Genomic DNA, 64,947 nt, shown 5'->3' on the forward strand with positions numbered 1-64,947 from the left:
GTTGGAACATTGAATTGTATATATATTAAGTAGTTTTAAATTTATTTACTTTGTATGTATAACACTTAAGAAATTGAATGGCATATATATTTATTAGTAGCTTTAAATTTATTATTGTAGTTCGGATCGGGGTTTTTGTTAGAAAAATATATTATTGTGGGTTTTATGTAAAAATAAAAAATAAATTGAATTTGAAGGGAGTTAAGTCACATTTTCAGTAAACTTTATAATAATTTTTTTTATATAAAAAAATATAACTTGTGCGACGCCATAACGGGGTCATTGCGCAAAAACCAATAGCGCGATGTTATAATGTAAACATGCGTTGCGCAAACCAATTTATTTATTTTATTTTATTTTATTTTATTTTATTTTATATTATAAATTTTAAGATATTGTTGTTTTCATAAGTTTTTATTATTTTTTTAAAAACTTCGCTCGACGAATATCAATATTTAGTCGCCTAACCCTTATTTACTTATTTATTATTTATTATTTATTTTTATATTTTATATTGTTAAACTAAATTATTTCTTTATTTTTTATTATTTTCTTTGTGCGATGAATACACATCGCCTAAACATTATTTATTTTAATTTATTTATATTTTAAATTGTAAAATAAAATTATTTTATTTTTTATTATTCATAACATTTATTTTTATAAGTATTGCATGACGAACCAATATTTCGTCGTTCAAAATCCTTAAATTTGGATGGGAGCCAAAAATGGGACTTGGGAGTTTTTTTTTTTTAAAAAATTTAACACTTTGTGCGACCAACACTTCATTATGCAAAACTCTAAAAATTTTGGCGGGCACCAAAAATGAGATGTGGGAAATTTTTGAATTTTTTTTAAAGAAAATTTTAAGCCTTTGCGCGACCAATATTTCGTCCCGCAAAATCCTTAAATTTGGACGGAAGCAAAAAATGGGACGCAGGAATTTAAAAAAAAAAAAATTTAAGACTTTGCGTGACCAACACTTCATCACGCAAAAATCTAAAAATTTGGGCATGCACCAAAAATGGGACAGGGGAATTTAAAAAAAAAATTTAAGACTTTGCACGACCGATTTTTTGTCATGCAAAACTTTGTGCGACCAACACTTCGTCGTGCAAAACTCTAAATATTTGGGCGGGCACCAAAAATGGGACACAGGAATTTTTTTTTATAATTTTTTTAAGACTTTGCGCAACCAATATTTCGTCACGCAAACTCATATCCTTCGTCGTGCAAAGTGATACAGTTTTTGAAACCAAAATAACTCCTCCACCATTTTCTCAATGTCTTTCTCTACTCGTACCTCTCCTCTCTCTTTCCCTCTCCCCAAATCCAACCCTCTCTCTCACACTCACTCCTCTCACTTAATCTCTCATCTCTCTGTAAACTATCTCTCACTCTCACTCTCATTATCTCCTCTAATTCTCTCACACTCACTCCTCCCTCTCATTCTCACTCACTCTCAATCTTGCCAAAAGGTATATTCTCCCCAAATTTTAATTTTTTTTTCATTAATATGTGTTTTTGGAGTTAGTTTTGAGTTTGTGCCGGGTTTGGGGTCGAGTATAGGGTGAGGAGTGGAGTTTGGGGTCGGATTTGGGGTATACCAATTTTAGGGGAGATTATGCCAATTTTTTGTTATTATTTTATGTTATTTGACCATATTTGTAACATCCCACATCGTCCCACATCGCCAAGGGGAGTGGATCCTGTAAGTCTTATATGCATATTCTCATCTTTACCTAGCACGAGGCCTTTTGGGAGCTCACTAGCTTCGGGTTCCATCGGAACTCCAAAGTTAAGCGAGTTCGCGTGAGAGCCCCAGGCCCCCACCACATCCCAGACTCGACTCCACCGTAGCATGATATTGTCCACTTTAGGCCCCGACTACGCTCTCATGGTTTTGTTTCTGGGAACTCACACGAGAACTTCCCAGTGGGTCACCCATCATGGGATTGCTCTCGCACGAACTCACTTAACTTCGGAGTTCCGATGGAACCTGAAGCTAGTGAGCTCCCAAAAGGCCTCGTGCTAGGTAGAGATGAGAATATACATATAAGGATTACAGGATCCACTCCTTTGGGCGATATGGGATGTTACAATATTTGTTTTGTTGTAGGGAATCGTCAAGACTTTGACGGCTAAATAGACTTATCCCTTGCCACTACCACCACAATATACTTGTATTAGGATTTTATTATTGTACTTTGTTAATTTATGTGTACATTTTGAATATATTATATATATTGGATAATTTGATCACTATTTTTCATATGTAATTTTATTTTGAATATGTCAATTTAAATTAAAGTAATTAAAAAAATAAAATCATACAATTAAATTAAATTAAAATAGGAAAAATTCGAAAAAAAATTAACATAAGAGAAATAATAAAACAAAAAGTCAAAAACCTTGAACGACAAGATATTTTGTCGTGCAAAATATTTTATTTATTTATTTTAATTAAAAATTTTAAAATTTTGAAATATTTCGTCGTGCAAACCTTATCTTCACGAGCTTTGCACAATGGATCATGCGTGACCAAACTTTCATCGCGCAAGGTTTTGCGTGACGAAATTGTACTTTACACAACAAGGTTATTTCGTCACGCAAAGTGTTTTTTGTAGTAGTGTGAATCACTTTAAGTTTGTTTACTTTTTAACTTTTATACGTCGTATACGCACTAAGACCTAAAACTATTCATTGTGCATTCATTGGGTATGCAAACATTAGTGTTGCTTATAGTTTCAATGTAGGGAAATTTTCGATTCTTGATATATATATGTTAACATTATATATTAGAATCAGCAGATGCAGAATTCTTTGAACATATATTTTCTTACAATGAAAAGGAATTTTGTTCAAATAAAAAGAGGATTCGTGATCATAGTCATGATGACACCTCTTCCTTAGGTGTCCAAACAATAATGTGGAACCAAAGCGAGGAAAAAGGAACAAAGTTTCTATAAGAAAATAAATACACAATTCAAAGGCATCCCATTTTGATTAAAACACTAGAAAATCTATAATCTACCATCATCTTGGAGCACATAAAAGGAAATGAGTATGACAAAACCATTGGAAACTAGTTTTACAAGTAATAAGCAAAGAATATGGAACAACTCTACACAACAAAGTAGTTTCAACTAACTTTGTGGAGGGTGGCACTAAGCTTAGGGCATCTCCAAATGACTGGAGTAGACAAAATAGTTATCTCATATTAACGTTGTGGAGGGTCTCTCTCTCCCTTCCTTGCCCTACCACCCCACCATCCCCTCTAACCCACCGCCACCACCCACCCAAACAACGCGCATAAAATTTGATTATCATCCTTGTATAAATATAATCCTAATTAAAACCTGATGCAAGATTGAATATAGATTATTGTCATTTGGCTTCATACACATATCGTTAAGTTTCTACAATTTGGCTTCATACATATATTTTGAATTTTTTTTATTGAGAAAATTAGAATCCGATACTTTTCTAAATTAACATGTGTTACTTTCCAACATTAGATTAAAGTTCCTTCACTTTTGATTAAAGTCTATATTCCAGGTTTATTCTTATTTTAAGTTTTTTTTTTCTTTTAAAAAAAATCTATTGAGGTGAAAAATATGCCAAGTAGGAATCGTCTCAAAGCATGATGGAGGCATATTGAGTCCAACCAATTCAAAATAAAGGATTATAGAGATAACGTTGAAGACACCAAATTCGTGGATGTAAATCACTTCAGATATCATGGATATGAACCATCTCAAAGCACAAAGCTCGATGGACTTCCTATTTCAAATTATTGGACTCACTCCACGCCAAAGTGGTCAAATGGCCCAAAGCCATGTCAAAATTCAAATGGCACGAAGCCGCATCAAGTCTCAAATGGCACAAAGTCCTTTGCCTGCAAGAGCCTAAACTGCACAAGTCAACAAACGTTCATTGCCTGCACAAGCAGAAACTGCATACAGCACCAAACCCAACACAAAATATCAAAACCAATTGAATGAACTAGGTCAGTTTGATTCCATTAAGGACACGTAGACAATCTAATACCACATCCTAGACGCAACCACAAAACCCGAAACACAAAATATTTCTTTAGTTGGTCATTCACTCACTGAGAACCAAATCACTGCGAAGTAACAAACTAGGTCTGTTTGATTCCATCAAAGATACGTAGGCAATCTAGTACCATATTCTAGATGTGAGATCCCACATCGATGGGATGGGGGTTGGTCACTGGCCTTATATGTACATGCCTTTCTCTTTCTAGCATGACGCATTTTAGGCTGAGGCCCAAAAACAAATCCGTGAGGGCGTGACCCAAAGCGGATAATATCGTGCTACGGTGGAGTAGGGATGTGACAGTTTGGTATCAGAGCTAGACTCAACGTCCGTTCGAGTGTGCCGAAGAGACATCAGGCTCCCAAATGGGGTGGATTGTGAGATCCCACATCGACAGGGTCGGGGTTGGTCACTGGCCTTATATGTACATGCCATTCTCTTCTTAGCATGACGCATTTTAGGCTGAGGCCCAAAAACAAATCCGTGAGGGCGTGACCCAAAGTAGACAATATCATGCTATGGTGGAGTCGGGATGTGACATTATATGTACATGCCCTTCTCTTCCTAGCATGACACGTTTTGGGTTGAGGCCCAAAAACAAATCTGTGAAGGCGTGGCCCAAAGCGGACAATATCGTGCTACGGTAGAGTCGGGATGTGACACTAGACGCAACCGCTAAGTCCAATTACCAAATCGAATCCTTAGTTCACCTCTACCAAATTCACCATCAAATCCAAATCGAATCCCTGGTTTAACTCAACCAAATTCACCATCAAACCCATATTCGAATCCCTGTATATGTACCCTCAGAAATGTAAACAACATGCAGTTTGGAACCACCCTCTTTTTCACTCAGTGTCTTTTGTCCTTGTCATGGTATCCGTCAGGGAGATCTTTTATCTCCTTAGTTGTTCATCTTTTGTATGGATCGCCTTTAATCCGTCATCTTTATAAGCTACCATCTTGCTATAGAAATCAAGTGGGTATTCTCTCTTTGCCCTTTAAGCTTAGAATTTCGAATATTCTCATGTTCACCGATGATTGTCTCATCTTTTAGTAACACCTCCCCATAGGGCAGCAATACATTTCTTTTGGGGCAACCTGTTGCTCGAAAGGACATTTGCCCACCTAAATGTTTGAGGCATTTGTCCTGCTATCATTTCTTTTCAGCCAATGTTAAGTCTAACGCTCTCATTTGCCTACCTAATGTTTTTTGGATTCAGGGCTTTTGTTTGCCACCTTCAAAGCGCTCTATATTTTAGGTGAGGGAATTAAAATTTTCAGGGTTGATACTACCAAGAGAAACATCAATTTTGTCATTGAAACGTTTACCTCTAAGACCCTTAAGTAATATGTATTTTGTGAGTATTAATAAATTTCTTTTGATTTTTTTGCCTATTTTAAGAAATCTTTGTTATCTTTGCGCTAGGGTTAGTTGAAATATATATTTGAAGGATTAATATTTTTGTATTAGGTTTTCGGTTTTTTTAATTTTGGTTTACTTGAGTTGGGGCGATAATTAGTATTGAAAATTGACATATGGATAACCCTTCAAAGTTGATTGTATAACATAGTTGTTGACATCCTATAATAATTTTGGATTTTCATATAATGTTTGTTACTTTGAAGTATACATATAGAGTACTTTCTCTTATTTATTTATTATTTTATATAATAAATAAATAATTTAAAATAATAAATAAATAAATAAAAACCTTCACTCATCCCCTCTCTCTTTCTTCAATCCAGCAAAAGTCAAGACCGCCAAACCTTCATTCCCTTCTTCAACCTCTTCCCATGCCACCATCACCAAACTCTAATCCAATTCCTCTCAATAGTTTTTTTGTTTGAGCGCAAAATTAGTACAACTTCATAAATATTTTTGTAAAAGTGTAAAAAAAACTATAAAATGTTGTAGGCCAATTTGATTGAACGATCTAGGGTTTAGAGAGAGAGAAAGGGCCGGCAATATTGAGGGAGAAGAGAGAGTGGTTTAATTGTGAGGTGTGTTTGATTCACCCCATTGTGCCTTTATTTATAGTAGTAGGATAGGTAAAAACCTTTCCCTTTAGGATTACAACATTTAATAGGTAATCTACTCCTAATAGGAATATAAAATACATTCCCATATCTACTAGGATTTACACAATCACATTCATATTCTAAATATGACTGCAACACTCCACCTTGAGTGTGTAAATACTCAACAAACCATCACATTAGATCTTCAGCAAATAAGGTAGAATAGTTGATGAAGTCATCGGCACAACGGGTGATCACGAGTCTCAAATTTAAGTGAAGTATGTATTTGTAGTAAAACTCACAAAACCTCGCTATGGTAAAACCCAAGGCATAGGGAAAACCTATAGACTAAGGAGAAAAATGAGAAGTATGCATAATGTCTTTAAACAAACATCAAACAGGACGAAAGTAGTGAACTCAACGGAGTATGATCATCCCAGGATGGGTGCCTCATTAAAACCTCATTAGGTAGCAAAAACCTAGTGGGGAAAAATGCTTCTAATCGTAGGAAAAAGTGTACATTAAGATCATGTGAGTATGCTTCTAGATACTCCCATTGAGTTAGACATAACTTCTAAATAAGAAAACTACAAGCGATTCAACTCAGATAATTTATGCATACTGATTCTTTGGACGAGCTTCTGAAAAGTAGACTTGGGCAATGACTTGGTGAAAAGATCGGCCAAGTTGCCCTGGGAACGGATTTGCTTGACTTCAATGTTCTAACGTTGCTACTGCTAGTGTGAGTAAAAGAACTTCGGCGCTATGTGCTTGGTGTTGTCTTTCTTGATGTATCCCTTCTTTAATTGCTCGATACATGTCATATTGTCTTCAAAGATCGTCGTAGGAAGGTCAACAACTAATGCAAGACCACTAGTTCTTTGAATATGTCCCATAACTTCTCTTAGCCAAAAGCACTCACGCAATGCTTCATGCAAGGCGAGAATCTCAACATGGTTCGACAAAGTCGCAACTAGTGTTTGCTTGGTAAACATCCAAGATATAGCAGTGTCGTCAACGATAAAGATATAACCTGTTTGAGAACGTGCCCTATGTGGGTCACACAGATATCCAGCATCTGCGTAACCAATAAGGTGAAAATCAATCCGAGGACCATAGGGGGCAACAAAACTCAAAGATTCGTGGGTATAGAACAAGCCCAAATCTGTTGTACCTTTGAGGTAACGGAAAATGTATGTAACACCATTTGAGTGCCTGAATATGGGCACATTGTTGTATCTTACCAAAAGATTCATAGCGAATGAGATGTCAGGTCTAGTGCACTGAGCCAAGTACAATAAAGCCCTAGTTGCACTTAGGTAAGGAACTTCGGGTTCCAAAATCTATTCCTTATCCTCTTTTGGATGGAAAGGATCTCGTTTAGCATCTAGAGTCCGAACGAGCATGGGTGTACTTGAAGGCTTCGCTTTATCCTCATTAAAACAACGCAACACCTTTTGGGTGTAGTTCGATTGATGTAATAGGATTCCAACCTAACAATGTTCGATCTCCAGGCCGAGACATTATCGAGTTTTTCCAAGATCCTTCATCTCAAATTTCGATTTCAAGTGTGCAACAATTTCCTCAAGCTCTGCAGGAGTCCCAATGAGGTTCATGTCATCGACATAAACTGCAAGAATTGCAAATCCGGAATGTGACATCTTTATTAACACGCATGGGCATAATTTGTTGTTCACATAACCCTGACTTGTCAAATATTCACTCAAACGGTTATACCACATCCGCCTGAATTGTTTCAATCCATAAAGTGACCTCCTCAACCTAATTGAGAGAGTATTCCATGGTTTAGAACTATTTGAACCAGTTGGAAGTCCTTCTGGAACTTTCATGTGAATTTTCGTATCTTAGATCACCATAGAGATACGATGTTACCATGACCATAAGCTGTATATTCAGTTTTTCGAAAACTGCCAAACTGATTGGGTAGTGGAACATTATAACATCCATTACGGGGGAATACGTCTCCTCGTAATCAATCCCAGAGCGTTAAGAGAAGCCTTGTGCTACGAGGTGTGCTTTGTATAGCACTATTTCATTCTTCTCATTACGTTTCCTCATGAAAACCCACTTGTAACCAACAGGCTTCACGCGTGGTGGTGTAGGAACGATAGGTTCAAACAACTTACATTTTGCAAGCGAATCGAGTTCGACCTGGATTACCTGTTTCCAGTTTGACCAATCAGTTATACGTCGGCATTCATCGACGGAATGTAGTTCAATGTCATCCCTAAGTATAATGTCAATAGCTACTGAGTACGCGAATGTATCATCGATGATCATCCCATTCCTATTTCAAACCTCATCCAATACTGCATAATTGAGCGAAATTTCACGATTCTTGGAAGGCCAACATGTTTTGTCTGAAGCATCACCATAATCTAGAATAACCTCATGCGTCGAAATGGATGAGAGAGCGATGGTCGGATTCAAACTAGGGTCACTAGTTGGTGCCATTTTCCTCTTCCAAGGTTGTGAATCCTTTGAACCAAGGGGTCTGCCACTCTTCAGGGTCAAAGCAGATGATTGGCTAGCCACCAATATACCTTGCTGCGTAGAGGGTGTGGCCTTCCCAGGCAAGTTGTTAACTTACACGGGGTACATCTATCCTTGCAGGTGTGTTTACAGTGGGTATATGTGATCTTGTTGCCTTTGCTAGATCATTAAAAACATCTGGCATGCTTTGAGCAATGCTCTGAAGATTTATAATTCGTCGCACCTCAGTTTCAGACTGGGCAGTACAGGGATCTAAATGAAACATAGTGGGAGCATACCACGACAACTCGCGTCGTTCTACGAGAATGTTAGCATGCTTATCTCCCCCTAACAACGTGAAGATTGTCTCATTAAATTGACAATCTGAAAAATATGCAGTAAAAAGATCTCTTGTCAAGGGTTCTAAGTAGGGAACAATTGATGGCGAATCATAACCGACATAGATTCTTATTTTTCTCTGATGATCCATTTTGGTACATAGCGGCAGCACTATTGGCACATAAATGGTGCACCCAAACACCCATAAATACAAGACATCAGGCCATATCCAATGACCAACTATAATGGTGAATGTGGTTGAGTAGCAGTGGGACTCAAGCGGACCAACATATGTGTGCAATATTGCATAGCCCTAGGCAGATACCGGCAGTTTAGTTCTCATAACCAAAGTCCGAGCTATCAATTAAAAGCACTTTATGAAAGCTTCCGTCGGGCCATTTTAGGTATGAACATAAGGTACAAGATGTTCCACATCATTCCCTACTAACATGTAATAATTGTTAAAAGTCTGTGGCGTAAACTCTCCAGCGTTATCCAGTCGAATCGACTTAATCGGATAATCAGGGTGGTGAGCCCTTAGCTTAATGATTTGAGCTAGAAGTTTAGCAAATGCAGCATTGCATGTGGACAACAGGCAAACATGTAACCATCTTGTCGATGCATCAACCAACACTATAAAGTATCTAGATGGTCCGTATGTTGGTTGGATATGTCCACAAATGTCCCCTTGAATCCTCTGAAGAAACTTAGAAGGTCTTGAATAATCTTTGTAGATGAGGGCTGAGTATTCAACTTTCCTAAAGAACACGTTTTGCATGGCGGGAGTCCAACATAGGGATGTAACTTATGCCCGTGTGAAGATTTGATTATACGGCGTATCATGTCACGTCCAGGATGTCCCAAACGGTCATGCCAAAACAACCAAGTGTCCTGGAACTCAGGCATAGGATTGGCCACACTGTGGGCTTCTATGCTGCGAGTGCTTGTGATGTACAACCCGCTCGGCAAACGTTCCAACTTTTCGTGAATACGCTTATAACCATATTCGTATAAAGTGATACAAAGAAATTCAGAACCATTATCTTTAGTGGTTTCAATATGATATTGATTATCTCGAATATCTCTAAAACTCAACATTGTTCTTCCGGAACGTGGAGAATATAGTGCCACCTTAATGGTCAAGATTGTACCATTAGACAACATGATACGTGCCTTTTCGTATCATTCAATCAGGTTGGATGAGCTTGAGAGAGTTGTCAAATGAGCTTTCTTGGGTATTAAGTTAGTAAAATAGTGTCATTCACGCAAGATGGTGTGTGTGGTTGCACTATCTGCTAAACAACTAACTTCCCTACCAGACATACCTAGAAATAAATTATTGAATTGGTCACATGCATAAATATAAGTCCATTCATTCAATTAAGCAATTCAAGAAAATAATATCCATTCAAATAACAATCAATAATTCAAAACAAACCAAAACCAAACACATTATTCCAAATACTTAGAAAAATTGTTCAAAATTAAACCATAAACCTAAAAATTGTTCAAAATTGTTCAAAATCCACATGTGCAAAGTTAGACTCACAACGGGAATGATACTTAGCAATAGCCTCAGGGGAAGCTCGGCATACGCGTGATCAATGATCCCTTGATCCATAACGATAGCACATGTCCAGTTCAGCAGAAGCAGGCTGAACGGGAGCTTTTCCCTTATTCTTGAAGTTTGGGGCCTTAGGGGCGAGTGGTGGACGCTGCTGAGTCACATTTCTTCCTTTAGGTGTGGCACTTTGTTGACCTTGGGCCCGTGGTTGGGCTTGCTACCCATTGCCATGGCCAAGAAGATTCTTTCGTCATTTATGGCTACTAGAATAGGTTGCATACGCTTCAGGCACGGCGTTCGAGCCAGTGGGTCGAGCTTGATGATTCTTCATTAAAAAATGGTTCTGCTTTTCAGTGAGAAGTAAAATAGAGAACAAATCCGAAAACTTGGTGAATTTTTATGCCCTATATTGTTGTTGTAGGGCAATATTGATGGCATGGAAGGTGGAATAGGTATTCTCTAGGAGATCTGATTCTGTTAGTTCCACTTTGCAAAATTTCAACAGTGAACAGATTCTACAAACTTCAAAGTTGTATTCATTCACGGACTTAAAGTCCTGGAAGCGAAGATGCTACTAGTCGTGTCTTGCTTTAGGCAAGTATATGTCTTTCTGGTGGTCAAAACGATCGGCCAGAGCAAGCCAGAGGATGCGTGGGTCCTCCTCAGCGAGATACTAAGTCTACAATGCATCATGGATGTGTCTTCGTATGAAAATCGTTGCAGTAGCCTTCTAAGCTTCGTCAACAGGTTTGTCGGCGATAGGTGCCTCAATGGTGGCTCTAATGCCTTTTGCAGTTAGATGAAGCTTCATGTCTTGAACCCACTTCAGAGAGTTTCTTCCAGAGACTTCTAGAGCGGGGAAATCGAGCTTGTTTAAGTTCAACATGTCCCTAAAACAGAGGGAAAAATGTGAGTAGTCATATGGTAAGCCATAGACATATATCGTAGAACATACAGATTCTATAGACATGTATTGGTTTAATTTATGCATGAAAACTACAGGTTTCATGTGGTATGTTTTGAATGAAAACTTCGGGTTTCAAAGGAACTAAATTTGAAACTACAGGTTCAATGTAGTTTTATGAACAATTAGTTCATAATGAGAGTTCCTACAAGAAACACAGAATGCAATATACTAGTTTAAATATAGTAGATTTGAAGTTCTTCAGGAACTCAAGTGCGAAAGCTTCGTTACTATGAAAGTATGCCACAGTTCAAAGTATAAAAATAAATTATTGAATCGTGTTAATGTCCGAAAGTGATCTTCAGGTCAATAATTTTGGATTCATTATCAGATTAATGGAATGCAGGTCACTTTTAATTAATTCAATAAATCGGGCCTTACAGGGTCGATTGTAGAAGCTAAATAATATTAAAATAATATTATTAGGTCGAAAACATAACATTGCCCGAAGAAGGTTTGGGTGCCGTGAGCAAAAGAGCTCGGGTTCGCTGCTAGAAGCAGCATGCAGGGTGGCTGCAGGCCACGGGTCCAGGAGCAAGGGTAGGCCCAAAAGCCTACGGGAGTTAGAGAAAACCCCAGCCGCAGCTAGGTTTCATATCTGGGTCGAGGGGGCACGGGCAGGCCTAGTAAAAGCTAACCTGTGGGTTTTAGGCACACGAGAGTTAAGCCTAGTTTGTGGGCTGGCTGATTAATGTGCGGGCTGGGGAAGAAATCCCAACCAACTGGGCTGGATTGGATAGAGGCTGCATGGAACCCAAGCCGAAGCTTGGTTCGGTCCGAGAAGGAATAGCAAGCCACGGGTCAAGGTGCGAACGGGCTTAGGGCTTCAGGCCCATCAAATTGACCTTAGGTCGAGGCTTGGTTGTGGCGTGCACAGTGGTGGTGCGGTGGGTATGCCGCACCATGTCCTCTTTCCCTTTTTTTTTTTCAAAATCCTGTAGGGTTTAGGAAACCCTAAATATGCTTGTAATTTATTTTATATAATTTGACTCACATATTTCACATAACAATTTAATTGTGCAATGCATGAAACAAATATATATATTGACAAATATATGAACATATACAATATATATATCGGAAGGAAAATATAAACATAGTGGTTCATGCATCATGGGGAATGTTTTCATGCTTCGTGGACGTTTCAAATATCTTCTTTTATTTGAAGCCTACCTGATTAGCAGAAAAGGAATAAGCCTTTGAATTTGGTGGATGACAACCTCCTCCTACGATGCGTTAGTTCCTCAACTTTTGGCAAGAGCGTGCTGATAACGTGTTATAGACCTATTTGATTGAACGATCTAGGGTTTAGAGAAAGAAAGGGGGCCAGCAATATAGAGAGAGAAGAGAGAGTGATTTAATTGTGAGGTGCGTTTGATTCACCCCATTGTGCCTTTATTTATAGTAGTAGGATAGGTTAAAACCTTTCCCTTTAGGATTACAACATTTAATAGGTAATCTACTCATAACAGGAATATAAGATACATTCTCATATCTATTAGGATTTGCACAATCACATTCATATTCGAAATATGACTGCAACATAAAACAAAATATATATATATATATATACACACACACAATCATTCGTAATGACAAGTTTTATAACTTAAGCTTTACAACTTTAGTGAAGGAGTCAACTCTGAAATTCGATACCATAATCCATAAACCCTGTATTTATATTTAATCGTCAATTGTTGTTTATGTTGTATTCTTTCGACAAGATTTCATTTTTTTTAATATGATCTTTTAGCGGAAAAAATGGACAATTCGGATCGTTAATATCATGTTCCGATGTTTATGGTTAACTGAAATATAAGTCGATGTTATACAGTTTCTAGATACTTTATAAACTCCAAGCAATATTTTCACTAACGTAAAAATCTGAACATGATATCAAAGATCTGAACCATTCGAACCGTTCATCTTTCGCATCCGCTAAAAGGTCATGTTTTAAAAAAAAAACAATCTAAAAAAAAAAAGGAAATTTGCTAAGAATAATGGAGTATAAATTAAACGTAAACGACAATCAATAATTAAACTTAAATCTATGGTTTATGGGATTATGATGCCGAATTCATAGTTGACCACTTTACAAAAGTAGTTGAACTTGTTATTACGAGCATTTGAATATATTTTTTATATATTTTTTTTCACTCTACTACGTTTTTCATTTGTTTATTTATTGATTTAAAACATATTTTTTTTTAGCAAGTAAGGGGTTGGGCCGTTCTTGTACTTAATTGAACGTGGTTTTCTCGAAACAGGAATAAAAAGGTTGTAAGACAAGAAGATAAGAGTTTCATTAAACTGCAGGCTAACTGAGTAAAACAAGGGGTTCAACTGAACCACGCTTTGCAAAAAACCTCAGTAATTAACCTCATGCATACATATAAATATACATATATGTATATATATGAACTCACTCGCATTTTTACACATGCATAGTGTTACAATTGCCTAGAAAAGGCACAACACCAAAACCGCGTGCAAAACTTGTTTTCGTTTCCTCATGCATCATCATCATTCACAAAACTTCAACTGCAGTACTAGAGCAATGCAAGCCCTGAGCCATCGCCACGTCCAACAAATCAAAGGCCAAAATCGAGGCCTTAGGCTTCGGCGGCCCGTGCGAAAATCCGACTGGCAACGACCCCGGCGTTGACCGCTCCAACGTCCCAAACCACTTGGCTTGCATGTACTTGTGCTTCCTCCAAGGTCCCAAGTGCATTTTCTTCTCCTTCATACATTTCTTGGCTGCGCAGCACAAAATCTTGATCAATGCTCGTAGTCTTTCGGCTTTCCCAACAAACACTTCAGGCAACCAGCTAATCAATCTGTTGTAGTTTTCGCTAGCTCTTGCCATCTCGAACTCAGCTCGGAAATTTAGCTCAATTGCAACACTAATTTCCCCTCTCTTTGAACTTTTATCCAGCACTTCCAAATACGTATGCTCCCCTGTTAATTATACACAAAACCACCATATTTGATTTAGTAAAATAGTTAAGGAAAAGAAAAATCTAATTGCATGTATATATACTTTCAGCCCACCCGATTTTAAAATCGGGGATCCGTGCCTGATGCTAAGAAAAAGAAGGGTAATTGCTATATTGGATTGTTTGAGGGTACCTGCTGGGGCATTTGTTGAGCTTCTCCACTTAGACTTGCAAATGACACAATTGTATCCAGAATCAATTAGCCGTTTGCATATTTCGGTACGCAAACATTTCCAGCAACCTCCGGTCACCGGTCTCGCACAAACGCAGTATTCTTCGCTTGATGAATTGATTTCCCTTAACGCTTCCTTAGTGGCTTGTCGGATTTTCGATTCAACGCTACTGCTCTTGCACAATGTCGCCTGCATTTCATAAATTAAAACAAGAGTCAATATTTGAAAATTTATTTAACGAAATCATTTAACAAATAGAAGCTGATTTTCACACATCATATTTAGCCTTGGTTTGTAACCATCAGACTGAATAAATTAGACGTAATTAAACAACAAAGATGATTAAACAGGGACGTGTGCGAAATTACCTGCAGAAGTTGGTCCTGTTCTTCCCAAAATGCCTTGTTCTCTTCCACACCGCAAGAATTCTCGTCGTCTTCATCGGAGCCAGAGGTAGTATTAAACTCCGGTGACACCTCGACTTCCTCGATGAAATCGAGAACCATGTCCCCGAGACTTACACCTGTACCGGGAAATTCAAAAATATCGTCGGAACTCCGGAGAATCACAGGTTTTCTAACCATCGCTGCGGCCATATTCTACTTGTAGAATCTTCCTCTCTTTTCCTCCTCACACTTCGTTGTGGTGTAAAAACCAATGCACGTGGTCTCGAATGGTTTGGATCCCAAATGAAATCTGAGGTCCATTTTATAGTTCACAGGATTGGGCCCCACCTGTCCGACGTGGACTAACAGAACGCCGGTAACATGAAGATTTTGTCGTTTTAATCCTTTCGTTTGTTGGGTGCAACTATTCGGTGTATCTCGGGTTTTGACAGGTGGGTTCCACGTCCGCTGTTGACCAATAACAGTAGGTTTTGAGCTTCAAAGCCTTTGAGAGTTGAGGCTTATCCTTTAGATATTTTTTAATATTCTAATCTCGCAATTTTTGTATTTTTTTAGTAATTTCAATAATAGTGTGTGTGTTTTCTTTTTTGTCACTCAGTACTGTTGTCTGGTGGTATTTCACTTCACTTAGAAGTAAAAGATCTTAGGTTCGAATCTCGTGGATGATGAATTTAATACTAAATTAAGTTGTCTATTATGTAACTTAACATAAATTCTTCTCTCTTTAATATAAATATATCCACGTACTTAAAAAAATAAAAAATAAAAAAGTAATAGTGTTTTTTTATCATGATTGTTATGGAGGTGCTGGTCAACCCTCCGAAGCACTGAGGTAAATATCTGACCGGCGGTCAGTTGGGCGGCCGAGCGGGCACAATGAAGCACAAAATACACGTGGTATATTTTTAATGATGGTGATGCCAAAGTTGATCAGTGCTTTTTCCAATTGATAGATCGGAAGAATTTACTGCCACCGTGATATTTTACGTCATATAAACCGTTATATGAAATAATTTTATGCATAATTTTGAATAAGTAATTCAAAATTTTGCGTGGCAATTAACTCGTTTCATGCATATTAGTTTCGTCTTGAAATCATAGTAAGCGTTGGGCTTGTTCGAATATACCCAAAAGTATGCTGCAATTGGTACAAGGATAATTAGCGTAGAAAAGTAAATTAAAGAAAGTAGTATCTAATTTCGTATCATGAAACTATACTATCCACTTTCTCTTTCTTTATTATTTATTTTCTTAGGAGGGATTTGAGCAATCATTTAACAAAGGAATAAAATAACCAACAGGATCCTCTCCGGATCCTTTTGGTAAGGATTATGAAGATTCATAAATCGTGTTGGTTCATCATACATCGTACGGTTAATTTTTGTCAAGTACTGTTTGTGTTTAATTCAAAATAAAAATATTTAAAATCATTTCTGACCGCACGATGTACGATAAACATATAGAATTGACAGATCCCCAGAATCCTCACAAAGAGAATCCGTATTCATAAAATACTACTACTTGTTGGTATGTCCTTTATGATCCTCTTGTGATTTTTTTAGTCTAACTTCAACTCATAAATTCTAATTCTTTCTATTGTACATATCACTTAGCGGCCTAAAGTTAACAATGACTTAAATAGATTGAGTATGTCACAATAGTTGTGATTCAATAAAACAATGTTATGTAGAATAAAATTAACGTGGCATTATGCTATTGAACAGAAACGTTATCGTGACAATGTACTAGGTTTGTTCTAAGTTGCTCTCCAATTTTGACCTATCCTGAAGGTGATGACTATTGTCATGGCAACATGGCAGTGTTGAGCATGCAACACAGTCAAGCGTCTCAGTAAACAATTTGCAAACCTTTTACTTGTCAAGTAATCTAATGGGTAACATTGTAACAGAAAATTGAATTTGTTTTTTCTTTAACTAAGATTATTTTTCATGCAGTCAAGGCTTTTGGTAAACAGGTTGTATTGTGTGCATAATACAAGCATTTCGCAATTCCTAATACCGAATTTATTGAACAATATGTCTAAATTTTGAAAAGTGGGTACAAAAGAAGTTTCTCCTTCTTCATCGGGACCTCAAAAAAAAAAAATAATAATAACGGATCAATCCTGTTCCAATTCAAAAGACCAGATTTTGTTGGACGATTATAACTCAAAGCTTGCAAAGTGGATGCATGTACAAGTTTCTTTTAGCAAATCACAGTACCAGTTGTATTGTCACCAATCATTAGACCGATTTTAACGGACCAAATTATATACCTGAAAAGTTTAAGAAGTGGGCACAGATGGGTGTTTATTGACTACTAAAAACTCCATGAAATTCACACACTTTTTATTGATAGACTTCTACAAATTTTTACGAGTGTAACGATGGATTTTTTTTATAGAGTTCACAAGAAATTTAACAACCTTTGTAATAATTATACATTTTTTAAATTGTTTGTTACTGATAACAAACAATTAGGAGCAGGGCCGTCTTTGAGATTTCGGGGGCCATGTGCGACATTTATAAAAGGGCCCCTTTTTATGATAGTTTTTTTTTTTTTTTAAAGTATGACAATATATTGGTACTAGAAAATAATAACTTAAATCAAACAACATTTAGGACTCACTGATTGTAAGTTTACAAGTATCATTAAATAAGTAAAAATAGTTACAAACATAATTTTCATTAAATAATAAAAAACAGTTCAATCTTAAGTAGCTAAATAAAGAAGAAGAAAAAAGCTTCAAAAACTTTAACTTAAAAGTTTCACTTGAATATATAGCATTATTACATAATAAAATTGAAAAAAAAATCGTTTTTTAAGGTGTTGTTATTGGCACTCCTAATATCTCATTGTGCACTCTAAATTTATATATTTAGAAAAGAAAAAAAATTAACACTTATAAAAGTGCACTATAAGATTTTAAAGTGCTAATAAAAATATTTTTTTAATATATAACATTATTACATATAAATATAAGATACCAAAATTTTTGGGGGGCCCTTTAAATTTGAGGGCCCTGTGCCATTGCAGCTTTCGCTCCCCTCAGCGCCGCCTCTTATTAGGAGTAGACAAGGGCTACACTTATGTAATTTTACTTTTTCTGTTACAACTGAAAGTGTTAGACATGTGAAAGAATCCTTAACTCATGAACATTAAATTTTTTTAATTCCAAATTCTTATAAATCGTGTGTTTCTAATATGGTGATGGGATAGTGGAAGAGTGGGGTTTAGGGTCGTAGTGATGGGCAAGATAAGACGGAAGTAAAGGTGACGATCATGATGATCATCATGGAGGTGCTAGTAGTGGTTATGGGTGGGGGTGGTAGCGGTAAGGTGGTCGTAGGAGGTTATGATGGTGATGACCGTGACAAAGCGGTGGTAGTAAAGGTAATGCCGGGAGTGGTGGTGGCGGGCAATGTAACATGGTGGTATTATAGGTGGTGATCATGATGTTCGTGTTGATGGTGGCAAAAAGATGGTTGTAAGAGGTTGTGGTACGATGATGATGAGTATGACAAGGTGATAATAGAAGAAGTGATATGTTGGTGATGATCACAGTGACGAAGGTGGAAACAACAGTGGGGATAATTGTGGCAATGTCGGTGACTGAGCAATAGGGATGGTCATGGTCAAGTGGTGGCGACGACATGGTATGGTGGGAGTGACATAGTGATACTTATTGCATAATGGTAGGTGGTGGAGTATCAAAGCTTATGAAAAGTCCATCAAAATCTTAAAGGAAGAGGTTAGATTTGCTATGACATAAAATATATCATAAAAAACCTCAAAGTCAATAAAGGTCCATGGCTATTTAAAATCCTTTTAAATCAATAAATTTGTTAATGCACCTATAGTTTTAATGTAGATGTAGACTTGCAAAACATCATAATTGAATGCCACGAGATTTTTATAGACATTTTAGAAGTCAATATGTTGTTATTCAACATAGTGTGAAATTGATACCAGGTGGATTAATGCACTTAAAAATCTGTATGTGTTTGTCTAACTAGCCATCATCACCAGTTAACTAAGATCAAATGATTAGTTTAACAATAGCGGAAGCAATCAATTTAAAGGCTTGAATGACTGAAAAGATCCCAGCTAGCTTAGATCTGCTTCAATACAGATTCAAACGTTGATTAACTTAGTTGCAAGGACAGGTTAGAGTGAGCACATATCATATACAATTATTGAAGTATAAAAGCCAATAAACACAATAATCAACACGAGATGTTTTTGGCCCGAAAAACTCATCTCTGGGTTAAAAAACCAGGGACTCACCACTAAGTCCAATCCATTAGTTTAAACAAAGGTTCATACAAATACGACACAAGCTCAATTCCTAGATCCCTATCTATGAAGCAGCTTTACCTTTGTGTAACCTTGCCTTACACGAGATGAACTCCTACGATATTCACGAAGTGGCAACTCCTCTTGAGCTCATCACCTTGTGGCACCTAGAACCAACACGATCAATGCAAATGATATGACGATGATGGATTTAAAAAATAAAAACCAATCAAATTCTCCAATCAAACATTTGAAGGAAGAACCGACTTTAATCTAAACTTGATCTAATTGAGAAATCAATTCACAACTAGACCAAGAACACAACACAAAACTTAAGAACTAATGCAACCTAGATGCACAATGATCTTGAGGTTAAATGCATAAAAACATATTTGTGGCTGGGCAACTAGACAAGAAGGCATAAAGCTCAAACTCACTTTTTGAAGATTGTAAAATGTTCTAGCCGAAGAAACAAGGAAGGCAGCTAGGGTTTTAACATGGAAGCTGCTAGATTTTATGTCCAAACAAGGACAAAAGCCACTTGTCAATGCATAGCTCAATCTGAGCAAATCTAAGGCTGAGATTTCAACCTAGAATAAAACTGTCAAAAAGCCCATGTGGGCTTACTTAAAACGCATGGCCAAACAGCTGGACAACAATGACTTTTTGACTAGACAGCAAGACTAGACAGAAGGAACTCAGGTTTATGCATGGAATGTATATGAATGATCAAACCTTTTGTGATGATGAATTATCTTTGACCAAAACCTTTGGATCCTACAAGATGAACCCATACTAGAGTTGTAAAAACCAGAGACAAACTAAGAGTATGTGTGGTAGCATTTACAACTTTTGACAAAGAAAACCAAATAACTAAAACTAGACTTCACAGAGTGACTTTTATTGACTCCATAAAAATCTATGTTGATACACCTGAAGTTGATAATTAAATAAAGTCCATCAAACTCAAGGTATTAAATATCGGTAATATCGGAAATATCGGTAGTCCGAAAACACGGAAATATCGATGGAAATATCGGGATAATATCGATATCGATAAAAATTACATGGAAACCACGGAAATTGTAAGAAAAACTTGGAAATTTTTATTGAAACTTTGCAAGATGTTTATTTAGTCAATTATCTATTAGTTTATCACAAAAAATTGGAATGAAATGCATTGCATGATGGATTTAACATTATCAAGTTGATTATATAGCGAGCTAACAAACATTGTGAGTGTAGAAAATATGTAGTAATTAATGCAAGAAGTCTAAACACACCATAATCATTTATATATAATGAATTAGTACAATATTTTACACTTTAGTACCACATAGGAGGTTCAAATTTTTCACTATCTTCATCATCTCTATGTGTAGAGTAAGTGTATTGTGAAGAGTAGTTATCAAATGATAAATCCCCAAAATAGTTTTGCATATAATTGTTAACATGCCACCCATATGGATCCGAGATTGGTTGAGGTTGTCCATAAGCAAAATCATTTGAAGATTGAGTCTGGGATTGTTTCCATGAGTCGCTCGATTCCATCCCAATAGGAATGGGATATGAAGGGTAGGGAAATGGTTGGTTATGAGTATAACCATAGTTACTACTTCCCACTCCAACAGAGTCCGAAGTTCTAGATAACGAGTCATCTTCTTGACTTGACAAAATCCCCTTGCCTCTTTCTCTACGAGTATAGTCCTTCCCTATGGCACCAATTCTTGGTCCTGCCCGCCTACTGCCATGGTCATCATCCTGTGTTGCATGCGTGAAGTTTGCCTCACCAGTGAAGGGAGTCATAAATCCGAGAGGTGGTCTATAATAGTTTCCATATCCACCACCACTACCTCCAGCTCCACTGTATCCTTCATCATTCCCACCTCCGGTGGTAGGTGAGTCTCTTGATCTTGTACTAGAGCTATCATTAGTATCAGCACGATGTTGTGGTTGTGTAGGATTGGAAGAAGGTGGAATTCCAGTGTTTCTTGGTCTTGGGCGCAAAAGTTCTTCCAAAGAGTCAGCGCTGCTAGATCCCACATCCTCCTCTAATACTCTTTCTACATTATCCCTTCATTACGTGCTTCTTCAGCAACTATGGGAGCTGGGTTGCCTTCATCATCATCTAAATGAAGAGGTCTAATCCATTGATAAAGTTGGTTAACCTCTGTATCATCATCTTCACCAACAATATCAAACACATCTAGTGGTCACCACGGTCGACATGATCTATTTCTGCTTCCTTATCTCGAATTTGAAGCTTCATGTTGTAGTAGCAATAAACTAATTTTTCCAACCTACTATGAGCCAACTTATTCTTTGCTTTGTGTGTATGAGTGCAAATGTGCTTCAATTTCTTTCACAAACAGATGAGGAAGTTGTTTGTGATAATACTTTAATTGCTAACTTTCTCACAGTTTGTGCATCGGTCCCATACATGATCCACCATTCAGCAACAATGAAAAACAATGTTGATAAGCCTAATAACTCGAACAAATTCTATTATAAACTTATAGTGAAATATGTTTACACTCACTGGGAGACATTGTTGTTCAAGCAGCAATTGATGTTGGTTCTCCAAAAGTTCTTCTTGCATCTTTAAACCATGTTAGCTGAATTCAATAAATCGTGTTAGTTTAATCCAACAAAGTAATTATTATAATTTAAGTAATTGTGTACCTCATTTCCAAATTGGCCAACTGTTGGTGATGCAGGGTCTAATTTAGAGTATACATTATGTACAGCACGTATAAGGGTATCATCATCTCCAACACCGGGTCTGTATTGGTATCGAGGATTCAAATAATATGTTGTTCAAAGAAACACATACTCTAATAAGAGAAATAATACTTATGCAACTAAAGAAATGAATTGCAAATTATGACATAATTTATACCTGCTGCATGCAAATCGTGGTATAATGTTTTATACCATCGGTCTTCAATTATCTTTATGACCCACCTTGCACCATGTTTTCTTTCCAATTCATCCTTCACTACACGCATCAACTCATATACTGCCCCTATAGTAGGATACACTTATGTGTCAACGATCCGTAAAACTTTGTAAAGAGGTTCAAACACTTGGCACACATGTTCTGATTGAGTCCAAAGAGCATGATCAAGCACTATACTTTCCACCATACGACCTGTATTTGAGCGGCTGAAATTGTGGTTGGCCCAATCGTCACTAGTGAATAGTTGCTTCAACCCTGCTTTCTTCTTAAGTAGGTTGTCTAACGCAATATAGTTGGTGGCGAATCAAGTGGTAGCTAGACGAATAATTTCTCCTTTGCAAAATTCACGCATCTTTGCCAACAACCAACCGTGATTGTAAATATAATTTATGATCGTTCTAGCTCTTTTGACCACAGTAGCAACATTCTCTCTCTTCCCCATTGCCTCAAACATGAGATCAATACAATGTGTTGCACATGATGTCCAAAACACATTATGATGCTTCATTAACTTTTTTCCAGCTTTGACAAATGCAGAACCGTTGTCGATCACGACTTGGACAACATTATGCTCTCCTACCTCCATGATTACATCCTTCAATAATTTGTAAATATACTTGTAGTTCTTTATATGGTCTGAAGCATCAACAGACTTCAAAAAAATTGTCTTTCCCTTGGAGTATACCATGAAGTTTATGATAGACAATCTGGTCGGGCCAGTCCATCCGTCACACATGATTGTGCAACCATTAGTTTCCCACTTTGACCTCAACTTGTTAACATACTTGCCAATGTCTTTATACTCCATATCCAAATATTTGTTTCTTATCTCATAGGGAGTGGGAGGTTGTACTCCAACACCGGCCTGTTGACATCCCACTACCATATTTTTGAAATGATGTGATGATGCTTTCTCAGCAGGGACATTTTCATAGATAAAGAACTTGCTAATTAGACGCCCCATTCCCTCCTTCACATTACCTCCAGTGAAATAACTCCAAACACTCTTTTGACGTGCTTTGGATGACTTATATAAACTTGGGGCTATTGGTGGTGTTGGTTGTGATTCTCTAAGACTGCCTCCCCGTCTCAGTTGTGCAGCACCACTTGTCCCAGAACCTTGTGCTCTATTAGGAATTTTATAAAGGTGTTCTCTTTCCCATGCCAACTGTTTGGAGGCACGTAATGCTTGTTTCAAACTACGTCGTTCTTCAGGTCCCATGTCATTATCACATTCGTCCTCATCGTCATCATCATCACTTGTCAACCGCTTGGCCAATGACTTCTCCTCGTAGCCCAGCTTGAATATTTTCCATTCCATGTGTTATCTTTTCCTTCTGCTGTTTTTTATTTTTTAGTAATGTGCTGATGAATGCTTTCACTTCTGGGGGGACATTATCGCATCGTTGGACATTTTTTGCTGTATCTAATCCACTAAGATGGTACTTAAGTCGTGTCACTCCACCACTGTTCATTACCCGACCACAATATTTGCAAATTGTGCCATGTTTGTTTCCGTCTATTGGGTCTCCATGTTCCCAAGCTGGATCACGTTTAGTAACTCCACTGGACATCTTAAACGTACCTATATTTATTTTTCATGAAAATTAGACAATTATTTTTTGATAAAATAAGAGAACCTAAATAATAAAGTTATTCTACAGAAGAATTAAATACGAAGTAAAGAAAATGATTGTAAAAATTTAAGTAATTATACCAATAATATGGAATAATAAAACCTAATATTAATGAATAATAATCCAATTTGATAAAAAAATAATCCTAATATAAAACATGGTGATGAATAATAATCCAATTTGATAATAATCCAATTTAATGAATAATCCAATTTGATAATAATCCAATTTAATGAATAATAATCCAATTTGATAATAAAAAAACCTAATATTAATGAATAATAATCCAATTTGATAATAAAACCTAATATTAATGAATAATAATCCAATTTGATAAAAAAATAATCCTAATATAAAACATGGTGATGAATAATAATCCAATTTGATAATAATCCAATTTAATAATAATCCAATTTAATGAATAATCCAATTTGATAATAATCCAATTTAATGAATAATCCAATTTAATGAAGAATAATCCAATTTGATAATAAAACCTAATATTAATGAATAATAATCCAATTTGATAATAAAAAAAACCCTAATATTAATGAATAATAATCCAATTTGATAATAAAACCTAATATTAATAAAATAATAAATAACATTAAACATATTAAAATTATCCTAAGGAATAATTATACAACATTACTTAATTACTTAAAAAAATTAACATGTAATTGTTAACATTACTTAATTACTTACAAAAAGTAACATGCAAGTATTAATTACTTAAAAAAATTAACATACGAGTCCACACAAATTTGTTTGTTGTTGTATAAATTACGATAATATAAATATAAGTTTGTAAAACTTACCTTAAATATGGAACCCTTTGTGTTCAAGCTTTGGAATGGATCTGGAATGGCTTTGAAAATGGTAAGGGAAGAAGAAGAAACGAAAATGCTTTGAATGCCTCCGATACTCCACCTCTGATAAGGTGAAAGAATATAATAGACAATAGCACACTGTTCTGCATGTGAAAGAATATCACGGACTCACAGTGGCACACGGTTTCATTATAAAAGCAGTACTATTTGATTTCCATTGTCTGAAATTGCAGAAAGTTATTGACATATTGTGAAATCAGTCAGGCCATGTGAGTCAGACCTCAGATGAGATGACCCAACCACACACACACACACAGACATGACACCACACACGCACACTCACCTCACACGCATACAGTCTCTCTCTCAGACTCTCGAACCTTCTCTCTTCTCTGACTCTGAGCTCCCTTCTCCCCCTTCTCCATTCTCCCACAACAAGCACATATCTCCCAAGTCTCTCGATCCTTCTCCCACTCCCACACACACGCACGGAGACCCACATCGGCAGATCGGCTTCTGCTTCTCCCTCGTCGCCGTCGTCTCTCTCCTTTCTCTCTGCACCGAGGGTCTGAGACCCACATACACACACGCACACCCATCATCATCAGCAACCTCGTCTTTCTCCCTCTCATTCTCGTCTCTGTAACTCGGCGAACTCCGGCGAGGCCGTGGGTGTCGACTCACTTTCTGAACACCTCCGACCGTTTCACGGCAAACTTCATATATAAAAACGCTCATCTCGTCTTCTATTTCATTTTCATACCTAGATTGGAGTCTAGGGTCCTATTTTACAGTCGGCCGGAGCTTCTACAGCTCCGGCGTTCTTCTCCGAGTATTTCCATTCCGATATTATCGATAATTTCGATAATATCGCGATATTATCCCGAAAACCATTTGGATAGTGAAAAAAATTTCGGTTCCCCTAAAAACCGATAATATCGGCGATATATCGCCGATATTATCGGCATTTTGGACCATGATCAAACTCCACACACAATACACCCCTAAATATATAATTTTGTTTCACTACTCAAAGGATGGGCATTAGTGACCCTTTAGTCACTACTTAGGGTAGCAAAAGCACATTCTCCTTGTAATCAAATGAGGGAATAAGCGTTAACTGGCTCCACCTAGTAACCATTTCTTTTTTGGTCAATACGTAACCAGTTCAATATTGGTGACTATGAGAAAGTCACTATTGCTAGTGTTTTGATATTTAATTCACATGGATGACGAGTTCTTAAAATCGCTACGTGTTAGTTTGGTGGCAGACTAAAAGGGGCCTAGGCATTTTTTATTTTAATAAAATTTATTAGGAAATTATTTTGAAATGTTATGTAAACTTAAACATCTTTTTTAATGTCATATAAACTAAAATTTTAAGCGACTTGTCGTATTAACTCTTCACAATAATTAATTTGTCATTGACACACCCCAACCCGGGATGTCCACTAGGACTCCGAATCGAGCCGTGATGGCCGACACTTGGAAGGTGATGAAGCCATAAAGTGTGATAATGTATAACTACGAACAAATTTTAAACCTAAAAGTGCCTAAACACACGAGTGCACGGTGAGCGGGTATGGACTCATTCACACGTGATACATAGCATAAGTAAAGTATAGTAAGATAAGATAATGATTATACCATCATAAGAAGTCACCTGCATACGGAAGTGCTACGAATTCTCGTCGATACAGAAACTTGCTACTAAAACCTGGAGAGGTGCAAAAATAGAAAATGTGAGTGGGTGAAAGAAAAGCTTTTCAAAAACCATTTCTCTTTCTAAAAGTAATAATCCCTCACCAAAAAGCCTGCATAATTTCCCAGAAAATAATACATATCTGATCGAAACCATAATGGGAATAGAATATTCAAATGTTTGCTATGCCAAATATCTCAATATAATAAATTAAGTAAACCAGGTGAGATAAATCTCTGGAAGTAATATGTCAGTCGAATCCACCTATTGTGGCCTGTATGGCTGAATTTATAGCTCATCACATATCCTTACACACGAGTCGGAATCACCTCTAGTGGTCTGTACGACAGGCTGGGTGTAAATAAATACGTTTAAGTACTACGATCACGTGCTGTGTGAAGTATCGCAAGTCACCTACGAGTCAAAACCACCCAATGTGGTATGTACGACAGGCTGACACTTACCTTGAATCCAAGGTGAGCGTGTGATGCGGGAGGTGAATGATCACGTGAAGGCTAGGCTCTGTCCTCGGGCGAGAGCACTAACACCGGGGTGTAGGTTTATGAGCTCTAAATGCATCTAGTATGGCATGTACGACTTATAGACAACCTGTATGACAATGTCGGAGTTGCCTCTATTGCAACCTGTATGATAGTGTCGGAGTTGCTTAAAACATAAATATAGTCATGCCATCACTCAATCGTTCCAAATAAAATGTAATCATAACCATGCATCCCACATTTCACAAAATATACTCACCTGAACTTATCTATGCATCCTGCGTTCACCTTTGTACTTCACAGCATTCACAGTAATTATGCGCAATAATATACTTATGGATATGCCCTAATGCAATCCAAAACTTAACCATATCGTAGTGCTTCCAAATATATATAAATATATATCTCAATAATGTGGCGTAAAATGCACAATCTATAACACCCTACTCCCAAACTATTTATTTTGGGGAATAATTATCGGTGATAAGCTCAACTAAACACTAGTTTAACTAACTATCAATACTTACAATTTTGTACTTCAATTTCTTGATCCTTCACACAATGATTTATGACCAACATCCAATCACTAAATCATAAGGTTAAATCTCATATTTTCACCAATTTCCTTCACATTGCTTGATTTCCCAAACAAGGCTTTTGTCTCAAATATTGTATGGCTGCATCTATCGTCTTGTTAGACTGCCTAAGTACCCTAAACAGGGATTAAGCCATTCGTAGTTCACATTTCCAAAGTTCAAACCAAATCCAAATATATTTATTTAATTTAACATATACTACAATCGTACTAATATTCAAACCACAGCAATTATGTGACAACCCGTCCCAAATCTTACGTTTTTACAAAATTTAAAAGTGTGATTTTACGAAAATGCCTTTTGAGGCGAGGGTTTTGACATCCGTTGACCAACGTATAGCGAGGGTATGAATTAATACTTAGCATTTTCTTGAAGTACTCGATGTTACAAAATTATAAAACCGAGAAGTACTTTTGTTTAGCCGCTATTTATATATTTATAAATTTTTATAATGATATATTTTGTTTATCATTTAGTGATTTTAAAAATAGTTAAAGAAGAAGAGGAAGAAGAAGGGGGGACGGGAGAGAGAACATAGGGAAGGGCTGCTGCCCAATCAGAGGAGAGGGAGAGAGAAGACTACCCAATCAGAAGCAGAAGCGAGGAGGGAAATGAGGGAGAGTGGAGAGCGGGGGGAAAAGGGGAAACGAGTTCCCAACCCGTGACCCGTGTACACCCAGTCCAATTCTCCATATTTTCTGGTGGTTTTCCACAGGATTTCTCACGAATTTGGACTAAGAAACCATTCCCAATAATCCCCTAGTCCTTTCCTCTTCCATTCCCAATCAAATTTTATAGGATTTGAGCTTGAATTCGAGTAGAACAAAACTGTGGGTTCAAAGGGTACCATGACAAAATTTGACGATTGTGAAGGTAATCCAGAAAATTGCTACCACCACTAGACTCCCCTAGAACCTAGGAACAAAGCCCAATCAGTGGTGGAGGCATCAGAACACGTTTGGAGGTCAAATCGAAGCACACCCAATTCTAGGGTTCAGACGAGTTTTGATGAAATTTGAGCCTTTCTAGGCCAAATTGGCCTTGGTCACAGGTATGAAAGTTGTTCTACTCGTTGAGATCTTCAAATCTAAAAATTTGGGTAATTTTTAGAGATAGTTGATTTTTCCGGCGAGCCAGGGCGGCGCGTGTAGCGGCGCGTGGCCAGAGGGCCGCCAATGCTATTTTTAGACTATATTTGATGCCTTGAATTGAGTTTTGATAATTGAATGACGTAGATTGATCGTTAGAACCAAAATTCTCTAAGATACATTAATAGGCCATTATATGAATCGACGATCCGACTGTTGGATCGTCATCAAACTTTAATAGGTTATTATTCATAATATTTGAGGAATATAGGAACTTACGAATTGGGAATCCGACGTACAGATCTTCTCAAATTGGATTTGTAAGTTCGTAAAATAAAATGTTAACCGTCACTTGGTTTTGGCAATTGACGGAGATCCGACCGTTGGATTGTTCCGAAACTTTAGTATATTATTCTAGAAGCGTAATGTGTATCCTTGGAAGTTATTGATCAAAGATCTGATTTGTAGATCTTCTGGATCAAATTACGTAGACTCATGTGCGATGTAAGTTATGTATTGTATCAATAAGAATTCTGAGATATGGTTTGATAATTGGTCACAGGCACCAATTGTTTGTGATGCCTCGATGTTTGTGCTAGGAAGTTGTAGTGCAGACTCCAGGTGAGTGGATCTTTCCTTGCTTATCATATTTTTTTCATGACTGATAATTCTATAATGCTTTTAAATAAAACTGAGAAATTTATGCCATGACATATATATATATATATATATATATATATATATATATTTATATGTTATAAAATACTATGAGATGGTTGAGTTTAGATTTCATCGTGATATATCCATATGCGTATTACTATAAATAATTATTGCGAACTACGAATGGCTTGATCCCTGTTTAGGGTTCATAGGCAATCTAACGAGACGTTAGATGCAGCCATATAAGAAATGAGATTATATAATCGAGACAATAGCCTTGTTTAAGGAATTGAGCAATGTGAGGGATATTGGTGAAAAAATGTGCGTTTTAACTTTATGCTTTGGTGATTAATAGTTAGTACACCGTATTATAGAATTGGAAATACTATGAAATGTTTTTATTTTAGATTTCATCATGGCATATCCATACGTATATTTCTTGCACATAATTATTGTGAACTCTTGGAAGTGCAAAGGTGAACGCAGGACACACAGGTAAGTTCAGGTAAGCTTAAGTAAGTTCAAGTAAGTATACAGTATTAGTTGAATTGATGGGGTTATGATATGACTACATTTATGTTTAAAGCAACTCCAACACTGTCGTACAGGTTGAAATAGTAGGCAACTCCAGCATTGTCGTACATGTTGCTTATGAGTCGTACATGTTGTATTAGATGCATTCAAAGCTCATAAACCTGCACCCTGGTGTTAGTGCTCCCGCCCGTGGCCAGGGCATAGTCCTTCACGTAATGTTCACCTTCCGCACCATACGCTCACCTTGAATTCAAGGTAGATGCACATGCCTGTCGTATAGACCACTATAGGTGGTTCCGACTCGTAAGTGACTCTTCACATGATTGTAGCACTTGAGCGTATTCATTTACACCCAGTCATGTCGTACAGACCACTACTGTGGTTTCGACTCGTGTGCAGGCGTAGTGTCGTATAGGTCACTAGAGGTGACTCCGGTTTATGTGCTAGCAATGATTAATGAAATATGAGTAAAGTCGTACAGGTCATTAAAGGTGACTCCGACTTATATGCTAGCCACGATTGATAAGATATGTGATGAATATGTGATGAGCTAGCATATGTAATGAATAAGAGACAAGCTAGCATATGTGATGACTATGTGATGAGCTAGCATATGTAATGAATAAGAGATGAGCTAGCATATGTGATGAGTATGTGATGAGCTAGCATATGTAATGAATAAGAGACGAGCTAGCATATGTGATGAATATGTGATGAGCTAGCATATGTAATGAATACGTGACGAGCTAGCATATGTAATGAATATGTTATGAACTAGCATATGTGATGAGATATGGGTAAGTTGTACAGGTTACCCTAGGTGACTTCGACTTGCGTACTAGTATGAGTTATTAATCACATGATTATTTGGTATTATTGATGAAATGTTGTGTTGTGGTATATTATGAATTTTCTGGAAACTATACAGGTGTTATGGTGAGGGGTTATAATGTTTTACATGGTTTCTATTAAAATTTTACTTACAAGGCCACTCACCTTTGTCTTGTCTTCAACCTCCAGGTTTTATTAGCTGAGCTTTCTTATCGTCCAAGATTCATGGCGATTCTTAGTATTAGAGATTATTTCGAATGTACGATTCTTAATTCACTCTTCTGTACTTGCTTATGCTCTAACGTCACATGTGAAGTGGGTTCATTCCCGCTCACTGGTGCACTCTGGTATTTAGGCACTCTTAGTTTTAAATTTATTCACAATCTTCCACATCATCACATTTTATTGCTTCGTCACCTTCCAGGTGTCAGCCAGCACAGCTCGATTCAGAGTCCTAGTGGACATTCCGGGTCGAGGTGTGTCAATTTGGTATTAGAGCATAAGTTGGGCAGTATTGCATTCATCACACACGTGATGTGAGCATTCTCGGTTCCCAAGTCTAATGTTTGAATCTTGCCACCTCGTCGAATACGGAAAACATGTTAGTTGTTTCTAAATTTTGAGCAAAAATTGATGATTTGTCAATCTTTAGGAAATCATTTTGACGTGTGTCTAGATTATAATCAATGAACCTATCTGCCAAGGAAAGGTGTGAAATTTGAGACTAGTTGCCCTAACGTGGAGTTAATATATGTGATGAATATTTGATGAGCTAGCATATGTAATGAATAAGAGACGAGCTAGCATATGTGATGAATATGTGATGAGCTAGCATATGTAATGAATAAGAGACGAGCTAACATATGTGATGAATATGTGATGAGCTAGCATATATAATGCATAAGAGACGAGCTAGCGTATGTGATGAGCTAGCATATGTAATGAATAAGAGACGAGCTAGCATATGTTATGGATATGTGATGAGCTAGCATATGTAATGAATACGTGACGTGCTAGCATATGTAATGAATATGTTATGAACTAGCATATGTGATGAGATATGGGTAAGTTGTACAGGTCACCCTAGGTGACTTCGACTTGCGTACTAGTATGAGTTATTAATCGCATGATTATTTGGTATTATTGATTAAATGTTGTGTTGTGGTATATTATGAATTTTCTGGAAACTATACAGGTGTTGTAGTGAGGGGTTATAATGTTTTACATGGTTTCTATTAAAATTTTACTTATAGGGCCACTCACCCTTGTCTTGTCTTCACCCTTGTGGTTTTATTAGCTAAGCTTTCTTATCGTCGAAGATTCGTGGCAATTCTTAGTATTGGAGATTATTTCGAGGGTACGATTCTTAATTCACTCTACTGTACTTGCTTATACTCTAACGTCACGTTTGAAGTGGGTTCATTCCCGCTCACCGGTGCACTCTGGTATTTAGACACTCTTAGGTTTAAATTTAATCACAATCTTCCACATCATCACATTTTATGGCTTTGTCACCTTCTAGGTGTCAGCTAGCACAGCTTGATTCGGAGTCCTAGTGGACATTCCAGGTCGGGGTGTGTCAAATTAGGTCTCAAAAGCATAATTAGAATAACGAATTTCATAAAATAAAACCATGTCAGCTCCCTGGCCATGCGCTGGCAGTCAGCTGCCCTGGCTCGCTGGAAAACTCTACTATTTCTAAAAATTCTCAAAAATTACATAAATGAAGATCTCAAAGAGTAGAATAAACTTTAAACTTGCGGCCAAGGCCAATTTGGCCGGAAAATACCTCAAACTGGCCACCATCCGCCGGAAAACCCTAGAAAAGGGTGTGCTTCAATTCAACCTCCATACTCACTCCGACGACTCGACAATTGCTTGGGCTTTGTTCTTGAGGTTAAGGGGAGCCTATGGGTGGTGGTAATTGGTTGAGTTAGCTTCAATATTTACAGATTGTCACCATACACCCACACAGACCACCGTCGGTTTTTCCTCCAAAATACCACCAACTTCTTCTAATTTTGGGATGGAAATGGAAGAGAGAGAGTTATGGTGGTATTTGCAGGTAGTGGTTCAACACAATTCATTGGAAATTGGCCGGAAAATGCACAGATTTGGCCTTGATACTCGGTCGGGTCGCACGGGTCAAGGAGGAGACCCAATTTTCCCCTCCTTCTCCCTTCTCACCTTCCCTACTTTCCCTCCTTTCTCTTCTCTCTGGTTGGTCAGTCTCCTCTCTTCCTCTCCTCTGACTGGGCAGCAGCCCCCTCCTCTGTTTTTTCCTTGTTTCCTTTCTTTTTCTGTTTTTCCTCTCCCCCCGCCACACACACACACACACACCCATGGCATATAAATCATTTAATAATAATAATAATAAACATAGTGTAAAATAATTAGAATAGTATTTCATTCCAAATACCTTCGGGTTCGTAACTCAATAAAACTTTAACCGTAACTCCAAAATCACTTCTACATGTGCCTACGCGTCCGTAAGATCGATCTCTATCTGAATATGTCAAGAAACATGACAAAATATACAAGAATCACATAAGTCCTCGAAAAGCACGCTTTGCCCATAGGGCATTTCTGTAAATTCACGTATTAAAAATTATAAAAACCATAATTTTTAGGGACGGGCTGTCACAGTCATCTTAGCCTAACTTCATTAAGTTTTCAATCTAAAATAAGTCATATGTGAGGCACATGGCTAGTGTTCATGGTTATTTAGGACTTTTGACATTCTTTTCACAAGTTCTTTACTTCTCTTTAGTACAAACCCTAAAATTTGGCTAGTTAGAAAACATGTTGTGTTTGTTTGAAAACTTTTTGATGAACTTTGAGAATTTAATGTGGTCGATCATCTTTAATTCGAAACACAAAGAAGAGAGTGCAGGTCATTCCCCTTTTTCAAATGGAGAACCCTCATGTCATCTAAAATTATCCGCCCATTTTGAATTTTTAAGAAACCCCGGAATTTTTTTTTTTTTTTTTTTGTCAACTAAAACTTATTAGAAGTGGAGTGAGGTATTGAAATGCCCAAAATAACCTTGAACACAAGTCATGTGCTCACATGACTTATTTTTTATAGAAAACTTAACGGAGAGTGTGAAATGACAAATTAAAAGATTTTGTAAAGTTAATATGACAATGGCTGCAAAATGTTAGTTTATATGACAAATTGAGAAAAGTACTTTCATATGACAATTCAAAAAAAAAATCCCTATTAAAATAAAAAATAAAGAAACAATATAGGATGTATGGGGTACGCCATTTCCAGAGTGGTTATTTAATGTTTTGGCCAAAGTAGTGAACATTTCTATTTAAATAAAATAATATCTTTTATCGTTTGAAAAGAAAAAAGAATTTAAATTAAGCCAACCTAAAATTCTTTTTATGGAGAAAATATTCAACCACTACACCTACACCTCATGCAGCGTGATGCCCAATTTTTTTTTCCCAACCGGAGGGTCATGAGCTCAAATTGAACACTAAAAGTTCAAATTTATAAAAAAATTTCTTGATATCGAATTTTTCATCTTCCGACTTAATCTTCAATCTATTTTGCTATTTCCGTTATGCTGTTTGATCTACATTAGTCATTGGGTAAATCATTGGGTAAATAATGAGACCACCAAAGGGGTAAACCAGGAAACCAACCTCGATAGAATAATGGATGCCATGTGCCCGATATTTTACTCGCATTTGTGGACGCGATGGATGCAAAGGCACGATGTAGGCTAGAATTTCGCTTTCAGTCAATTCAAGGAGGCCACAATTTATGCCAGGAAAACGAAACAATGGAAAATGATTGAGAAAGTGTTGGGGCAATGCGGACAAAGCGTACAAAGGCGATAAAGTTAGAATTATATTAAATGAGGAATTTGATGTTCACATAAAATATTAAATATCTTGTTGGTAGGTTATGAATCCTGTGCATCTGGATTAGGACTGTGTGTATATTATTTCGCGTTCGAGAATCTTGTATGGCATTTGGCATGTATCAGGATTCTCTTCGGATTATTTTTATGAGGATCTTGAGGATTCTTAAATTGTGTTCATTTATTATGCATCGTGTGGTCAAAAATCATTTCAAATATTTTTATTTAAAATTAAATATAAATAATATTTGACGAAAATTGATTTCACAATATACGATGAACGGACACGATTCTAGGATCCACATAGTATCCTTATTCGGCCAAGGCATCCTTCATTTCAGTTTCCTTCGTGTAAAACAGAACCAGGTACAAAATATCTCTTCCAAGGACTAAAATCACAACCCTCCACAGGTGTCCTTATGGATTACATTTCTTGTTGGTCGGAAAGCTATTCAATGTACGAGTTTTAAGGAAATGTAAAATACTCATTTTAACAGAAAAATGTAAATTTTCATTTTGCCCTTTTACGTCTTTAGGAGGTGAGTTTCTCCATTTACGGGCATGTTAACTATGAAAATATGAATGAATGGGTCCCATAAATTTTGGGTATGAGATACCTAAAAAATGAAGGTATCTCGTTAGCATAAGGGGTTGTGTATCTCATACCCAATCCTTTACATTCCCATTCCATTTAATCTCTACCTTTACAATCCCCTTCCTTTTAATCCCTTATTCATTCATATCTCATATCATGTAAGTAAACATGTCTTAAAAGAGAAAGTAAATGGAACCCCAATTTACATCTTTGTTATTAGTGAAGAACTCTCATTTACATATTCAGAAAATATAAATGTGATTTTTACGTCTCGAATTTGCATTTCTCCATTTAAGATGCTCTTATACAAGACTACTCTTAGAAACGTGTGACATTGGCAGTGCTAAGCAACAACAAAATCCAATTAAAAGATAACGCATGAAAAACCAATCACCAAATTAAAATACATGACATCTTTTAACTATACTAATCTATCACGATATTAGGTCAAGCCACATGAATAACCCATATAAAGTTTTCTCATACTTTATAAAAAATAAAAATAAATAAATAAATAAATACGTGACTGATTCCTGCATTTCTTTTATTTTCATATGCAAACAAATTATGAAAACAAATATTTGTTATGCAAATTAGATCAATTTTTAGTTGCTTTAAGTTTTAAGAGTATATATTCTCTTTCATGCTGGTAAAAAGTAAAAAGTGAGCGTAAACTTTCACCACCTTGTTAAAATGTAGATTGATTTAGAAAATGGGGACAACCATTTTTCTATCTTCACAAAAAGAACATAAAATGTGTAAAATAAACAGATACCTATCTAATGTGCGTTCCTATGACCATTATAGATTAGTTTAAATCAACTTGCCTAATTAACCATTTAGCTATAGAAAACAATAAAAAAAAAACAAAAATATCTTCAGTATCTTTCTGCACGTTTTGACAGCATAGAGAACTAATTAGTTTTCCTTTAAAACAAGGAAACTTTAACGAAAAGCTCCTGATACTGTTCATTTTAACAAAAAAATCACATTTTTACACTAAAAAGTCAATCCTGAAACTATTCATTTTACCCTTTATTTTGCCATTATCATTAAAACTCAAAATTTTCAAGTCATTTTCATTAGTTTTCCTTTAAAAGAAACAGATCCCAATAGATATAGTCTTATCTGTCTAATAAAGGCTTGTATCCTGTTCAAAAAAGGATACTGTTATCTCATAAACATTATTACGTAATAAACATGAGAGAATTTCCTGTTTCATCAAACACACGGCTAATCAAGTTGCAATTCAAAGAGATCATAATAGTTAAAATAAGATATCTTTAAACACTCAGATAACATATACGTACATGATTTGCTAATTTTTAAAGGAACCTTAAATTAAATTTAAAGATTTGTTTAACTGGCCATATCATAGGATCCGCAAACTTTCAGGATCATTAGATGATAAGCATGAACTGAGTAAGGGCCAATCATTTAGTATTCTTCTCCCTTCATACCCTTTTTACCCTTTTCTGCTCTTTATTTACCCTACTTTACTAGTCAGACAAACCTTCATGTCTTCCAGCACAAGGCTTTAGGTTTGGGGTACACACTCAACCAACAACGGCATCAATCGAGGACGCAAACTGCAATGGCGTCATCGTCTGATTTTGTGACCGGAAAGTTGATCCATATTGCTGAATTGTGAACCATGATACCGGAAAAGACAAAACTGTATAGTCCATGGAAGCCTGCTGCTGCTGGCACAAGATAAGAAGTGATTTAAACAAGTTACTGACGGTGACTCAAGACAATAAGGGGTAATAAGTGTAAATGCAAGTTCTAGATAAATCCCACTACGTGTTTATTAAATGTTACCACTAAAAAAAATGAGAAAAGATAGCCAGAAATTGACAGGCTCCATTAACTTAATGAACAATCATGAAACTTGATAATAATAATAAAATGCAAAAGTCTAAGGTGTGAAGATAAGAAGAAGACGTTTTTTACCCATTTAGTTGATGTAGAAATGATTAAAAAGATTAACTTTCACTCTCTAAGATGGTTTAGCTTGAAAGTAACTACTTTCCCAAGTCTTAAAAAATCATATCATATCATATACAGGCTTTGGTTTCAACCTAATTTACATGACAAGCTGCAACCAGGCCACTGGCCACTGCAATTCAATATTTCCAGGAGATTTTCGCAGTTCACTTATAATTCTCTCAAAATTTCGTATATATAAAATACTCATTTCGAAATTGAAATCCTACGTACCGTTAGTTTCTTCTGATTCAATTCTTCACATCAGCAGATTAAACCTACAAAGTAAAATTGCAATAAACTTATCCTGCTGCAGGAATTGTAAAATACGTAAAAAATTAAAAAAGCGATCTAAATATATCGGTGCATCATGTCCTAATGCTTTCTAGATGCAGATAAAGTGCCTTACTTAGGAGAAATCATAGTATAAAAAAGTGGATCGTTGAATTGAACTCAGCAATACAAATTGTTTATTCAAAATGCATTATCGAGATCTAGTTAACGAAGATTGGAGCCAGAGTAGTCATATTTAAAGAGACATTGTGATACATTAGTTATTTTAAGATATCATTTTGAAAGGTTCATTGTTAAATTAATTAAGAGAAGCCATGAAACACAAATCTGTCTCTCAATGTTCAGCAGTGACATGCTTACTTTAGTTAGGATGTCGAACTCGAAACATATGATAATTGAAGAGGGATTGTCTTATCCTCATGCTTCACTTTTCTGTACTTTTACTTCGTCGCACTCTCCAAAACACAGTATACTAATTAAAAGAAACTTCAATAAACAATAATGATAGCACCTTTCTAAATCAGTTACGGATAAAAAGGGTCTCACACCGTGTACTTTTTGATAATTTATTACCAATGAAAACACCAATTATGTAATCAAGCAATCCACTCAACACTAATAATACTTCTGTGATCGATAGCAAGCAACAAAATAGCTTCAACAATCGACAGTGTTTGCACATTTCTAGAGCTAGAAGCTCAGTGATCTGTAACCTTAGTTTCTTCAAACTCTATCAGTACTTACTAGTTATCCTAGTAGCACGAACGAATTCCTAATAACAAATCAAATGTTTCATCACACAAATGTCAAACACGATGGCTACATATTGACAAAAAAAAAGTTAATCGTTTAAATTAAAATGCCCTTTGTTTAAATAACTACGGAGATGCTGGAATGTGCATAGGAACAAAGTCAGGTTATCTATCTTGGTTTGTTAAGAACTTGAGATGGCAATACTTCTTTTTTTTTCTTTTCAATATAGAAATTTCCTAATAATTAATTTTTGAGATTATTGCCTTTCTGGAAACGGAAAATGAAAATCAAGTTAACCAAATATCTACATAACGAAATGCTTATTATGATGATCATGATTCATACATTAATTTGCAGTAAGCTTGCAATATTACAGTGAGATAGCATGCTACCAGGAGATTCAGGTCCCATGAAAACTAACCAAAAATAACTGTAAAATCATATTCTGCCCTTAATTTATTTTTGAGAGCTTAGCAAGTTGATATAATTAATCCCATGATAATCTGAAACGAAACGAAGGCTTACATCATCAACAAACAGAGATAAGCATCAAAAAAATTTACACTAAAGTGCCAAAAGAATAACAAGTTGATGTCCTGGGACAAACTTATAATCAAGGGGAAGAGTGAGGGTAAAACAAAGGTATCAATCCAAGAACTGACTGTGAAGAGCATACTCTATTTTAACATTTGGAAGCTCGCGAATGAGTAAACGATGACAGATTCAGACTATTATCATGTTATATTGTAATTACTTGTAAAATATATGTTATTGAAGAAACAATTTTGTAAGAAACATGTTGAACGAAGATGTACCAATTAAAAATACAACTTGGCTACTTGCAGATAATGCATGGAAAGAGACGTTGATCAATTTCAGTAGTTAGCATGTTGTGCACCAAGATTGGCGAACAATCAAGTTTCACCAACAGTTGCTGAAAAATAGAAAATTTTCTGAAAATTCTTTCGAGCAAGACTAAGGACTACACTAAATTCCATAATGTCTAATCCACTTCAAATCCCCTCAAAAGAATCATCTACCTTTACCTTGAATACACCTCGAATATACTGAGTTATCCAATCCAATCCAATTCTAGAGACCAAACAAGACCCATGATGTATTATTACAAAAGACATGAAACTAGCATACATTCCAAGTGAAAGTCCTATATTAACAGTGAGAGAAGAAGCACTCCTAAAACCATGTTCTGTTCTCCCACCATGCATTCAATGTACTTGTAAAACTCAAACAACACAAATGAAACGAGCATACATTTTGAGCAGCAACCGCAATCACTCTATACAACACCAGAAAATTTAAGGTAGCAAATGAAACAAGACGATGATTTACAACAAAACATATCATCAACAATGGCAACCCATACTCACACAACTTTCAGAATGTTCTATAACCGACACCATAATGTCGGAAATCGGAATTCAGGGATGACCGCGTTTGGTTTCTAATTTAAATGGGATAACCAAAAGAAACCAAAAATAAAAAAATGCACCAGCCGGGAATCGAACCCGGGTCTGTACCGTGGCAGGGTACTATTCTACCACTAGACCACTGGTGCTTGTTGAAAGCCATCTCTTCGGTTTCCAATAAGACCAAGTATTGTTATTTAGCTTTAGGTGAATAATAGGTCAATGATTATTTCATTTTCTCTTCTTCAATTAGGGTGATAAATTCAATAACAAAAATTAAGGTGAATGAAAAAAATTTAGGGTAATTTTATTAACACCCCACAATCTTATGAAAACACCCCACACTTTCATTTTTTCACATGAATTTTCTCTTTTACCCCTATTTGAACTAAATTAAAAGACTCCACAATCTTACAAAAACAACGACGTCCTCCACTATTCCACCCCAGAAAATCTGGAGCAAAATACCAACCTCTCACCATGGCACCATATCCTCTCTCTCTCTCTCTCTCTCTCTCTCTCTCTACAATCCCAAGAAATTGCATGTACTCTTTTACCCTATTTGGAATTTTGGATGGTTGGTAAAGTTTGGCAACAGGAAATTTGGAGACGAGGTGGGCGAGTTTGAGTGTTGGACGACAGATTTTTGCGACGGAGGTGATGGGGCTGAAGGGTTATCCAATTGGATGAGTTGAGGTGATGGGTTGTTACCAACTGCATGGGAGTTGTCGGTCATGCGATGTCAACGACGGAGTTATTCAGAGGTAGTGGCTGTATAAATGGGGTTGTTTGCTGTTGACTTTTGCACGAGGGTGGGGGCGTATTTAGAAAAATGAGGGACAAAGTTGGAATTTTAGAGGAATATTTTGGATGTGGGGTGTCAATAAAACAACCCAAAAATTTATCTCACCAATTAAAATCACAAAATGTCGATTTACTTAATAGTAGTGTTGAAAATATTTTCTAACCACAAATACATTACTCCTTTAAATAAAATCACGTTGAATTTTTTTTACCAATGTCGTTCTAAACATATGTGCAAGGACCAGTTTGTATTTAAAACTCGCTAAGGGTTATGGTAATACACTTAGGGGCATGTTCGACACATGTGCCTAACTCAATATCTAAGAGTAGCGTAGGTGATTTGGTTTGTAAGACGGTTATTACTTAAATAAGAGTCTTTCTTAGGAAAGCACACTGCTTTTGCTAAATATGTTTTTCTTTAATTTAACTACACATTTTTCTTTAAGCAACAAAAATTAGAGATAGGAAGAGAGAGCATTTGACCGAAATTGAGAATGAATTCGAAATGAACTTAGCCCTCATGCATATGTGATTAGAGTATGATCAATACTCATCCTTTTGACATGACTCTAACATCTAAATTTGATTCTCCTTCCTCAAATCCAAACTTAAAAATCTCTCATTTCCCAGCCTTTGAACTGTGATTTGAGTTTCCAGAACGCTAAATCCTAAAACCTAAACCCTAAACCCTAAACATTTAGTGTTCTTAGTCATATAGATGAGGGTGATCATTACTTCATGGGGACACAAATTTACCATGGAAGTGAATGTCAAGGAACCAGTTGTTGAAATCAAAAGGAAGATAGAACAAGTGTTGGGTGTCCCTTTGGCTTCCCAAACCCTTGCAGTGTGTGGCTGGGAGTTAATAGATGGATTAGACATGGAAGATTACCCAATTGTCACTGAAGGTACTACCATTGACCTCACCATCAAATGGACTGGATTCGGAACTCCTTCGAATTTATACCATAATTCTAGTGGTAAAATTCAAATTACCATCAAGTTTTCAGCAAGGCAGCTTCCCATGGAGGTTGATGCATCCGAAACAGTCCGTAGCCTTAAAGAAAAAATACATATCATGGACGGTACCCCGATCAAGAGGATGTCGCTCTTCTTCTGTGGAATTGAGTTAGACGAAGATTTTCGCAATCTAAGTGAGTACGGGATACATTCATTTTCGGAGATTGTTGTGTTCCTCAAGGCTATGAGTCGTCTCAGAGATGAGCCGACGGCAAGAAGGTTGAGTGTAGTGCTGCAAACATCGTCAAGTTTACTCAATGCGGCAACGATTCCATTGGAAGTGAAGGATTTGAGCACGGTTAATGAGTTGAGGCAATTGCTTTTGAGCAGGAAAATTCTGCCAATGGATGATTACTTGTTTATACACAAGCAGAGGATCATGCGTGACAATTGCAGCCTCAGGTGGCATGGTGTTGGTGATGGAGATTTCCTATATGTGTTTAAAGGGACCCTTTGTCACAGCGAATGCTGAAATGCAAAAACATACAGTTTTAGGCCGCGTTTGGCATTGCTTGTTTTCATTGAAAACTGATTCACTTTGAAACAGTCACACGGAAAACATAAAAAGTAATTTACTAGAAGTTGAACTCAAATCTGTTAGCTTGTCTTATACATAAATTAGGGGAAAAATGAATAAGTGATTTTGTATTAATAAAAGAAAGAATACACACAAGTCCTAATGTGTGTTGGAGCACAAAAAAATAGGAGAAAAAACATATCAAAGAGAGCTCAAATTAATCATCTACCAACTCTAATGATATCTGATCCAGACAAAGATGATGTAGAAGATAAAGAATTTTTCATGTCTTCAAATGTAGGGTGTCCCTGCCCTCTCATGTTCCACCGATAAGTCGACCACATCGGAGTTGTTCTAATCTTGTGCAGCAAATTTACATGCATTCCTTCCCCTTGGGACAGATCGCCATCAATGCCATCATCGTCACTTGCTCCTTCAAGCACCTTCATAACTTGCCTCATTGTTGGCCTCCCATGAGCTTCAGGATATGCACACAACAATCCCAAATGAAGCAACCTCTCGACTTCCTCCACGTTGTATCCGCCCTTTGCCTTGAGCCGATCATCAAGTGCTACGTTCAACCTTCCCTTCTCCATTAGCCTCCAACACCAATCAACCAACCCCAGCTTCCCATCCTCTATCGGTCTCCGCCCACACACCACCTCTAGTACTAATATCCCAAAACCAAACACATCAACCTCAGCTGAGGCTCTTCCAGTTCGAACCACTTCGGGTGCCATGTACCCTGCCGTCCCAACCACTTGTGTTGTGCCCGTCATTTCCCCGTGTAGGTGCATTCGGGCCAATCCGAAATCTCCTAACCTAGCATTCATATCCTTATCAAGTAGCACATTGCTTGATTTGATATCTCTATGCAAAACCTTAGCTTCCCAACCCTCGTGCAAATACAAAATCCCACTAGCAATATCTTTCAACACCTTAATTCTCTCTTCCCAACTCAACAAGTTTCTCTCATTGCACTCAAATATCCTCTTATCCAAGCTACCATTTTCCATGTAATCATAAACCAAGATTAGACTGCCCTTTTCTCTCTTGCACCAACCTCTCAGTCCTACCAAATTCCTATGCTTCAATCTTCCCAAGCTCGAAACCTCAGCCACGAACTCTTTCAACCCACGTTCACTTTGAAGCAGAATTCTTTTCACTGCTACTTCTGCTCCTCCTAGTACCCCTTTATACACCTTCCCAAGCCCTCCAATCCCAATCACCTTCTTCTCCGAAAATCCCTCTGTCGCGGTATGTATCTCTTCGTAATCAATCCGGTGAGGCCAGTACTCCAATTCCCAATCTTCAACTTTCTCTACATCCTCCTCTCCTTTCATTCGCTTTCTCCTCTTCCTCCTCACCAAAATCAAACATACCAAAACCACGCACCAAGCAATCAAAAACCCGCCAACACTAACTCCCACAACAAACCCTTTTACTCCGAAAACAGACTTGTTCTCTGACACCACAAAGGAAGGCAAATTCTGAGTGACCAAAGCGTCGCTGATGGAGAAATTAGAATTGCTAAAGCTCCAAGCCAATATCCTATGGCTCTCAACCAATGCTCCAGTTGCCGCGCAAAACCCCACGTACATTTCATCCAAAAGCACCCGGGACAGATCCACCACCTCACTTATCAGCGGCCTCCGCGGCTTTGCCATGCCGGCACGAGCCATGGTCACGTTAATTCTCGAGCCCATAAAATCAATCCACACTTGATAATTAATTCCATTGTTGAGCTTCAACTCGTTGAAATCTTGATCAAGTCCGCCACTCCAATACCCTGCGGTGCTCGAAGCATTAGACGTAAGGGAGTTGATGTCCAAACCAACATGGTTATCATCAGGATCCTGGAACTCTTGGTTTTCGAAGACATCAAACTCGACACCGAAGATGTTGTTGTTGGGGTCGCCGTTGTTGGAGAAGTTGAAAAAACCCAAGTGCTGCGAGGAGCTTGCACCGCTTAAGCCAGAGAAGGGTGAGAAGAGGAAGGCAAAACCGTGGCCGGGAAGGAGGTTTTTGACGGGAGCAAGGGAGAAAATAAAAGAGGTGGAGAAATTAAGGGCTTCTGAAGAGTTGGCGTATTTGGTGGGGATTTTGTGAGAGTAGAAAGCGCGTCCCAGTGAGAAGGTGGTGGAGTCATTGGTGAGGCTGAGGATGGAGGATTGGATGGTGGCGCTGCCGTAGAGGCTGAGGTTGCTGCTGGAGTTGAAGTTGGTGTTGAAGACGAACTCTGTGGCGCCGCCGAAAGTTGGGAATGTTGTGATCAGAAAAATGGTCCAAGTGGTGACCAGGAAGACAGAGAGGATCGTCGGAGCAGGAGACATTAGAGAAGGACAATGATTGATTTTTGGAGAACAAGAACATGTATATCGGATTCAATAAGGACACAGACATGAGAAAGAAGAAGCTTGCTTCTTGGAAATGGCCGCCGTTTTATGTCTTGTGTAGGTTATTTGACTTCACATTTCTTAATCATACAAGCAAATTGAACGAGTGTTTCCCACTTATCCTAGATCTAAGGTCTAAAGAAATTGGAGTCATTTACTGTTCGATCTTAATCCAACGATGCAGAAGAAGGTAAAACAACAGAAGTTAAAAGAAATATTTATTCTCCTCCGCTGCTAAATAAGATCTAAGAGAATGAGACTGCTGGAAAGATGTTAACGCACTACTTTTGTTCGACGATGTTAACGCTAAAAATTTATTACAATTTTAATTTGTTCGGCTATATTAATGATGAGAGAAATTAAATTAAAGAGGAAATGAATTAAAAAGTTGAATTAGGTTTTGAGTCAAAATGGGACTTCTAAACCAAGGCAGGTGCACGGTTGTGGTCGTGGATAGCGGCTGCCCCACAGCTTCGGGTGGAATATATTTGAACATGTCCTTGTTGACTGTCATGCCAAATCTGATGGCTGGCAAAGAAAATATCGCGTTAGGATTTCAAATCTACAATTTTCTCCTTGTAGCTCGAAATGGTATAATTTTAGGCTTATTTTAGGCTATTTACTCTGCGTGAAATCTAATTTTATTTTCTACGCTTTGTTCTGTCTCAATGTGATCCATGCACTCATCATTTGTGCTTTTCTTCACTTTGGATTTTTCAGACCGGTTTCACATTTAGGACATCTGAAACAACGATAATCACCATAGCACGGGAAAAAAATTAAAACAAAACGCTCGTCAAAATTACTCAAATTCTCTCGTTCGAAACACTAATAAAAGACTTTAATTTCTAAAAAAATTGTTGTTAAAACTCTCTGTTTTTATAATATATCCTTGTGTTCACAGCTAAAAAACTAAAGAATCCCTGTCATGTCAGTGAAACTATGGTTTCATGGAGATGAGATGACGTAGGACATAGAGGATAAGTATAGTGAATGAAGTGAGACAAAACAAAATGCAGAGGAGAAGATGAGATCTCGTGTAGAATACGTGCGACAACGCCAAAAATAAGCCTAACTTCTACATGAAATAATCAATCGAAGAACATACCACACTATCAAAATACTTCCGATTTCTTATTTCCTTGTTTAAAACACGATATAAACTGTTCATTCATATATGTTTTCATACGAGTAGCAAAAGTGCACCTCACTTTTCGGAAGTGTTAAAAGAGTATTCAACCCGTGTTCACCCTATTGTGAAGAACAGCAAAAACTCACATAAATTGCAACCAAGCGAAGAAAATGGAGACACTAACTTACATGGCAAGAATTAGTTTTCAACTGTATGTACGACGAATAAATTTGGTGCATTCATCCTCAAATGGCTACGAGAGGGACTCGGACTTAAATTATGGGTTAAGATACATAAAGTATGTTCTAATGAAAAATCCTCTTCTTCAAAATTAGCCATCTGATGTTTCATTTACTAACGAATATGGGACTGAAGAAAGTACTCACTGTACAGGGAAAGTACTCACTGTACAGGGAAGGGCGTAGCTTCATCTCTCTCTTTGTATTGTGTATCTGTATCAGTGTGTTTGTTATGACGAAGTCAAGGGGTTCCAGGGGTCCGGCTCCAATACGACCAGGAACACAAATGTTTAATTTCATAGCTTATCCAGCTCGATGTCTTTCGGTCACTTGCGTCCCATGTCTGCTCTTCTCAAGTCGAGCACGCCGGGCGTATTCTTGGATCCGATGGTCATGGTCTTTAAGCATCTGATCCACATTGTTTGAAGAAACAAGTAATGGACCAGACACGTAAATTTTGTTCCCCTTGGGCCCACGACCATGCTGCAAAAAGAATTTTGAAGAAGAATTTAGGTTCAGCTAACTAGAATAAGTATATCAGAGAATGACTGGCAGGATCCATAGTATGCAATAGTTGTGACATAAACTGACACTTTTACGGAGAAAAACGAAACTAACCATATTTGGTTCTTTAATAGAGCCATTCTCATCTTCCATCTGACAAGAACTGGCAACTCTCTGTGTGTAATGCATCCGCTCCCGCTTCTTTGCAGATTCCTCCTGATCAAGTGACCCTGGAAATCCGCCTACTGGCTTTATTGTTTCTTGTCCTGAGGGACCAGGTTTTTCTTGTTGGTCGTCGGACAATGCAGTCCTAGCCATTACTAAACCAGATAATTTCGACAAGTTGGCTCTATTTGAACTCAAAAAGGAATCATTAAGTTCCTTCCCAGACTTAGCCCATCCAGGTCCATGGATTAGTGGTCCTGAAATTGAAGTCCTCTTATTCTGGTGCTCCGTGAAATCCTTTCTAGCATCTTTATCGCTTGGCAAATGTTTGGTTGGATCAACCAGAAACCCAGAAAGAGTTTGTTCCCTATGCGGGTTGAACATTTCACTTCGGACCCTTGGGTTGGAATGGCCTTGTCTTCTCTGTAATTGGAGGGCAAATGTCATCATAAAGAAATAAACACAGAGGCAGAAGAAGCATTTATATAAGAATCACAATGTATGTGAAAAGAGAGCAGAGAATTCATTTATCAAAATAAAGACCTAAATATGAACAAGTTCAACGTACGTGTGAATATGTTTAGTTATCAAAAGTAAATTGCAAAACATGTTCGCAAGAATTTCTTCACAAGTTTGACAAAAATGTAAATCCAAAATATTTTGTAGGAACCTTCCCCTAATATTAACACACAATATCGAAACACATTTCATAAATTCCTCCTCCTCCAAACAGATATGAACTACTTGATTCGAAAGTGAATCTAGAAAGTTAATACCTTATAGCCTCCAAAGTGATGATGTACATAAAATTAAATTAAAAACAAAAACCATTCTAAATATTCTTTTAAAGATTTAGCTTTATGGATCTTCCTTCATTTCTTAATCACATGTCTCCAATCTCACCTCCCTCTCTCCTCTTACCATATATACATAAAAGAAAAACTATAAACCAAACATATAAAGTTATAAACATCATGAAACGGGGCCTAACTTATCTGACTCATGGGGAAAGTAAAAGATACTCAAAACAAAAGACAAGCCAACCAGCAGTGTTGAAATTACTATAGATTTTCATCCGAGAGGCTTGAACCAGTAGATTATAGTATGACATAACAGCAGAGTATAAAAGTTTAAAATAAAATCCATAAATTTCTAAAATATGGTCATTTTCAAATATCCTTTTATATACAGAATTACAATTACAACTTTCACCCAAACTTATAAATAACTTTCGTCTCTGGGAGCTCATTTCAATGTCAAACAAAATCCAACTTTAAACACGAAGATATAAAACTTATTTTTAGTTACCTGCACTGACGCAATGGACTCGGAGTTTGCATTTGTTCCTGCAACTGCTGGAGGTTGTGTTCTCCTGCCAAGGTCTTCCTTCTGACCCCTTCCTCCACTGGCTCCTTGCCTATAAAAAAGTGCATAAAGATTAACCTTGTCTCATCTTTGTCTGAAAAGTATTAATGCGTTACCAACAAGACGTACTTTCTAGCTTCTGCTTCTCGCAATTTGGCATCAATCTCTTTGCTGGGGGGGTACTTGGGCAAACTTGAAGGATCACAAGGAAAAGGCTTTGCGGTGAAGAACTGTTGAAAGAACATTCATTATTACAAAAGAGAAAGGAATTCATAGGCCTCTTATACGATTAAATGAAACAGATTCAAGGTTTTAAAGGAAAAGGAACAATCGTAAGGACAGTTGCTGAAAGATAATTCAATTCTGTTCCACACATCCTTCTCCCAGCCTAATCAGGTACACAAACTTTTAGGAATACATAGAATATGAATATATATAACTATAAAACAGCATTGGTTCCATTTTATGTATTTCCTTTTTGCAGTTTCCAGAAAATAAATTGCACACACCTCATTCTTGAGGGCAATTGCAGCAGTTCCTCGATCAGCAGGATTGACAGAAAGTAAAATGTCCATAAGCTGCAGAGCTGCAGCAGGAAGGTCATTAAAAGTCTCTGCCACGCATCTTCTATAAGGTTGAGGAGGCTTGATCATTGTTGAATTTCGTAAGCGCAATTTACGCCAATAATCCTCAGATGGTGAGCCACAGAGCTTGAAAATTTTATGCAATTGTTCAACCTATAATAAAAAAAAATGCGCATAAATTAATAGGCACCACCTGAATATATACAGAGAAATTTCATCTTAAGTCAAACAAATAGCAAGGAGAAATGTAGCTGTGAGGAACAAGCAATGTCGCCAATGCCTCACACTAAGTCCACACAATATGTCAAACACTTGCCAAGGACATAATCTTGCTACTCAAATCCATGGTTCATATAAATCCTCGAGATACATCAAGACTGCACTCTAGCTTTTCCCTCACATTATGTGTTTAAGATTTAGAAACTCAAAATATTATAAGCAAATAAACATAATTACGTCATGAATTAAGCTTTTACAATAAAAGAATTGGGCATAATTAGTCATATACTCAAATATCATCTGCAATTTTGAAATAAAAATCAACAACTCAGAGAGATCCTCTTTCTCAGATCTTTATTATTTTAGGATAATGTAATCCGTAATAATTTCACAAAGACATGTCAAAGCCAATAATGATCCAACCTGGACCGTAAGGGTATCAACAATGCATGGATTCTAAGGGGTAAAATTCCTCAATGTCTTACCTCTGTTTTTCCTGGAAGGATGGGCTTTCCAGAATACAATTCTCCTAGTATGCAACCTGTGCTCCATAAATCCACAGCAACACCATATTTAGTGGCTCCAAGTAAAAGCTCTGGAGGCCGATACCAAAGAGTCACAACACGGCTTGTCAATGGAACACTGTGACGAGGATCATAATTGCTTGCCAAGCCAAAGTCAGCAATTTTCAAGATGCCATTGTTGTCAACAAGAAGATTTGACCCCTTTATGTCACGATGCAAAACACCATGGTTATGACAGTGCTCAAGACCACTTAAAAGCTGCTGCATGTAACATTTGACCTAAAATGAAATAAAAACAACACTAGAATTAGGAATCTTACAGGGGCATTGTTTCCATTCTGTAAAAATGGGCTATTTTATTTGCATAGATGTACGGTAGAGAGGTACATTAAGAAATGTAAGAGAAGTGTAAAAGCGATAAGACTACCTGAGGTTCGGAGAACTTAATGCCTGGGCGTGATGCAAGCCCTGTAAGATCATGTTCCATATACTCAAAAATAAGGTACAAGCTGCTAGATGACCGTGCTGTGATCAATCCTTGCAACTTTATTATATTAGGGTGATCAAGCCTGCGCAAGAAAAGAATTTCTCTTGCCATAAACTTGACACTCTCAGAATCGAGATTATCAAATCTGACCTTTTTCAGAGCAACAAATTTATCGTTCATGACATCGCGAGCCTTGTAAACACTACTATAAGTTCCTTGGCCAATCTGAAAGAGGGAGATGCCAAAACATGCAAAAAGAGAAAAGAATCAGGAACTGATAACTATTAACATGAACAAGAGTAATTAACTGCACAACCATGGTAGCTTGAAAAAAATTGTCATATCATGAAGAAAACCGCCCAATTTTCTTTTCTCGAATCATTGTGAGTTTATTCCCTATCCCTGACCAATAGCATTAGTTATACTAATACAATAACATAAGAGATACATCATGTACCGTATCAAGTAAAGAATTGAACATACTTTGTTTAACTTCTCGAACGTGTCAGCGCGTCGTGGTATCCATCCATTGATAGCTTCAGGGGCAGCTGCAGCGAGCCAACCTGGCCATCCTGCCGCTAATTGCTCGGCCACTGTAGCGTTGGGAATTCTTCTCGAACCCGGATGATCAAGAAGAGCAACCTCAGCCTTGTCCATCTTCTTACTCTTAGTCACATCATATGATCGGATTGAACCGTTGACTTTCTTATCCACCAACATAATTTTGACATCACCACCACCACCCAATCTATCTTTAGTCCAAACTGGCTCCTCTCTTTTCGAAGAATTGAACCGCGAAACCTTCAGCTCAGAGTGCTGCCTACTCGAAATCGAAGCCACCCTTTTTGGTGGGCTTTCCCGGCTATCTTCGACGGCCGAAGCCTTGGTACATATTAAACCCATGTTGAACTAGAAACAAACACAAAACCCTCCTTCACAAGCAAAATTCACCACCCAAAACCAATCCAAACCTTCACAAAACCTCCTTCTTTACCTAACTCCATCACAAAGAATCTAAACCAAAGAATCAACTATCCATAATTCACCTTCCAAAGAACTCATAATTCACCCTTTACCCACTCCATCTCACAAACATTCAATATTCACCTAATCTACAACCCTCAGAAAACCCAAAAAATTGCTACTTTTGACACATTCAAATTTACCCAATACCCAAATCTCCAAATTCAATTCAAAATACGAATTTGAAAAAGAATCTCCAATTCTTTGATGAAAAATAAGAAAGTGAGAAAATAACAATTAGACTAGTACTGTAACAAGTAAGGAAATTTTGAAAAAAAAAAAAAAAGAGATGAATAAATACAGAATAGGTTGAGCAACGATTGAGAAATCGATTGAGAAAGAAAGAGGGTTAATTACCAAGAAAGTGCAGAAACAGAAGAAGCATGCTTTTGTGGGTTGTGGGTTTGTGGGCGTATTGTTGGGTTAATCGTTCAACGCGCATTCAAATAACTAAATATTTCTTACAAAATGATTAACGTATTGCGAGACGGCAGTGGCCGGCTACTGTGCTCGGTCAACAAAACACATACACTCTCTCTTCTCTTCCAGACTTCTAATCCAACAGTTCTTACTCAATCAAAGATTCAAAGCGAATAAAACATCAGAAGAAACAAACACACAAGGTGTCAAAAATGGGTGATGTTTGGCTCCTTTGGAATTTTTTTTTTTTAATTGTTGGTTTTATTTGTATATACAAAGTAGGAGTGGGGTACTTAGTGGGTTTATCGATCAACCCGACCAACCCAATCAAAATTTGTTAGGGTAGGCTGCGTTGTAAATTTTAAAAAATTATTTTCGAGTTGAAACTCGACCACCCACTCAATAATTGGACTAGGTTAGGTTGAAGTGTTATTAACCGATTGAAATCGACCTATCCGAATATCAATCACTCTTAAATATATATGTATATTAAATGCACATATACATAAAATTTAATAGTTATTGAACACACTTGTTTACTTCTTCTTTAGTTAAATAATGAATTCAAATATTAAGTAACAAGTAGTGATTCTACAACACCAAATTCACAAGATTTAAGTTTAAAATTACGTATGTTTTGGATTATTTATCACTCATAATCACTTTAGGAATAAGAAAAAAAGGTAAATAATCACAACCCGATAAACTCATCCAACCCAACCCACCTTTGAATGGTTTGCACGTTTTCTTAGGTGAAATGGGTTTTCATAATGTCACGATTGAAGTCCAACTTGACCAATCCACCAAATGTCCATCGGCTAATTTAAAGTAAGAATGCAACTAGTGAAGCTTTCATAATATCAAAAAATGGCCCTCTCTTTTTAAAAAATTTTAATGAATACAATTTAATTAAGAAGGGACAAAACTATAAAAAAAAATAAGGAAAACTAACGAAAAGGGCTTGAAAACTTTGAGTTTTAATGATAAAGACAAAATAAAGGGTAAAGTGAATAGTACCATGATTGACTTTTTAGTGTAAAAATGTGGTTTTTCGTTAAAGTGAACAGTACCGGGTGCTTTTCGTTAAAATTCCCAAAAAAATAATCAAATCAAAACTAACTCACTTACACGAGGAGTAGTTAGTGAAATATCTATTTTTATTTTTATTTAGTGTAAATAATATCATTTATGTTGTAAGCCTATTTGACTGAACTGTATAAAGGACAGAGAGGGAAAGCGCCGGTGGCAACAGAGAGAGAAGAGAGATATGTAATTCTGAGGTGTGTGCTGTATCACCCTCTTATGACTTTATTTATAGTAGTAGGATAGGTAGAATCCTTACTCTAAAAGGATTACATCTCTAATAGGAATTAAACTACTAAAGGGAATATACAAGATACTCCAGATATACTAGGATTTACACAATCACATTCTTAATCCAATAGGACTGTAATACTCCCCCTTGAGTGTGTAAATACTCAAACAAAACGTCGCATCAGATCTTTAGTAGATGAGGTAGAACATTTGATCTAGTCGTCGGCACAACTGGTGAATGCGAGTCTCAAATATAAGAAAGTAAGTATGCATTGGTAGTAAAACTCACAAAACCTCGCTATGGTAAAACTCATAGACTAAGGAGAAAAGTGAAAAGTATGCATAATGTCTAAAACAAACGTCAAACAAGATGAAAGTAGTGAACTCAACGGAGTATGATCATCCCAAGATAGGTGCCTCATCAAAACTTGGTTAGGTAGTAAAAACCCAGTGGGTAAAATGCTCCTAATCGTAGGAAAAAGAATACATTAAGATCAAGTGAGTATGCTTCAGGATACTCCCCCTAAGTTAGACATAACTTCCAAATAAGAGAACTACAAGCAATTCAACTCAGATAATTTACGCATACCAATTCCTTGGACTAACTTCTAAGAAGTAGACTTGGGCAATGACTTCATAAAGAGATCGGCCAGGTTGTCCTGGGAACGGATTTGCTTGACTTCAATATTCTGATGTTGTTGTTACTTGTGAGAATAAAAGAACTAAAGTGTTATGTGTTTGGTGATGTCTCCCTTGATGTATCCCTTCTTTAACTGCTCGATACATGCTGCATTGTCTTCAAAGATCGTTAGATGAACGTCAACAACGGAAGTAAGACCACTAATGCGTCAAATATATTCCACAACTGCTCTCAACCAAAAGCACTCTCACAAGGCTTCATATAAGGTGAGAATCTCAGTATGGTTCAAAGAAGTCACAAATAACGTTTGCTTGGTAGACCTCCAAGATATAGCGGTGTCTCCAACAATAAAGACATTACTCGTTTGAGAATGTGCCATATCTGGGTTAGATAGATAACCAGCATCTGCGTAACCAACGAGGGGGAATCAACTCGAGGATCAAAGGGGTAGCGGCTCCTCTCGACGATTCATGGGTGTAGAACAAGCCCAAATCCGTCGTACCCTTGAGGTAACGAAAAATGTCTTTAACACCATTCTAGTGTCTGCGTGTAGGCGCGTTGTTGTATCTAGCCAAAAGATTAACAATTAAGGAGATATCAGGTCTAGTGCATTGAGCCAAGTACAATAAAGCACCAATTGCACTTAGGTATGGAACTTTAGGCTCCAAAATTTCTTCATCATCCTCCTTAGGATGGAAGGGATCTCGTTTAGCATTTAGAGTCCGAACGACCATAAGAGTACTCGAAGGCTTCGCTTTATCCTTATTAAAATGTCGCAACACATTTTGGGTGTAGTTCGATTGATGTACTAGGATTCCATCCGAACAATGCTCGATCTCCAGGCCGAGACAATATTAAGTTTTCCCAAGATCCTTCATCTCAAATTCATATTTCAAGTGAGCGGCAATTTCTTTAAGCTCTGTGAGAGTCTCGATGAGGTTCATGTCGTCAACATAAACTACAACGATCCCAAATCCAGAATGTGACTTCTTAATGAACACGAATGGACATAGTTTGTTGTTCACATAATCATGACTTGTCAAATATTCACTCAAACGGTTATACCACATCCGCCCGGATTGTTTCAATCCACTGAGTGATCTCATCAATCTAATCGAGAGAGTGTTTCGAGGTCTAGAACTATTTGAACCAGCCAATGGAAGTCCTTTTGGAACTTTCATGTACATTTTCATATCTAGATCCCCATAGAGATATGCGGTTACCATATCTATAAGCTGCATATTCAGTTTTTCGGAAACTACCAAACTGATAAGGTAACGAAATGATATGACGCCTATTACAGGGGAATACATCTCCTCGTAATCAATCTCAGGGCGTTGAGAGAAGTCTTGTGCTATTAGGCATGCTTTGTATTGCACTATTTCATTATTCTCATTACGCTTCCTCACAACAACCTACTTGTAGCCCACAGGCTTCACGTGTGGTGAAGTAGGAGCTACAGGCCCAAAACACATTTCGCTTTGCGAGTGAATCGAGTTCGATCTGGATTGCTTGTTTCTAGTTTGACCAATCCATTCTACGTCAACATTCATCAACAGAACATGGTTCAATATCATCGTAAAGCGTGATGTCGAAAGTAACGGTATACGTGAATGCATCATCGACAATCATCACATTCTGATTCCAAACTTCATCCAATACTGCGTAATGGATCGAAATCTCATGATTCTTAAAAGGCTGATATGTCTCATCTTAGACATCACCATAATTTAAAATAACCTCATGCGTTGGAATAAATGAGTAAGCAATGGTCGGATTCAAACTAGGGTCACTAGTTTATGCCATTTTCCTTTTATGGGGTTGTGAATCCTTTGAACCAGGAAGCCTGCCACGCTTCAGGGTCGGAGCAGGTAATTGGTTAGCCGCCAGTGTACCTTACTGTGTGGGAGGTGTGACCACCCCACCCTCAAGAACGGTCCGACCTTTCAAGGTGGTGTTATGGCGTACGTTTAGTGCGTCCATCCTTGCAGGTGCATTTGCAGTGGGTATATGTGATCTCGTCACCTTTGCTAAATCAATAAAAGCATCCGGTATGCTTTGAGCAATGCTCTAAAGATCTAGGATGCGTCGCACTTCAGTTTCAGAATGAGCGGTACGGGGATCTAAATGAGACACAGTGGGAGTAATCCACGACAATTTATAGCGTTCTACATGAACGTTAGTGATCTTATCTCCCTTAATGATGGGAAAACTATCTCATTGAAGTGATAATTTGCAAAACGTGTGGTAAAGAGATCTTCTGTCAAGGGCTCTAAGTAGCGTATAATGGATAGTGAATCATAACCGACATAAATTCCTATTTTTTTCTCTGAGGGCCCCTTTTGGTACGTAGTGGCGGCATTATTGGCACATAGACTGCACACCCAAATACACGTAAATGCAAGACGTCTTGCTCGTATCCAGTAACCAACTATAAAGCTGAATGAGGTTGGGTAGCGGTGGGCCTTAGACGAACCAACATAGTTGCGTGCAATATTGCATAGCCCTAGGTAGATACTAGCAAATTGGTTCGCATAACCAAAGTCAGAGCTATCGTTTGAATGCGCTTTATGAAAGCTTATGCCAGGTCATTTTGGGTGTGAACATGGGGTACGATGTTCAACTTCAATCCTAACAGACATGCAATAATCATCAAAAGTCTATGACGTAAACTCTCCAACATTATCCAATCGAATTGACTTAATTGGATCATCAGGGTGGTGAGCCCTAAGTTTAATAATTTGTGCTAGGAGTTTCGCAAATGCAGCATTGCATATGGACAATAAGCAGACATGTGATCATCGTGTCAATGCATCAACCAACACCATGAAGTATCTAAATGGTCTGTATGTTGGTTGGATAGGTTCACAAATATCCCTTTGAATCCTCTGAAGAAAATTAAGAGGGTCGTGAATAATCTTTGTAATTGAGGGTTGAATGTTCAACTTCCCCAGAGAGCATGCTTTGCAAAGTGGATGGTCGGGATAAGATTTCAAGTGATGCCCATGAGATACTTTAAGGATGCAACACATCATATCTCGTCCTGGGTGTCCCGTTTGATCATGGAAAAGCAAGAGAGTGTCCTGGAACCCAGCCACATGGCCGGCTGATATTATTTTTAGGTACCTGCGCAAAAAGGATAAAATCACACAAAATACTTGCAAAAGAACAAAGTTGTTGTAGTATAAACGGCTCAAGAAATGTCGTTTTCCGCAGGGATTATTTAAAACAATTTATGAAAAACCAAAATTTTAGTTAATTATTTAAAAAAAATAAGAAAATGGTTTACCTAAATTAAGAAAAACGAAATTAATTAAAAAAACTAATTAAAATCTGTAATTTTTAGAGAAAGAAAAAAGAAACAATTTTTAGAATTTAAAATGAGAAAATACTAGGGTTCCGCCGTCACCCTAACAATCTTGCGTAGTTCTTCTAATTCCTTATGAATTACACATGCATATTTTGAAGGTTAAGTTTTCCTAAAGTATGCCCTACTTTGAATCTCCAACATAGAACATATATCTAACATGCAACCCGTCAGTGGCGTCCAGATCAAATGTGAACATGCAAGACTCATTAAGTTTTGTGAAAACCTTTTGAAAAACCATATAACTCCTAAGACGTGTCGTCCATCCTAAGTAGCTACACATGCTAACCACAAGAAGCCTTAGTCAAATTTAGGGACAGCCCTCCACCAAAATTGCATCAAAATACTTTTCTAAATATCCTAATGGTCGCGAATCGCTAAGACAAATAGATAATTTAAAGCACAATGATTAACAATCCAAAACTTGCATGCATAAATTCATGAGAAAATTAAAAAGAAACTACATATTCTTGCTAAGGATCATGGCCTCACCCTAGTAAAAGAAAATTAGTTACGCACACTCATAATTAAAATCAACATAATTGTATTAAACTAGAAAAAGAATGAAAACACTTTGTAGAATAAAGTCTGAAAATCTCTAAGCTCTAGGCAAAATCTTCTTCTCAAATCTTGCGTAGGTAGAAGAGAGACCCTAAGTCTACCAAAAGGCTTATTTATACTACTCTAAATAAAACCCTCCTAGTAAAAGGTCTTAGAATAAGACTAGGAAACTCAATAAATTGAAATAAAATAGGAAATATAATCCTAAATTGACTTGATAAATTCGCCTAGAAATCTGCACAGCCACGTTCCGGACCCAAATCAGCTCTAAAACTGGCACAAAATAGCTGGATTTAAAGCTTGGACTATTCTGAACACTTCTCTAGAAGGCCACGAACCCAGCTGAGGTCATCTTAGGCGCCAAAAACACAATTTAAGCCCAGAAACGTCACTTTCCAACAACGCGTACTGCTCCTTTATTAAATCGCCAGAAAATAACTGCTTGGTAGAAAAATCTCAACTTTTGATACGAACAAGCCAAGAGACATACGAAAGTTTCCAATTTGAATTGCTCCAAAATTAGTCAGTTTGATCATGTTTTGCTCCAGAGGAAGTCGAATGTCTTATATTGAAAATATAAAGCAAAGTATCAAAATTCGACCAAAATAATTACCAAATTATACTAAGAACAGGGTAAAATATATAATCTAATATTGACTCATCACCGGCTACATGGTGTGTCTCGAAGGCTCAAATGGTTGTTATGTACAACTTACTTGGGAGACGTTTCAGCTTCTCGTGAATACGTTTCTGGCCATATTAGTAAGAAGTGATATAAAGAAATTCACAACCATTCTCTTCAGTGGTTTCAACATGATATTGATTATCTCAAATATCACTAAAACTCAGCAACATTTCTTTCGGAACATGGAGAATTGAGTGGCTCTTTAATGGTTAATGTAGTACCATACCATTGGATAATATTATATGGGCCTTTCTATATCCTTCTATTAAGTTGGATGGGCTTGAGAGGGTTGTGAGAGGTGCATTCTTAGGTACGAAGTTAGTCAAATAGTGCTTCTCACTCAATATGGTGTGCGTAGTTGCACTATCAGCCAGACAACTAACTTCCCTACTAGTCATACCTAGAAATAAATTAATTGAATTAGTCATATGCATAAATATAATTTCATTCATTCAATTAATCAATTCGGGAAATAATATCCATAAAATAAATATTCATAGTTCAAAACAAACCAATCCAAACAAATAATTGCAAAGACTTGGAAAAATTGTCCAAAAATTAAACCATAAACCTAAAAATTTAAGGGAGGTTCGGCCACTCCTAGTGGGTTCAGCCACTAGGGGTAAAAAAACACCCTAACATGTCTTAGAAAAATAAAACTTTATTTTTCCATATGAACGGATGCCTCCTTAAAATCTGAAACCTCCAGAGTTGTGGTAGCATCTTCAGGATGTTCAACATGCATAAAGTTAGTCTCACGACGGGAATGATACTTGGCAATAGCATCGGGGGTAGCTCGGCATATGCGTGACCAATGATCTTTTGATCCACAGTGGTAGCACATGTCCATTTCAGTGGAATCCGATTGAAAGGTAGCTTTTCCCCTTTTCTTAAAATTTGGGGTTTTTGGGACAAGGGGTTGGCACTTATGGGTCAAATTTCATCCCTTGGATGAGCCTCTATTTGGTAGACCTTGGGCCCATGGCGAGCCTTGCTGCCTATTACCATGACCACGATGGGTTTTCCGTAGGTTGTGGCTACTAGAATTGGTCGCATACGCTTCAAGTACAGCATTCGATCTAGTAAGTCGAGCTTGATGATTCTTCATCAAAAGATGTATCTGTTTTTCAACGAGAAGTAGAACATAAATCAAATCCAAAAATTTGGTGAACTTCTGTGCCCTATATTGTTGTTGCAACACAATATTGGTGGCATTAAAGGTCGAATAGGTCTTCTTCAGGAGATCTTGTTTGGTTAAGTCCTCTTTAAAGAACTTAAGTAGTGATCGAATTCTACAAACTTCATAGTTGTATTCATTCACAAACTTAAAGTCTTAAAAGCGTAAATGTTGCCGGTTGTGTCTTGCTTTAAGCAAGTAAATGTCTTTCTCGTGATCGAAATTATCTGCTAAAGCGAGCCAGATAGTACATGGATCATCCTCTGTGAGGTACTCGATATGCAGTGCATCATGGATGTGTCTTCAGATGAAGATCATAGCAGTAGCTTTCTGAGCTTCGTCAACGGGTTCATCGTCGATTGGTTCCTTGATAGTAGCTCTAAGACTCTTTGTAATAAGGCGGAGCATCACGTCTTGAGCCCACTTCAAGTAGTCTCTTCCAGAGTAGTGAAATCGAGCTTGTTCAAGTTCGACATATCCCTACAAAACATGGTTAGTCATATGGAAAGCCATAGACATACATTGTAGAACATTCAGGTTCTATAGACATGTATTGGTTTAATTTAAGCGTGAAAGCTACAGGTTTAATGTGGTAAGTTTTGAATGAAAACTTCGAGTTTCAAAGGCAATAAATTCGAAACTACAGTTCATATATAAGGGCACCTGCAAGAACACATAATACAATATACAATAAAATGTAGTAAATTTGTGGATTGCTTCAGGAACCCAAGTGTAAGTGTTTCGAGACAACGAAAGATAGTCAACAGTTCAAAGAAACAAAATAATTTATTGAATTGTTAATGCCAAAAAGTAGACTTCAGGCCAATAATTTTGGATTAATTGTCAAATTAATGGATTGCTGGTCACTTTAATTAATTCAATAAATTGGACCATACAAGGTCGACGTAGAAGCAAGAAATAATTATAACATTCGGGTTAAAATGATATAAAATGCCAAGAATTAGCATTGGATTTGAAAAACTATAGCCCAATAGCATTGGGCTTGGGTACTGTGAGTAGGGCAAAGCTTTTAAAGGGTATATTGGGCTTAGGTAGCTACAGAACAGCCCAAACATAGCTACAGGGCATAGGCCGAAGGGTTAGGTAAGCCCAGCAACAAAGTTGCTCGTGTTTTGGTCCAAAACGGTGTAGGTGCATAGGCCGAGCACAGAGCTAGCTTGTGATGTGGGTGAGGGCAAAGCCTAGCAAAGATGGCTTTGGTTTTGGGTTAGGGGAACAAGCCCAACCTATTGGCCCAGGCTGTAGGGTTTCGGCCCAGTAAGGCTGCATGTCTGCTGGTGGGCTTGGGGTTTCGGGCCTGTGTGAAACTCAACCCAGGCCAAAGCCTAGTTGTCATGTGCAGAGGCAGCAAGCCCAAAAAGCTACTACGAGTGGTCTGTCCCAAGATGGTCCACGTAGCTGGGCTTCAGGCCAACAACAAGGCATGGTGGCAATGGTGCTGACGGTGGCGATGTGGGGATGCTTTTTTTTTTTTTTTCGAATTCTAGGGTTAAAACCCCTAATTGCTTCTAAATTAATTTCAATGCTTTGACTCACAAATTCCACAAAGCATAATTGTGTATTTCATGAACAAGTATATATATTGACAAAAATATATGAACATATATACAATATATATATATATATATATAATTGAAAGAAAAATATAAATATAGGGGGTTCATGCATCATGGGGAATGTTTTCATGCTTCAAGGTCCAAGCTAAGCAAATTCTATACAAGGCTACCCGTTACTTGATCATTAATGACCAACTCTACAAGTGGGGTTTTAACTTATACCTAAGATGCCTTACACCCGCAGAGGCAGAAACTGTCATTCGGGAAATACATGAAGGAGTCTGCGGAGATCATGCTGGATCTCGATCCCTAGCACACAAGGCTTTTCGCCAAGGATATTACTAGCCAACACTCCACCAAGATGCCATCAGAATATCCTGCTCATGTGATAAGTGTCAACACTACACAACTATTCCTCACTCCCCTCCCGAGCCGCTCACTCCTATGATCAGCCCTTGGCCTTTCACCCAATGAGGACGTGATTTGATCGACCCAATGCCTGCAAGGAAGGGCAAAGTTCGCTATGCAATCCTTGCAGTTAACTACTTCACAAAGTGGGCCGAAGTAGAACCCTTGGCAACCATTACTGAGGCAAAAATAGAAGACTTCGTATGGAAGAACATCCTTTGCAGATTCGGCATTCCCAATGCGATAGTCACTGACAACGGGCGACAGTTCGACAACAATAAGTTCAGGATGTTCTGCTCTAAGTTCAACATCAACTTATGTTTTGCCTCCCTAGCTCATCCCCAGTCTAATTGACAAGTTGAAGATATCAACAAAATAATCAAGCGAACTTTGAAAACCAGCTTGGACAAGGCTCACGGTTGTTGGCCAGAATTTGTACCCCAAGTTCTTTGGTCATACCGCACTTCATATCGGACATCAACAGGAGAAACCCCATTCTCACTTGCCTTTGGTACAGAGGCAGTTGTCCCAGTTGAGCTTGAGCAAGCAACATTTCGAGTCCAGAACTACGTGCAAAGCGAAAATGACAAACAACTTACCCTCAACTTAGATCTAGTTGAAGAACACAAAAAACAGGCTCACTTGAGGAATGTCACCTACAAGCAGCGCATCTCCAACTACTATGACTTAAGGGTCAAACCTTGTTCTATCAAAGTAGGGGACTGGGTATTGAAGAAAAGATTACTCTGCGACAGAGTCCCGAGTGAAGGAACACTTAGTCCAAACTGGGATGGGCCGTTTGAAGTTGTTGGCATCAGTCGCCCTGGCTCCTACAAGCTTAGAAGCTTCGATGGCAAGACCATTAGCCATCCATGGAACGCTGATCACTTGAAATACTATTACAAGTAAACTCACATTGTACAAGTGTTAAGCTTCAGCCATTCGACATCCTATGTAACGAAGACTATTTGGCATGAATTCAATAAAAAGGTGATTTAGACAACTCGGTCCTAATCCTCTTACATTCCTAGCAATGAAACACTTGGGTTCAAAGCTCCAACATGAATGCTTCCAACATGAAACAAAGTCTAAGTATATGTCAACAAGACTATACAAATAAACGAACAGCTTCACAGTATATTCGTTCAATCATACATTCCAACACTTCATACATAAGCCAATTGTGCTTTGAAAGGGTTCAACATACTTTATGTCATTCGACACTTGCTACAATGTGCCTAAACACCTTGCCTTTATTCTCACCAACCAGGTGGTGAAATGTACAACCCGTACTCTCCTTCATGCCACCAACCAGGTGATGAAATGTACAACCCGTACTCTAATATCATTTGGCAATTCGCCCCTCATGCCACCAACCAGGTGAAAAAGGAACTCATCTTCATGCCACCAACCAGGTGATGAAATGTACAACCCGTACTCTAATATCATTTGGCAACTTGCCACTCATGCCACCAACCAGGTGATGAAATGTACAACCCGTACTCTCTTTCATGCCACCAACCAGGTGATGAAATGTACAACCCGTACTCTAATATCATTTGGCAACTTGCCATTCATGCCACCAACCAAGGGAAGAAGTAACTTATCCTCGTGCCACCAACCAGGTGATGAAATGTGATGAAAGGTGATAAAGGAACTCACCTTCGTACCACCAACCAAGTGATGAAAGCAACTCACCATTCATTCCACCTACCAGAAGACGAATGGTACAACTTGTACATATGAACTCCTAGCATTCACAAATAATAACAAACCCTCAAGCTTGACAACTTAACTAGGGGAGCACTTATGCCCAACAAGAGTTATAGTCACCAACAAAGTCTTATTACAAGCCAACAACAACTTCAGTGCATGGCATACGAAAATCAAGCTATTCAGCCCTCTTGCATCTGATTCAAACATTTCCCCTTTGTAACAATGCAAACACTACAACTCGTAGAAAGCTTCACACATTCTTGATCAAGACAGTATGAAGCAAAACCAATTTATAGTGCCAATAAGAGCTTCATCAAATGAGTTCAACCACAATTCTCAAAAGCTTCACACACTCTTGATCAAGACAGTGTGAAGCAAAACCAATTTATGGTGCCAACAAGAGCTTCATCAATGGAGAGCAACCACAATTCTCAAAAGCTTCACACACTCTTGATCAAGACAGTGTAAAGCAAAACCAATTTATGGGGCCAACAAAAGCTTCATCAAAGGAGTTCAACCACAATTCTCAAAAGCTTCACACACTCTTGATCAAGACAGTGTGAAGTAAAACCAATTTATGGTGCCAACAAAAGTTTCATCAATGAAGGGCAACTACAATTCTCAAACCTTCAAAGCAAATTCAAGACATTTCGAAGCAAATTCAATTTATATGGTTCATCCAAACCTTCGACTACTACAAAGTGTGGCTTGCATCACAATCTCTTACTCAACAGTGTGGAAACAAAATTTTTATATGTTGTCTCTACCACATTTTCAAATTTCTAGTTTCCCAAAAAAAAGAAAGGTAAATTCAACAAAGCTTCATCAATGGAGGACAACTACAAAATCTCAAAAGCTTCACACTATCTTGATCAAGATAGTGTGAAGCAAAATCAATTCATGGTACCCAACAAAAGCTTCAACTCCAAAGCTTCACCAACAAAAGCTTCAACTCCAAAGCTTCACCAACAAAAGCTTCAACTCCAAAGCTTCACCAACAAAAGCTTCATCAATGGAGGACAACTACAAATTCTCAAAAGTTTCACACTATCTTGATCAAGATAGTGTGAAGCAAAATCAATTCATGGTACCCAACAAAAGCTTCAACTCCAAAGCTTCACCTACAAAAACTTCAACACAAAAGCTTCACCAACAAAAGCTTCATCAATGGAGGACAACTACAAATTCTCAAAAGCTTCACACTATCTTGATCAAGATAGTGTGAAGCAAAATCAATTCATGGTACCCAACAAAAGCTTCAACTCCAAAGCTTCACCTACAAAGCTTCAACTCCAAAGCTTCAACTCCAAAGCTTCACCTGCAAAAGCTTCAACACAAAAGCTTGACCCACAAAAGCTTGATTCACAAAAGCTTGACCCACAAAAGCTTCACCTACAAAAGCTTGATCCACAAAAGCTTGACCTACAAAAGCTTCACCCACAAAAGCTTCACCCACAAAAGCTTCATCCACAAAAGCTTCACCCACAAAAGCTTTACCCACAAAAGCTTCACCTACAAAGCTTCAACACAAAGGCTTCACCTACAAAAGCTTCACACTATCTTGATCAAGATAATGTGAAGCAAAATCAATTCATGGTGCCCAACAAAGCTTCAACTTCAAAGCTTAAAATATATATATATATATATATATATATTTTTTTTTTTTTTCGAAAATTCAAAAATTCGAAAGTTCGAAAAAAAAAAATTGCCTAGGCCTCCTCTTCTTTGGGCCTAACAACTTTCATAACAAATATATATGAAGGAAGAGTTTTGGGCTACCACTTAGAAAGGAAATGCCTCATTCGTCAACTCCCTCGACCGGAGACTTGGGGGACACCTACCATATGCTACTGCACCTTGATACTCAGAAGTCTCATGACCACTCAGTGACTTGGATTTTTCAAGTCTCCAACCGACAAATTTTCTTCATCGGGAAATTAAAGGAGCACTACCTCAACATACATGCTTCACTCTTAAAGGTTCAACATACAAGTTTCAATAAAAGAAAAAATTCAAAGAACTTAGTGAAGAATGCCTTGGTGTATTTAACACAATACGTTGAAATGAAGCAAAGCTTGTTTATTGATATCTCCAATAAGTTACAAATATGTACATATACATGAATCAAAATAAACAAACAAGAGGGAGCCTTCACAAAGGTTGCTCATGAGAAGTCTCAGCAGTCGGCAGAACCCCAGAAAGAGTAGGCACCAGAGGGTGATCATTCGGAGCCTCAGTACTGGGCAAAACCCTAGAGGCACCGAAGGTTGATCATTCGGAGCTTCATTAAGCGGTACAGCCCCAGAAGACAAAGGCAATAAATGTCTTTGGAACAAACCCATAAACCTTTGATGATCAAGCAAAATCTGACCATCACATTCCTGCAGCTGGTCAAGCTTCCTCTTCATGTTTGTAGCATAGTCATGTGCGAGCCTGTGCAACTGTTTATTCTCATGCTTGAGCCCTCTGATCTCCTGTTTAAGACTTATCACTTCAACCGCCAATGATTCAACTTGG

At 37.4% G+C, this 64,947-nt stretch overlaps 5 protein-coding genes and 1 non-coding gene across 6 annotated transcripts; 1 reads left to right on the top strand and 5 right to left on the bottom strand.

Moving 5' to 3' along the window:
• Positions 1 to 6,821: 6,821 nt before the first annotated feature.
• Positions 6,822 to 7,340, bottom strand: LOC139187898 (secreted RxLR effector protein 161-like). The gene has a single exon (XM_070804516.1). The coding sequence runs from the start codon at positions 7,338 to 7,340 to the stop codon at positions 6,822 to 6,824; it is 519 nt and encodes a 172-aa protein (XP_070660617.1).
• Positions 7,341 to 13,722: 6,382 nt separating this feature from the next.
• Positions 13,723 to 15,300, bottom strand: LOC103424967 (uncharacterized). Its single transcript, XM_008363048.4, has 3 exons — positions 14,982 to 15,300; positions 14,574 to 14,802; positions 13,723 to 14,402 (listed from the first exon to the last, which is right to left on the bottom strand). Exons 1-3 carry the CDS (start codon positions 15,207 to 15,209, stop codon positions 13,972 to 13,974), a joined length of 888 nt encoding a protein of 295 aa, XP_008361270.1. The 5' UTR covers positions 15,210 to 15,300; the 3' UTR covers positions 13,723 to 13,971.
• A 24,364-nt stretch (positions 15,301 to 39,664) lies between these two features.
• On the bottom strand, positions 39,665 to 39,735 carry TRNAG-GCC (transfer RNA glycine (anticodon GCC)). Its single transcript has one exon. It is a non-coding gene; the product is annotated as a tRNA-Gly (tRNA).
• A 1,373-nt stretch (positions 39,736 to 41,108) lies between these two features.
• Positions 41,109 to 42,554, top strand: LOC103405658 (polyubiquitin). Its single transcript, XM_008344678.3, has one exon. It carries the CDS (start codon positions 41,109 to 41,111, stop codon positions 41,880 to 41,882), a length of 774 nt encoding a protein of 257 aa, XP_008342900.2. The 3' UTR covers positions 41,883 to 42,554.
• Positions 42,029 to 44,260, bottom strand: LOC103400613 (probable L-type lectin-domain containing receptor kinase VII.2). Its single transcript, XM_029108515.2, has one exon. It carries the CDS (start codon positions 44,258 to 44,260, stop codon positions 42,149 to 42,151), a length of 2,112 nt encoding a protein of 703 aa, XP_028964348.2. The 3' UTR covers positions 42,029 to 42,148.
• Positions 44,261 to 45,639: 1,379 nt separating this feature from the next.
• On the bottom strand, positions 45,640 to 51,219 carry LOC103400614 (probable serine/threonine-protein kinase At1g54610). Its single transcript, XM_008339265.4, has 8 exons — positions 50,026 to 51,219; positions 49,483 to 49,767; positions 49,017 to 49,334; positions 48,238 to 48,465; positions 47,858 to 47,958; positions 47,672 to 47,780; positions 46,313 to 46,786; positions 45,640 to 46,177 (listed from the first exon to the last, which is right to left on the bottom strand). The coding sequence occupies exons 1-8, from the start codon at positions 50,443 to 50,445 to the stop codon at positions 45,998 to 46,000; spliced, it is 2,115 nt and encodes a 704-aa protein (XP_008337487.3). The 5' UTR covers positions 50,446 to 51,219; the 3' UTR covers positions 45,640 to 45,997.
• Between the last annotated feature and the right edge of the window lie 13,728 nt (positions 51,220 to 64,947).

Source organism: Malus domestica, chromosome 09 (genome assembly GCF_042453785.1).
Source record: "Malus domestica chromosome 09, GDT2T_hap1".
Lineage (NCBI taxonomy): Eukaryota > Viridiplantae > Streptophyta > Magnoliopsida > Rosales > Rosaceae > Malus > Malus domestica.

Bases quoted from the DNA above. Each gene is read 5' to 3' on its own strand.
- LOC103400614 (XM_008339265.4), bottom strand. From the start codon at position 50,445: ATGGGTTTAATATGTACCAAGGCTTCGGCCGTCGAAGATAGCCGGGAA. The intron at 48,466-49,016 runs GTAAGACATTGA...TTTTTATTATAG, and splicing joins TCCTTCCAGGAAAAACAGAG to GTTGAACAATTGCATAAAAT. The intron at 46,178-46,312 runs GTTAGTTTCGTT...TTCTTTTTGCAG, and splicing joins CTATTAAAGAACCAAATATG to CATGGTCGTGGGCCCAAGGG.
- LOC103424967 (XM_008363048.4), bottom strand. From the start codon at position 15,209: ATGGCCGCAGCGATGGTTAGAAAACCTGTGATTCTCCGGAGTTCCGAC. The intron at 14,803-14,981 runs GTAATTTCGCAC...TATGAAATGCAG, and splicing joins AACAGGACCAACTTCTGCAG to GCGACATTGTGCAAGAGCAG. The intron at 14,403-14,573 runs GTACCCTCAAAC...TATAATTAACAG, and splicing joins CTCAACAAATGCCCCAGCAG to GGGAGCATACGTATTTGGAA.
- LOC139187898 (XM_070804516.1), bottom strand. From the start codon at position 7,340: ATGAATCTTTTGGTAAGATACAACAATGTGCCCATATTCAGGCACTCA.
- LOC103405658 (XM_008344678.3), top strand. From the start codon at position 41,109: ATGAGGGTGATCATTACTTCATGGGGACACAAATTTACCATGGAAGTG.
- LOC103400613 (XM_029108515.2), bottom strand. From the start codon at position 44,260: ATGTCTCCTGCTCCGACGATCCTCTCTGTCTTCCTGGTCACCACTTGG.